Below are 65643 nucleotides of genomic sequence, written 5' to 3'. Positions count from 1 at the left end.
TATATATATATACAATGGAATAATGGAATATTACATGGCAATGAGAAAGAATGAAATCTGGCCATTTGTAGGAAAGTGGATGGACCTCAAGGGTGTCATGCTAAGCAAAATAAGTCAGGCGGAGAAGGACAGATACCATTATGTTTGGTCTCATATTCTAACAGGAGAACAAGAGAAACCTAATGGAGGTCCCGGGGGAGGGGGAGAGGGAAAGTGAGTTGGGGTGAGAGAGGGAAGCAAAACCTGAGAGACTATTGAATACTGAAATGGAACTGAGGGTTAAAGGGGGAGATGGGAAAAGAGGTGGTGGTGATGGAGGAGGGCACTTGTGGGGAAGAGCACTGGGTGTTATGGAAACCAATTTGACAATAAACTATTTAAAAAAATAAATTGTGAATTGTATAGTATGTAAATATGAGTCATAATCTTAATAAATGTCATAGTTTTTAAAAAGGTAATCATAGACCTCAAGAGGTTTACATCTATTGGGAAAATACATATATTATAGGACCAATCAAAATTTGACACGAGCCATGAACCATTTATAAACTAACACTATTTTGTTGATTTGGTTGTTGAAGAATTTCATTTGGGAGAACACAATTAGAATTAACATATAAGGTGGATGTTGGACTTCAGAGTGACATCTGTGGGTATCAAATGTATATGGAGGAAATATTGAAAAATTGGAAAGATATAGTATCTTCTCAAATGGAGTAGAATGAATGGCAGAGAACTGGCTTTGTAAAATAATTTTTCAGGCCTCTTGGCTGTGCAATCGAATGAGCGTCCGACTTCAGCTCAGGTCATCATCTCAGTTTGTGGGTTCAAGCTCCACATGGGTCTCTGTTCTGGCAACTTGGAGCCTGGAGCCTGCCTCAGCTTCTGTGTGTCCCTCTCTCTCTGCCCCTCCCCTGCTCATGATCTGTCTCTCTCTGTCTCTCAAAAATAAATAAATGTTAAACCCCCCCCCAAAAAAGGAAAGAAAAACAATTCCTCATGAGAGAGTCGAGCAAATCAAGTCATGTCAGTTTGTTCAATACTCTAGTTTGAGAAAAGTTTTCAAAGATATAAGTAAAGTAGTCAAAAATAATTATATCAGGTCATTGTGGTTCCTTGTTAATAGAAATTTCTTGTTTTTCAAAGCTGGTTGTTAAGGAACTTTGATCTGTAGAGGTACAAGCTTTCTCAAGATTGACTTGGATATTATAAGGCTTATATTTATTTATTTTTGACAAATACTACTGTGAAAAATGACAAAGTTGTTCATTCCCCTTTCATGGTCAATTAGGAAAGATTTTCGGGGGTCGTCTGAATGACAGATAAAAAATCTGACAGATAATATACCATTAACATATTTATTTGCATTCTCCATTTGTTTTGGAAATATTAATTATCTAGATTAAATTAAAAATAAGTGATATTATAAAGAGTTCAGAGACATCGATGACTTCTTGGACATATACTTAATATCAGTTAAATGCTTTTGGGAAACTAAAAATTCTGCACATTCAAATCAAGAAGCTTCAATTTCTTTTTCAAAACTGAGGAAATGTCTCCCGACTCTATTATCCTACATTATCAGCAGGAAATTTCAACCCTAGCAACATGTGTAATATGAATTTCTCTGATCCAGGGTCATACTCTCTAATATGTTAGTCTTATAATTTCAATATTTAGCTTCAAAATGTAAACATAACATTTTAAAAGTGATGTTGCCATTATTTGTTATAATTACATGATTTTTATTATTTATTTCAACATTAGTATGGCTGCATAGGTGTTTTAAATATAGACACAGAACTAAAAGTTATCTTACAGACGTAATCTATCACACTCACCCTTGTCAGTTCATAGATTAAACTCAGTCAAAGGAAGGCTATGAAGGATGTATGGGCTTTACTACAATTCAGTGCCAAGGCTAGGATACAATTCAAACATCTTAATTCCAAGTTCAGCGACTTTCCCTATATGTACCATCCAGTAGATTAGCTAACAATAGTTTGGATAATCATATGAGAAACCTAATAAGAATATGTGACCTGGTAATAAATGATTTCTATTTCTGGCTTGTCAAGGATTTGGACTGTATAGAACATAACAGGCCCCAAAGCCATTTATTATAGTTTGGTCCATGACATGCAGTCAGAGGAGCCTGCCCGAACTCAGATCTTCGCGGATGGCAAGGGGTCAGTGAAATCAGTTCAGCCACGCGCTGAGTCCTCATGTTTGGCTGCAGTGCTGCTGGCATGTGCCTGCCTCAGGGTGATCGCAAAGTCTTCCGAGTGTGTTCATATAGTATGGGAGAAAGGAACTGCATTAGACTTTAACAATAAAGATGCTGTTACCTTCTGCCTTTTCCAGATTTCCTGTGTGACAAACGTCAGAGTTAAACTGTTGCAACATTCAGCACATTTTTCTCCAGATAAATATTGAAAACATATTTAATGCAATATTGAAGGGATTAGAGCATTCAGAAAAGGGAAAGTCTGACTAATGCAGCAGCTGCACCGCATTCCAGTGCACTCAAGCCAGTGCCAGCATTTATTAGCCAGTCAAGTCTCTGACAATAAACAAGCTGCGGTCCGGCTCATGCTCTCTAGTGCATAGTTTGTTGGAAGTTTGTTTTCATGATCCTATTAACAGATCTTCTTTCTGCAGGTTGCCTATTGTTACTGCTTAATTAACATCAGAGAGCTTTTAACTGAGCTTCCAATGTACTTTTAGTCGCATTGCAACAGACAATATTTTTATGATAATGATCCACTTTGTAAAGGTAAATCAATTTATATCAAAAGTCAGAATTTCAACAGAAAATGGGGAATCTGTTAACTGCAGGAAGTGGGCTGGTTGTTTCTTAATACTGTACTTCAGAAACCTTGTATCTAAAAATAAAATGAAACCACAGGTGTGTATCATTTTATTCAGCCTTCTTCCATATATAATGTCACTGTCTACATGTCTTTTTAACTTATATTATTCCATGTGGTCAGAATCGGGGGCCTGCTCTTCGGTAGGTTTACATGGAAAGGCCACAGCCGTCATAGAAACAGTTTTGCCTGGTTGGATGATTTTTGCTCCGAGTGGTCTGTTTTCAGGTCAGATGAGTTTTTCAACATTTTGAGTATGACTTTTGGATAGAATGGATCATGAATGTGGCCAAAAGAACATTTTTGGTAGCTAAAGTATCCAAATGATATGCCAAAGAACAGTTAAAACAAAAAGAACACAGACAGGTATGAAGGATGGGAAGAACAGCAGGAACATAACATATATCCTTGCTCTAGTCTCGTTTTGATCACAAAACAAATATTTATGGAGCATACAGCAAAGCTAAGAAGAGGGTTTGTGTTTATAGAATAAAGTGACTTAATAGATTGTATGTGTGTATATATAATTTAGCTTATAGCTTTGTTTTTCTTATTTTTTTATTTTTTATGCTTTTTATTTATTTTTGAGAGACAGAGAGAGACAGAGCGAGCAGGGGAGGGTCAGAGAGAGAGAGGGAGACAGAATCTGAAGCAGGCTCCAGGCTCTGAGCTAGCTGTCAGCACAGAACCTGATGCGGGACACCAACCCATGAACCATGAGATCTTGACCTGAGCCGAAGTTGGACGCTTAACTGACTGAGCCACTCAGGCATCCCAACTTTGTTTTCTTCATTCTGAATGCTGGGATGTCCAAGATTAAGGTACCAATATGGCTGTGTTCTGGGGCAGGTCGTGTCCCTGTTCACACGTGGCACTTTCTCACTGTGTCCTCACATGTTGGAAGTGTTGAGAGATCTCTGTGAGCCCTCTTTTATAAGGACTCTAAACCCACTCACGTGGGCTCCACCCTCATGACCTGAGAACCTCCCAAAGGCCCCACCTCCTACTATCATCACCTTTGGGCAATAAGATCTCAACATATGAATTTGGGAGACATAGATTTCCAGACCATAGCAATAGTATATATGTATATTCCATATTTTGATCAAAGCAACCAGCTCCACAAGTGAAAATATCAAAATGAAGTGAAAAACTGATGAACATTCTGGATATATGTTCCATTGTATCATTCCAGGATAATATATATGTATTTTAACTTTTATGTGTATTATAAAAAGTATATTTGACTACTACAATGATAAAATAAGCATATTTTTTCTTCTATTTTTCCCAGAAAGAGCCTTGACAAATAGATAAAAATATAATACTTCTTATTTGTTTAAAAGCCTTATTGGTTTGTGTGTAACTCTACAGATATTTATTCAGTTGGTTTATAAAACTCCTAATACTTTACATTGTTTAGCAATGAGGTATTTGTAGGAAAGCTGCTTTTTTGGCCATTTAATAGTTATATTCTAAGATTCAGCCCAAAAGCTTCCACAGGTATAAAGAAGTTTGATCCACTTCTGTAAAAAACTTGCCACTCTTTAGTGTCTTATTATTTGTTATTAGAGCACCTATAAAATACTATTTTATTAAAGTTTCTTTATCTAAAATATAAGCTCCTCAAGGAGAAAACAGTTATGGGAAATTATATAACATCATTCTACTGACTAAGAAATAAACTTTAAAGCAAACAAAATTTTCTTGGGGTGTCAGTTGAGCAACCAACTCTCGATTTTGGCTCAGGTCATGGTCTCACATTTTGGTTGGTAGATTCAAGCCCTCCATGGGGCTCTGCACTGACAGTGTGGAACCTGCTTAGAATTCTCTCTCTCCTCTGTCTCTGTCTCTTCCCCACTTGGGTGCACTCTCTCTATATATATTAAATAAATAATCTAAAGAAAACAAAATTATAACACATTCCACTGAATGAGTAGGAGATGATCATAAACCATAAGTCTGAGATTGGAGCTGCTGTTGGTTTCATATGCTTCCATATCAGCAGAGGAAGTATGTGTATCATATTTAGTTAAGTATGTGTAAAAAAAAGTATATTTATATAAAACAATTACTTCCAACTCTCAGATAGGGGTAAACAAAATATTATGTCTCTTCATTCTTCCAATCTTACAAAGATGATATTTTTTTTTCCTGAGGCCTTGTATTATTAAAATAATATTAACTCTAGAATCTCAATCTACATAAAGACTGATAGTCGTCTTTCTAGAAGACTACTATAAGTTTGAAAGATTAATTTGAAAGGTTGATATAATGGTTGACTGATAGCAAATACGCCATAATAGCTAGTTTGACCTTAAATTTTAGAGTTCCTTTAACTTGTGTTTTAAATTTATCTATAGCCCTATAAAGTAACCTCTGATATTGGTTGAATCAAAAAAAATCTATTAATTGAATACATTAATTTTCATGGAGATTGAAAAGTCTTTTACCCTAATTTTTCATTACATACATCTCAAAAGTTTAACTGCCTAGAAGTTTCCTAATTTTTTCAAATATTTATTGTAGAGAACCTTAATAAAGTAATTTAAATTTTATTAAAAATTTTTTAACATTTGTTTATTTATTTTTAACATTTATTTAGTTTTGAGCGACAGAGAGAGATTATGAGCAGGGGAGGGGCAGAGAGAGGGACACAGAGAAGCTGAAGTAGGCTCCAGGCTCCCAGCTGCCAGCACAAAGCCCAACACAGGGCTCGAACCCACGAACTGTGAGATCATGACCTGAGCCAAAGTCCGATGCTCAGCCAACTGACCTACCCAGGCTCACCACATCTGTTTATTTTTGAGAGACAAAAAGACAGCATGAGCAGGAGAGGGGCAGAGAGAGAGGGAGACACAGAATCCGAAGGAGACTCCAGGCTCTGAGCTGTAAGCCCAGAGCCAGAAGTGGGGCTTAGAATCAGTAATCATGAAATCATGACCTGAGCCAAAGTCGGCCACTCAACCAACTGAGCTACCCAGGCGCCCCAATAATTTACATTTTAGAAGTTATAATTTAGATTATTCAGATTTAATTTGGTAATCTGATGATAATATCTGTATGTTTTAAACTCTTATATGATAGGGAAAGATAAAATAAAATAGGCAGAGAGGGAAAGATTAGGACCTGCGGTCCCTGAGTGGGAAACAATGCTGGGAGCATCTGACTACAGCAAACTCCCTTAGGTTTAAAGTTCCTCTTAAGGATGTAGCAGACACCACCTACTCCCACTCAGGTTTCCCTCAGGAATGTGACAAAAGACCTGACTAAATTTAAGTAATAGATCATAAAACATATGACCTACAAGCAACGGTATGTCATAAAATCACCATTCACATAATGGAAAGGAGTTAATCAAAAAGGAATGACTAGGCATTTAGAGTTACTTAGCCAGCAAGGGTAGAACCTAAGAGGGAATCAGGGGGATGGGTAGGAGAGGCCAACCAGAACTTTATAAAACAAAGTCCTTGCCTAGAGTTGGGGGTGTTCACCTTCAAATGACCCCTCTCTGCAAAGAGAGCTTTCATACTGTTCTTCCTTTCTCATCTTAGTCTCTAATATTTTTTTAGTCTGCTGCTCATTTAGTGACCACCACTTGATTCTTAGAGTGGTGAGACAATGAATCCCAGGTATTGAAGTAAAGATTCCTGCAACATTTCTTTGGGGTCTTGCCTGGGATATAAATGTCTTCTAACTATAAGAGCAGACAGCCCCTCTTTTCTTTCTATCCTAAATAAAACTCTCCAAGAGTGAATAGCAGGGGTGCCATTCTCACATCTTGGGTGACAGGCTACTTAGGTCTCCTCCTATCTGATCCCCTAATGTAGTTGGGAACATCAGTGTGGTGGAGTCCCGATTTCCTTTTGAGAAGAACCTCTGGATGCACGGGACTCAGGGAGGCCGAACAGCAGCTGACGGGTTCTGACCAAGGCTGCTCTTTGATGGACACCTAAAGGCTATCAGCAGAACCTGACCACCGACCACCCATTTGGGTATCTGGAGGAATTTTCTTCTTTCTGATGCTACTTTGTGTTTTAGCACCAATTGCAGGATGCTGGATTTACTATATATTTGAAGGATATGTGGGAAAGAATATAAAAAGGACCCTTTCTTGTACTTAATGGTCTTGGTAAAGAAAGATGGAAAAAACTGTGATTTTAACCAAAAGGGTAGGACAGCATGCCCTTTTGAGTTTTTACTCAAGCCCTGGTTGAAATTGTCCCTCCTTTGATTCAAAGGATGGGAAAATGATCGTGATGTCCTTGCTGACAGCCTCCAAATGCTCCACATTTGTGTTGTTTCTGCAAAGCAGAGGAATGAGTGCCTGTATCTTAGGAGGGATGGGTGATATATGAAGGACTTTTACAGGAATACAGGGGAGCCATTTTGCTACATTTAGCCCAGTGTATGCTGACTTGTGACAACATAGATATTCTAAAATGAACACTCACATGATTGGAACATGTTTATGTGGGCATTGCTGGAACAGGCAAGGGAAGAGATCTCAACTTTGGCTCTTTTAGCTTCCTTCAATGGCCGATTTTATCCTAATAAAAAATTGTTTTGCCAGCCTTTTGAGATATGTTTGTAAAAAGGAACAGTTTTATTATGATCAATACATAAATTACCATTGGGCCAAAATAAAATTATTCCTCAACAACAAAAGGAGTCTTGCTTGCTCAAAGTCAATACCCCCAAAGTCCTGCATTTGGGAAATGGAGAGGTAGGAGAAATTAGGGAAGACAAGGTCAGCTTTCGGAAGTAGGGTCAAGCCTGGGTAAGAGCTACTACTCCCAGCACGGCATGATACTGACAGTGCTTTTAGCTGCCAGTTATATAGCTAAACAAAATGCAGGGCCGGGAAATGAGGTTTCCCCTGGCCAGCTATAGGAAATTGAGATAAGGGATGCCTTTTCCTCTTTTTTCCATAGATGGGCAATTCCCCAACCATGGCCAATACTCCTTTGAAATACATTCTAAAATATTGGAATGATTTTGATCCACAAACCCTAAAGAAAAAGCAACTCATTTTCTTTTCCACTGAGCCTTTGCCCCAATAAAATTGGAGGAGGAAACCTGGCCATCAGAGGGAAGTATCCATTATAAAGCTCTGCTACACTTTGACTTGTTTTGCAAATGGAAGGGGAAGCAGGGAGAAGTCCTCTAGGTTCAGCGTTTTGGATCCTTAAGAAAAAAATCAAGATATGTGTAAGCAATGTAAAGTCAGTCCTGACTTACTGGCAATTCTTTCCAAAGTCCAGTAATCAGGAGGTGAAGCAATTAAGGGCCACTTGCCTGTACCCGAAGCAGAACTAGAGAAGGAAGAAGCGAAGTCTTCCACTTCAATCTCCTCCTCCTCAGGTCCTCAGTCTGTATATCTAGACTTAGAAACATGCCCTTCTGCTCTCTGCTGCCCATTTAATCCAGGCCCTCCCTATAATCCCATAATGTAACAGTCATGTTCCCCTACATGAGGCTAGAATCCCAGGAGGAGGGAAACAAGGAAGCACCACTATGATAAGATTACGAGTACTTTTTCAATACAGGAGTTAAGACAGATAAAAGGAGATCTAAGTGAATTTTCTGATGATCCTGATAGTATATAAAGGGTTTCCAGAATATTGTGTATGTTTTCAAATTGACCTGGAAAGATATAATGTTTTGTTTGAATCAGACTCTTAAAGAGACAGAGAAGGCTGGGGTTTTGGAAGTGGCTGAAAGATATGGGGACAAGCAACTCATTAATTATCTTGGGACTGGAGGTCCTTTAAATTCCTTACTGGATTCCAGGCAGTCCTGCCCCAAAATCCTGATTGGGACTATGATAATCCTATTGGGGAATGGTGTCACTGCCATTTCCAAGCTTGTATTCTAGGAGGATTAAAAGAAACTAAGGTTAAGCCCTTAAATTATCCTAAATTATTTTACAGACACAGGTTGAAGACCCAATGGCTTTCCTGGAAAGGTTAAGGGAGGCTCTCATTAAATAGATGGCTATCTCCCCTAACACCCCTGACTCTGAGAAGATTCTAAAGGATAAATTTGTCAATTGGCCCCAGATACTAAGAGGAAGCTGCAAAAATTGGCTGTTGGCCAAGAAGGGACCCTGGAGGAGCTTTTACAAGCTGTCAATCAGGTATGTTACCACTGAGATCAAGACAAGAATAAGGAAGAGGAAATGAGGCTTAAGAAATAATCTGAGGCCTTAGTTCTGGCTCTAGGTACTATGTCAGACCAGACTTCCTAAGGTTCTGGCACCAAGTGCCATTTATGTGGTCATTCAGAGCACTGGAAATGAAAATGTCCTCAGAGGGGACAATTAAAATCGAAACACCTATCAGAAACCCAGAGCCTCTGTTAACTCTGGATATAGAAGGAAAATCAGTTTTTTTCTTCTTGGCACTGGAATCATCTTTTCTGTCTTCCATTCCATACCCAGACAACTATGAAAATGCAGTGTAATGATTAGACGTATCTTTAGAATATTTATGACTAAATTTTTCTCTCAGCCACTGGAGTGCACATGGAGGGACTTGATTTCTTTTTTGATAATGCCAGAAAGCCCCACTCCCTTGCTAGGAAGAGACATTAGGATATTCAGGGACTAATTAGGGACTATAGTGCTACTAACTCTAGGACAGATAAACAATTGCCTAAATTTATAATAATCTGAATATCAAAGGTAAAATAAAATACTCCTCATGGGGTTCCTATGGAAACTGGATGGTTAAAGGAAAAACTAAGGATTGAGGACCATAAACTAGTTTAGGTGCTTAATTATTCTAATCAACAGTATCACAAGATCCAAATATGGAAGAGGAAAGAAAAACTATAGTTAAATTTATTTCAAAATATGGCCATACATGCCAGGGACTTTTTTTTTTTTTTTTTGGATGGCTACAATACGTTTTTCCTTCCTATGGTATAACCTTCTCCCTAGGAGGCATTGCATTTGGAATATTAATTCTTGCTGGTCTAATATTCTTTTTGTATACCATTTATAGATGTTATTGCATATATATGCCAGAAAAATAAGCCATCCAAAAAAATTTTTAGGCAAGATTATCCAAATATGCTGGAATTATAAGGGACCTCTAGATGGACCTCTGAACCTGCCCCAACTGCTCTTCTCCTGTCATCACCCCGGTTGGCAGGAAGTAGCTAAAATCGGTAGTCATCCCAACTCGTAACAGGAGTCATGTATTCATAGTGGGGAATATGATAGGAAAAAATAGGATAGATCGGCAGAAAATGAAAGGTTAGGACCTGAAATCCCTGGGTGGAGAAAAACACATAGTTTGGACCAATGCTGGGAGCATCTGACTCCAGCAAACTCTGTCAGGCATAAGGTTCTTCCTAAGAATGTAACAGACACCACCTATTTCCCCTCAGGTTTCCCTCAGGAGTTTGACAAAAGATCTGACTAAATTTAAGTAGTAGACCATAAAACATTATGACCACAAGGAATATCATGCCTAACACCACCCCTCACATAATGGAAACAAATCAATCAAAAAGGAATGACTATAGAGTTACCTAGCCAATAGGGTAGAATCTGAGAAGGAACAAGGGGGAATGGAAAGGAGTACCTACTAGAACCTTATAAAGCAAAGTCCCTTGCTTATAGTTGGGAGTATTCATCTTTGAAGGCCCCCTCTCTGCAAAGAGAGCATTCATACTATTCTTTTCTAATTTTATACTCTTAATAAACTTTTACCTGCTGCTCTTTTTGTGTCTGACTCTTCATTCTTCAAAATGGTGAGACAATGAATCCCAGGTATTGAGATAACAAATCCTACAACACAATATAAACACAATATAAAATATGCTAGACTAAATGTTTAAAGGTTACATTTCTATGTTATGTAAATACAGATGCTTGTATATACATATATATATGGAATTTCATTTTTATAACGTTCCTATATGTGGGGACAGAAATCATATTGATTACATCTTTGCTGTTGAGATATTTCATAATACTCTCTAGACGCAATATTAAGGTAGAAAAATAAGAGAAGCCAAAGTTTCCATTTTAATTGGAAAATACATAAGCCTCTGTATGCATGTAAATATGTAGTATTAATTGCTGACAAAATGCTATATGAGTCACATATGGAGTCGTTATCGTTTCTGTTAATTTTTATCTTTACATTTATTTTACCTTTGAAGTCTTAGAGAAACTTATTTAATTTCTTGTGTTTTGTTTTCTACTTTTACCTCAAAATATTTATTAAATCTTAATCCACAGGGAGACAAAGTTCACCTTTTTTGATTCCTTTATAATTCAATCTAAACTTTTTTTGTTTTTACAACTATTTTTGGAAAATGTATCCTCTTGTAGATTAAATTTATGAATAAAATACTTTAGATAGTCAACTTGTTATATTTAGAAAATTATTCATTTTTTAGATGGAGTTGAAATGAAAATCTCTGTGTAATTTAAGTGATCAAATGGTATTATAATTACAATTTGTGGAAGTAAAACATTCTCTAAACTCATAGCACGTTTACCTGGGACTCATTATATTTTCTTGTGTTTATGTTCAGGAAGAGTCCCAGAAAGTTCTTAAAACAAAACAAAACAGAACAGAATACTATATCACCATCAGGGAAAAGGATGTCAGCCATTATAAAAGAGTTCATTATTTCCCCTCCATGAAGACAGTCCTCCTTCCTCCCTCGTATAACCAGTCATTAACCGATGCTTTCATAAAATTGCTTTTAATTTATATCAATGTAAATTTAACAGCTATTTTATTAATTATAAGAGTACCCTTAATTATAAGGGTAAAAATTAAAGTAGTTTTAAAAAGAACAATAAGTGAACCACAGGTTTCATATGAAACCATATGTTTCAACATGAGTAACTCCTAAAAATTTAATGTTGATGCTATATATTAACATTTTAAAACATGTAAAATATTTGCATATATTTGTCTTATAGTATACACACTTAAAAAAGAAAAATCACGTGAAAAGAAAGCCAATCACATTCTTTCTAGAGTTGTGGTGAATATGTGGCCAAAAAACGTAAGGTTCTTTGAAATTTTGTTTTAGGAATATTCACGTGTCCCCATGACTCTCCCCCAGTCCCTAAAGATAAGAGAATGACTCTTCCATATGCCAGAGAAGATTGGAGGTTTATTTCATAGAATAGAACAGCGTATTTCTGACTTGAGTACAATAGACGGGTGGAAATTTGAAGTATTATTCAGAAAGTAAGATTAAATGGAAGTTTAAATTTTAAATATTTAGATACCATTCCATCTTCAATATTTCCTCATACCTAGTTCCCAAAATGGAGGCTTCAGTATCATATCCCATAATCAGGAGATTGTTGACCTGGTGGGGGTGGGGTGGGGGCTTCTGTATGAAGCTATCAATCCAGACTAAGAGAATTCTTAAGTACTCATCAATAAGGGAGACCCACATTCAGAAGACCCATTTACATAAACAAAGTTTCAAGTCATATTTAAATGGTCTATTTTTAAAGGTAAGCAGATTATCATAATCAAGACATATGGGGGGAGACCTCCAATATAAAATAAATAGATCAAAACAAATAAAGAAACAAAAAAGGAATTTGTAGAAAATATGCCAGACAGGAAACACACCTTACACCTTTAATATTCTCAGAGAGATAAAGGAAAGCAATGAAGCCATACAAGACCAGATGTAATAAATAAAAAGTAAAAAAAGAAAGATTCAAAATATAAAATATACAGCAGAAACAAAAACTCAATATATTGACTGGAAAATTAAATTAAGGAAGCCTTACATAAAATAGACCTAAAGACACATTTATGGGTAACATGAGAGGACGGATCAGAAAATCAGAGAGTCAGGTCTGGAATCTCAACATCAGAATAAAAAGAGTCCTTGCAAGAGATAACAGGCAAACAACAACAACAACAAAACAATAACAAGAAAAAAAAACAGAAGATGAAAAAATAAATTAATTTAAGGCGTTATTCTCAGAATGAAAGGATTTGTTGTTTGAGTAAAAGGACACACCAAGTACTTAGAACAGTGGATGAAAATGAATCAACCTCTGCATATAATCCCACAATTTATGAACATCATTATTAATGACAAAAGCATAATTTTCAGAAAGAAAACCAAATGTTTTTATCAAGAAACTGCAAATCACATGTGAAGCTAGAAGACAATGGAGGTATGCCTTAAAATATTGAGGGATTTTTTTTCTGATTTTTTTTCTATTCCTAGAAGAACTATCAATTAAATGTGATTGCAGATGTTCTGATATTCAAAGTGTTAAAAAAAAAAAAACTATTGACCTCCATGTGTTCATTCTCAAAGAACTGCTAGTGGATAGACAAAATTATTTACTTAATAATTAACTCTTTAAAACTACAGGGTTAAATACATAAAAGGAAAAGAGATTTATAAGGTATTGAAAAAGATAGGTCTAGAGCAAGCAATCCAGGTCACAGCAAGTCAGAAATCACTGGTAAAAATATCCCCCCAAATATGATATTTGGAGGACATCTGATGCATTTGAATATATTTAGAGAAATATTTTACTAGTAGAAGTAAACTTGGAATTGATGGTTAGTACATAAAACTGGTGATTAAAACATAGAAAATCAAGCAAATAGAGATAATTAGCAACTCCAGGTAAAAACAATAAGTTGTTTAAGAAAAAATGACAGTGATACGCTGGGTGACTTAGAAGTGAATCCTGTCTACAGAGTCATAATAATATAAACACACCCTCTTGACCTTAGTGTAACTATAACTATGTTTAGAAATGGACAGAAAGAAAACATGTTTTTCAGTTGTGGTGAGAAAGAGAGCTATATCCCCAAGACACAGAGATAAATAGCAAATGTAACAACTAATATTAAGAATAATTGCCTCTGGGAAGCAATGAACGGTAAGGGGTTTTGTTGCTGTCATTGTTTTATTTTGTTTTGTTGTTTTTGCTGAGGAATTAGAAGACTACTCTTTTCATAAAGGTTTGACTCTTGAAACAATATATGTTTGAAATAAGTTAACATAATTTTGACCAAAAAATCATTTAAAAATTGTATGAAATAGAAAAATAAAATACAATGCTGTTCAAGAGAGGAAACACGATTCTTGAATAGGTAAGAGGTATGGAGAACCGTACTGACAGTGAAAGTAGCTGGGAAGCCCTGAATTGTATTTAATTCTATATGGCCTATATAAGTGCATGTCTTCAGTCTTGTTTGTTTCTTAATCCCACTGAGACTTCTTTGCAAATTACTTGCAATTCTCTCTCAATGCTCACCAGATGGAATGTTTATCATATATTCCATTCGTTTCTTTGATCTGATAGACACAGTTTACATTTAAATCTAATCCAATTTTATGAAGAAAATGTCTAATGTTACAAAATCACAAAATGTTAAAAGAACATTTACAGCACAATAAAATGCATGATTACAAACACTGTTACAAATCATACCACACATAAAACCATTTTAACTTTTAACCAGATTATCATCTGGAAGGCAATGTACACATTTGGAGATCCAGAGCCATTTCTTCAATGTTTTAAATTAAAATGGACTTGTGCCAGAAAAAAATTAAAAACACAAAATAACCAAGAGCATGAGCACAAAGAATAAACAGAATAAGCCTAAAAGGCATCGAGACAAATTAAAGAGAGCTGTAATTTGAAATCAAATATCAATGAATTATTCTAAAATCATAGTACTAAATGATCAACACAATTCATTTTGAAGTCTTCCTGCAGAAAAGATCAGATAAGAATTGTATTACAGTGGCCCAGAGGATGACATCACAAATAAGAATATCCATTTTGCAGACTCTTGGCCAAACAATAACATATTTGGCAGTATAAACAAGTAAGAGAAAAGGAGTATGATTTTTAAACTTATCCAAAATGCTCTTATTAAACCCAAGCTCATGACTTCAGATTATGTATAGCTCAGTGTTAAAAGGAATAAGGATCTAGCTGAACTCAGACTAAATTGGTGTTAAATTGATAGAAATAAACGTTGTGAGTGCTAATAGTCAACATGACTGATGTAAAGAAAATTATTTCCAAAATGCACTATTAATTTTGCTTCTCAAAAAATTATTAACAAAATAAAATAGTTTATTAAAAGTGCTGTGTTTATTAATACAAAAATAATCATGAAACCCAAACTTCTAAACAACTCACTTTATAAAGTAGAGTAACGATTCATGCTTATATTTTCAAAGTTGTGTGTGTGTGTTTCAAGGTGTAGGATGGTGATGTTTTGTTCTTGGAAGGTTTCATAATTGTTTCTCATTCAAATACATATAACATTCATCCATGTTATAAAATGAGTTCATTTTAAGTTCAGATATTTAAAAAATACAGTGGTATACTACATACAAGTAGCTATAACCAAACAAATAAATTTATTTTGGTTTAGGAGAGATTGTCAAATACTTAGAAGCTTCTAGATGTCCAGACGCTCCAATCCATAATCAGCCATAAAAGTCTGTTTCAGTCAACATGTCTACCCAAGAAACCTAGAGCAGAGAGACAAGCCTGGACCTGAATAAACAAATTTGTCATTTATGAGATTATGAATGTTTTTATACCCTAATACAAGCTTTTACAAAAATATTCCTCATTTTGGTCTGTGGTTAAAATTCTCCTGATTTTCTCCTCTCAAAGATCTGAAAAGATATGAAGTGTCTGAAGTGATATTCAAATAACATAAGTTCTAAATTTTGCAGTTTCAGAGTAGTAAAACATGTTCACTGTTGAATAAAAACTTAGGGAATATGAAGGCAAGTGGCTTGTTAAATTCCCCTGACCTGATGCCTTTTTACTATGCTTTGAAACTGCTTTATGCCTTGTTTCCATCTGCATAACTATATGTATGTGTTGTTTAATTCATATTAATTAAGACGTAATATTGAGTTCTATCACAAAACAGTCACCCCTTCCTTGTTGTCAGCCTCACAACTATTTCAACAAACCTTTAAATTCAAAGATTGACCAATTTGGTCAAATAGTTGATTCAATCTAAAAGCTAAACAAATCTATTTGATTAAAGTAGGTAGTTCTGTGTGAATAATCAGACTGTTGGCTCCTATGAGTAAAGCATACTTTATAAAAGCCTATTTTAAAATATAAGAGCAGGGGCGGCTGGGGGGCTCAGTCAGTTGAGTGTCCGACTTCAGCTCGGTCATGATCTCACAGTTTGTGGGTTCTATCCCCATGTTGGGCTCTGTGCTGACAGCTCAGAGCCTGGAACCTGGTTCAGATTGTGTCTCCCTCTCTCTCTGTCCACCCCCAGCTCCTTTTTTGTCTCTCTCAGTCTAATAAATAAATAAATGTTAAAAATAATTTTTAAAATACAAGAAGAAAGCATGAGAAGGGAAAAAACTCATAATTCTAGTAATGTTTTTCCACATATTTTAGAAGATACACACTTCAGAGCCAGGTAATGATCTATAGTCATTACCTATTTAGGAAGTATGTTGGTTCTGCAGTTCCCTTACCTGTGAAATGGGATTGATAATACCTATAGAAGTTTTTTCCAAAGTGTTGCTTTCCACAAATTCATCAGCATTGGAACCAGAAAAAAATCTCGTATTCTTGGGCCTTACTTCAGATCTTGGGATGAGCATAGGATCTGCCTTATTAACCAGCATCCCAGGTGCTTTTTAGTGCCTTACATTTGAAGAGTCATGACTGAACTTTGGGGTTAGTGTGTAGATTAACATTAATAAGCAAAACATTTATGACTCTGGCAAACTGAGCTAATTCTGAACCTGATTTTAATGGGGATACCATGAATTCTAGATACAATATTACCAAGATTTTTGTTGTGAGGGAAGAGAAGGATTCTAGTTAGGACTTCCCTAGGGTCCCAGGGAGTTCCAGCCCAGTGTGGTGGGACTAGAAAGTGTCTAGGCTTTTATATGCTGGTATATTATAGCATAAGCTCCTAGTGCTGTCATAAAGCCCAGTGCTGAATGTGTGTGGGGTGACCTGACATGAACATAATCTTGTGGGCTGTATGGTTAGGGTGAGTGGACTTGCAGCAGGGAACACAGAGGAGAGCACTGACATGCTTCCTTCCCCCTTGACGTCATTCTTCCTCCTTGGATACTTTATTGCTGATACATGAGCACTGCCTTTATAATATCTTAAAATATCTAGTAGATGCAGTAGGAAACTTAAACTGATTAATCCACAAAAAAGGAAAACAAAAGCCAGCAACAAAACTAAAAGGCAATTGGATCACTCTAACAACAAAAGAATGTATAAATACTGCTTCTCCTTTTACTATCTTTGCAATGCAGGAGAAAGCAATTGATAATGAAGCTCATTCCATTCATACATACAAAATCATTGGCTATATTACAAGTATATGTAATATCAAGGCATATTTTTTTTAATTTTTATTTATTTTTGAGAGAGAGCACAAGTAGGGGAGGGGCAGAGAAAGAAGGAGACACAGAATCTGAAGCAGGCTCCAGTCTATGAGCCATCATCACAGAGCCCAATGTGGGGCTTGAGCCCATGAACAGTGAGATCATGACCAGAGTCGATGTCAGACACTTAACCGCTTAACCGACTGAGCCATACAGGCATCCCAAGAAGTATTTGAAGAGATAACCAAAATAATACAATAAACAAAGCATTTCACTTTAATGTTTCAGTTTTGTTTTTTTAGCAAGGGATTGGAATTAAACTCAAAAATAGTGTTTTATTTTTTCCTATATTAAAAAATTCTTGGTAGAAATGCATTTTTCTTAAGTATCTAATTAAGGATGAGAAGAATGTAGTCCCAAATGTAAAATCATTGTCTGAAGAACTCTGTGGACTTTGTACATAATTTATCTTTTTATTGTTCTTTAGATGCAAAATATGAAGGTGTTGTGAAAATCAATTAAAATTCATTGTTCGGGAGAAATGTTCATAAGGTTTAAGAAGGGTTAAAGGAAACACTTATTGGGAGGGAGTGATATGAAAAGGTTTATCCTTTATTATTCTCTAGGTAATACACAGCTTGGGATATATAAATGAGAATCGGGTTACTTGTTGGAGGTTAGAAAGCACACACAACTCTCTGGCTCACGGTGGATTACAGTAGGTAAAACAAGTTCATGGAAAACCTGAGTTACATTTAAAAAAAAAAGAAAGCCTCATGTATGTTTTGGAGCAGATATAGTAAGAGGCTTAGTGGTTTGAACTTGCTTGGGTATTCAGCTTCAATTTAAGGATATCTTGAATTTAGTTTCTGATTTTTACATACCTTAGGGGGGATGGATTATATGTGTTATTTGTCCATGTATGTACCATTTACATGAAACTTTTATTCACTCTACAGAAGAGGCAGAGATATATGGTCCCCTTAAGCAAATCAGTTACATTTAATGGTTTAAAACATCAACTAGCAGACACTGGGTTGGCTCACTTGGTAGAGCATATGGCTCTTGATATCGGGGTTAAAAGTTCAAGGCCCACATCAGGTATAGAGATTACTTAAAAATAAAATCTTTAAAAGAAAAACAAAAAACAACTGGCGGGTAATCTTTACCCCCAGAATAAAGTTCTATGAAGGAAAAGTGAATACACCATGGTTCTTAAGGGACTACTAGAATTAAGTTTGGAAGGAAAATGGAAAAATGAATTAAGTAAGTGCCCCTTTGTCAAATAAATAGAATTAGATTTAAAAATAATATTAAATGCTAAGCAATATTAAAAATTTAATCTAGAAAAATTTTAAGGAATTTCTATAATTATAAAATATGCTTCATTAGAGAGGAGAAAAAATGAAAACAGAAAAGGTAAAATAACAGGTAGACTATCATTTACTTTTTCTGCATTATAAAACTAGAAAAAATCTCAATAACAAAGTTCCCATACCAAAAGCTGAACAATTCTAGGAATATGGCTATTTTAAATCTTTAACTCTCCATGGAATGTTTGTTTCTAAGACTTTACAGCTACTTGGTTTCTGTATGACAGGAGCTGAAGGCTGATGTTGATATTAGTTCAATCTGTGAAATATTTTTGATAGGCCTATTTAAGATTTAGAGCTGCTGAGGATTTAGTTTTCATGTTACGTCTGGCAACTCTTTCTTCATGTCACAAACATTTCTCATCTTGGGCACATTAGACAGGGAATGTTGACACACACACACACACAAAACAAAAGAAAACAAAGAAACAAAAAAACCTTAGGAATCCGTGTTTCCTTGTACTTTCTCCAAGAATGTTCGTAGTGGTCCTTGGTACCTGCAGACCTGAGAAATATACGAGACTGTGCTCCAGAAACACAACACATGTTAATTTCTCACACAATCTCGTGAAGTACACTGTAGGATTATTGGTGAAATGTTTTGCTTTAAGTCATCCTCTTATTCACACACACAAACATAGAAAATCTTTAACTGGTTTTGCTTAAAGATGAACATAAATTCTTCTTAAACTTCATAACACCACAGAGTTGACAAACAAAGAGGCTCTGTCACTAGACAGGATCAAATTGCTACAGATGTCAACATGCCAAAAAAAGATTCTCAGGCAGTAAAGCAACTTTAGAAAACTTCCTCTCCCATGCTCCATTTTAGAGTTCAATAAACTGAGGCAAAGAGAAATGAAATATTTATAATTACATAGCAGCTGGTAGCAAAGCTAGTTCCTAATGTCATTTTGCTTTCCTTCTCTTCACTTTTGACAAAAGGAAGAAAATAATTATTACAATTAAGCTGTATATAGGTAAGTGAAATTCCAATTCTGAATTCTCAATTCCCTGAACTTTGAAAATATTTTTGGCAGATTTGAATCCCAGGGCAGTCTCATAAATGGAATCAATTTGAGTGATTTGATTTTATTTAAGACGGGAAGACATGTAACACATATAGTAAGAAACTCAAATTCAATATTTGCCAATCATTTTCTAAGGCAACTACTGTGGGAAATATTGGAAGTTGGTAAATGAAAAAGACACAGTTTAGTCTAAAGAATAGTGAAGTTTCTTATGGTAGTATATTTCAGTTATTAAAGGAGGAACACCCCAAAGAAAAATGGTCAGTTAATATTTGATAATTATTTATATTAACTAAATAAAAGTATTCAATTTAGTGATTTGTGTATTTTGTACAATAAAATAAGCCTTTTTAATTTAAAATTTATGTATTTATTTTGAGAGAGAGAGAGAGAGAGAGAGAGAGAAGCAGAGAGAGGGAGAGAAAGAATCCAAAGCAGGCTCCACACTCTCAGCACAGAGCCCACTGTGGGTTCCAACTCATAAACTGTGAGATCATAACCAGAGCCAAAGTTAGATGCTCAACCAACTGAGCCACTCAGGTGCCCCAGAAATCAGTTTTTATTATTGTAAAATTAGGGTGACTTCATTACTAAGAGCAACAGATTAAAAGTACTAGTGTCTCAACCCCTATGACCCAGAAATAGCATTGCTAGGGATTTACCCAGGGGATACAGAAGTGCTGATGCATAGGGGCACATGTACCCCAATGTTCATAGCAGCACTTTCAACAATAGCCAAATCATGGAAAGAGCCTAAATGTCCATCAACCGATGAATGGATCAAGATGTGGTTTATATATACAATGGAATACTACATGGCAATGAGGAAGAATGAAATCTAGCCATTTTTAACAAGGTGGATGAAACTCGAGGGTGTTATGTTAAGTGAAATAAGTCAGGCAGAGAAGGGCAGATACCATATGTTTTCACTCATATGAGGAATAGGAGAAACTTAACAGAGGATCATGGGGGAAGGGGAGAGGAAGGGGGAAAATAGTTAAGGAGAGGGAGGGAGTCAAACCATAAGAGACTCTTAAATACTGAGAACAAACTGAGGGTTGGTGGGAGTGGGGGAGAGGGGAAAAGGGTGACGGGCATGGAGGAGGGCACTTGCTGGGATGAGCACTTGGTGTTAGATGGAAACTAACTTGACAATAAACTATAAAAGAAATAAAAAGAACACCCACTAAAGTGTTTTACTTTAACTCATTAATCAATCAGGTAAGTAGTAATATGTTAAAACCAACACAAAGAACATTTGAGAAACAAAGTATAAGCAATTGAAACAATTATCAGGGCATGACTGTTGGGTTCAATACAAAACTGGTTAATGTCCAACAGGGCATTAGGGCATCAGGTTATCTTTGCCATAGGAGAGAAACAATTTGTAAAGCCATCAGAAAAATAATATGCAAGTTGACTCTAAAAAGTTATAAAATAGCCCACTCAATAGGAAGTTAATAAAAAATGCAAGCCCAGAACTATCCTGAAAGAACTGTATTATCTTTTACTTATTTTGAAGTATTGGAAACATTACTCACACCAGCATGCTTTATATGTTAAGACACTATGTTTCTGTTCAAGAACTCCAAATAATTTATCTTTTCTACCTTACATATCACTTAATTGCAGAATTTATTTAACTCGAGTTAGTCTTACTGAATTGTTTTAAATAAACCCCTTTGCTGCCCGACTTCTGCAATAGAGAAATTTTTAAAAATTGAGTGGAGGACTTTGCTTCATTAAGAGAATAAAATCTCCTAAACTTTCTGCTATCTAGAATAAGTTCTTAAAGTTTGTTTAGGAGGTGCCTGTGTGGCTTGGTTGGTTAAGTGACCGACTTCAGCTCAGGTCATGATCTCATGGTTTGTGGGTTTAACCCTTGTGTTGGGTTCTGTTCTGACAGCTCAGAGCCTAGAGCCTGCTTAGGATTTTGTTTCCCTTTCTCTCTGACCCTTTGCCACTCATGCTCTGTTGCTCTCTGTCTCTCAAAAATAAATAAACATTTTTTTTAAAAAAAGGTTTGTTAAGATATCTGAGGTCCAGGAAATCTAAGGTACCTCCATACTTCAATGGGTATATGGAAATTTTAAATTTAGCAGTTGATGTTTAAATACAATGGAAAGGAGGAGACAGGGAAACTTTTGATAAAGACAGGATTTCAGTTGATGAAATTTAATCTGTTTTTTAAGTCTCTCAAAAGCAATGCTTTTGGAAATCGTTTTAGGACCTTTCTCAGAAGATTTAATAATTTATTTGTTTTTGTAAGACAGGATTATGATTGTTATTAGCACATCAATTTCCATTCTGTCTTATCCATTGCTGCTTCAATGACAGTAAGAGAAAAGAAATTCTCCCAACAGGGTTGGAAGATGGAAATGGAAATGGAAAACAAAACAAAACAAAATGAAAGACTTCCAAGTTTGGAGTATAGACAAGAAGGAAATTCTAAATTTGTAAGCTAAAAGAAGTTCATATTGTATGATAAAAATGAAAACTCATCATTAAGATAATACTACAATTATATATTAGGATAGCAGCTAGAAAGTCTGCTTTCTAATGAATGATTTGAAAAGAAGATATAATTATTTAAATCACAAGTTACCTAGAAAGAACCTTAGCTATGTACAAGTTTATCATTGTGTTGTTATTCTTTTATCCACGTCAATGTTGAAATGCGGCACTAATGAAAAAGATTAACTGACATTAATTTTTTTTCATGTTTGTTTATTTTTCAGAGAAAAGTGGGGAGGAAAGGGCAGAGAGAGTAAGAGAGAGACAGAGAGAGACAGAGGATCTGAAGTGGGCTCTGAGCTGACAGCAGAGAGCCTGATGTGGCATTCGAACATACTAACTACATGATCATGACCTGACTGAACTTGAAATCATACACTTAACCCAGGTGCCTGAAAGATAACTGTTTCATGGCAAATTGTATTGCAATATTTCCTTTGTGCACACTTTGACTACTTATATTTTTTAAAAGTCACCCAATTTGCAGTTCTAATATGGCTGAATTTTAGCAAAGAACAATAATGCCTATTTTTGAACCTATGCTTAAGATAACATTAACCTCATTAGCTGTGGAATGACTTTCATGAATAATATTTATTTACCTGAAAGTTTTACTTCAACATTTCCCATTATTTAATAGTAGTATAAGCCATTTAGTTTTTCCGGAAACATAAGCCTCATATATTACATTGTTTCTGTTGGGAATTAGGCTCTGAGTAATGCTGTTTGAATAAAGTATCTATTACCAGGTATGTCCTGTGAGAATTTTTTAAGCAACTATTATATTGAAATACTGAGTTTCTGAACAAAATCTTAAATTTAAAAATTGCAAACATAATGAAAATATACAAGCTAAAGTGATTTAAGAATATTTTGAGATTTGATTTTCCTTAATTGCATTTTCACAAATAATGCAGATATTTTTAGTTTATTATGACCAGTATTCCTCATTTACCCACAAATGAGGGTATCACGTAGTAGGTTTTCAGCTTTATCATGAATCTATTTTTTTGGAAAAATTAATTACAGTGTAAATGAATAAAATAGCTTCACTGATTACTATAATCAGGATTAGTCTTCTCTTTTTATCTAAGTTAGTATATTTGTTCAAACCTGCCAGTACTGTGTTTTGCTCACCGCTGTCTGTTTAGGTCATAGAAAGAGAGCTTGGTCCACAGTAGATCCTTTCTTGTTGAGTGAATGAATTGCTGAATGCTTTAATTTGGGAATATTCAATCCGAGTCACATTAGAATCACTTTAAAACATATAGAATGGATTTTTTGTAATATTGTAATGTTTTTTCAAAGAACATTTTAAAAACTCGCTAATGATGCTGGTTGGAAAATTACTCATATTTAGTACACGTTGTGGCAAATATAATTAGGTCAACTATCACCTTAAGAAAATGCCTACTATGTACATCTCATTAATTTCCACACAATTGTTGATCTATAGTTTAAAAAAGTCAATATAGCATTACAAATCGCTCATTCCTGATACTCAGTCCCTTAAACTTGGTACTTTTACATAATTTTGCTCATAAATTTATCTTACCATCTGTCTGGGCAAATCTAGCAGCTTCTCTTATTTTGGCAACTCTGAATGAACGCATTTCTACAGGAAGCCTTGACATATTTATTTTATGCTCTTTCATGAGGGTTACAAAATATGTCGTGCATGATCTAGAAAAAAAAATGTGCCAGCAACTAAAACCTTAACTGTAAAAAGCTATATATTTTTTCCTTTAAAATCCCTTGAAAATCTCTTATTTGATTTTCTTAGGACTCTTTCTGATAATAGAGAAAGCAAGATAATTCAGCTGTGAAAACAAGCAAAATTTCTTCTAATACAGAACAGCTGAGTGCTTCACTGTCTACAAAGACTCCACTCCTGTAGCCACAGGTATTTTTTTAAATCAAGTTTATTATGGGCACAGTGCAGTTGAGTAAAGGTTCTCCTTTCTTATTGTAGAAAACTTAGAAGAATGAAAAGGCAGAGAGGCTAAATTGTTTTAGTTTGTGTTACATTAGCCTTGAAAAGAAATAGAAGAGGATAATTTAGCCAAAAACAACAAACATCCAGTTACCACGAATTTCAAACTTTCAGGTTTAGAGTGAAAGAGACCCATTAATTCAGGGATGTCAAGGCTGCTGGTGAAATTGAATACAAAAAAATGCTGTCCTATGAATTGCTATAGCTAAACTTTCTTTAGTAGATAGTGTTGGGGGGAATATCTACGTTTGCTATTAAAGCCCTTAGTAAAACAGTGGAAAAGGGTGGAGGGAATAGAAGCATGTTGTCTAAAGTACACATACACTCATTCAGAATCCCAACTCTGGCTGCTAAGAGAAAAATACAAGTAACAGTTTCCTGAGAATTGTTAAGCCAACATACTATTAAATATACCACCTAACATTGTTCTTTTCCTCTCCTTTTTCACTCTTGCAGCTACCACATGTGATGGAAAGAATCCAAGTTAAACACTCTCACCAGAGCATGCTCCAAGACAGATGACTGGGCCTCAGGCTTGGCCAATACAATGCACTTCTATTCTCTATTTATTTTTGTAGTTCAAAGACCTGGCAGTAAGCAAGTTGATGCCTGCCATAAGGACCAGTGCACTCCTGATTACTGCCCAGTGACTTTTATAACTGTGTGCCAGCTACTCAGATAGACCACGTATAAAGAGTACGGGGATTTTTTGGAAGGAAAAGAAACCCCAGCTTCCACTTAAGCTTTGAAATTTCAGATGATGTACTGCCAACTTACAGACTTTGCTTTAATCAGAACAGCCACATGAAAAGGCTGTTTCTATTTACCGTAGGTCATTTAGGAAACCAGTGATAAGTAGGCAGTGTAAAATTTCAACTTCTCTTAAAGTTGGCATGTTCTCCTCAACTAGAGTTGAGTCTTGATTTCATTTTCTGAGAAGAAATATTTACAACCCTGTCATACACGAGTTTTAGCCTTCCTTCTGTCTACCAACAAATGGGCTTTTTAAAGAATGCTTAGGGTTAATGTGGAAGTTTTCTAACAGTGGACCCATATAGACTTAAATAATGACTAAACTGCTTTACTGGTCTGGTTCAAATTTCGTTAGAGACTGACTTTAGCTAGAAAAAAAATAACATTCTATTTTAGTTTTAAATTGTATATTTATGTAATAAAAAAGTAATCTTGCAGAACTTAAAGTAACAACTGTAATATTCAGGAATTCACTCAGAGAGAAAAAGATTTAGGGTACCAATATATTATTTGGTATACCATGAATCCTTTGGTTGTTTCTAATATTTTGTTATCCATATCATGAAGAGATTTTGTACAATCTTGATATTATGATATCCTGCGTATTTTGTGTTATCAAAATATAAACCAAAGAAGTTCCTTTTCTTGATTATCTAGAGTCAATGCTACACCACTTAAGACTGTAAGCTTCTCATACTTTATAATTGTAAAAATCTTACAACAGTAAAATTTCATTTACATTATCATCTTTCCATCTTTTTTGCTACAGTTGTCATATTTAATTTTTAATCACATATAATAATAATAATTTTTATGTTAAAGAGGCTTTTAAGGAAATTAGGAGAGAAAAATACTTTTAAACTTATCTCTCCTACCCTCTTTTCTTTTTGACCATTTTTAGTATCTTCATTCTTATAGAACCAAATTTTCATCTGATATCATGTCCCATCAATCCAAAGAACCTTCTTTAGCATTTCTTATTGTACACATCTGCTTGAAATGAAATTTCCTGAGTTTTATTTATCTCAAATGTTTTTACTTCATCATTGTTTCGGGATGATACTTTAACTGGAAATAGAATTCTGAGTAGACTGCATTTTTAGCACTTTAAAAAAGTCTTTCTTGCTCTAGCCCACATATTTTGTGATGTGAAATCAGCCATTATCTGTATCATTGTTTCCCTGGATAGAATGAGCCTTTTTATTGAACTAACTTCTTGGTTTTCTTTTTACTTTGATTTCCAGCCTGCTAATGGGTTTTTTGGATCTGTCAGTGGATAGTAGATATTAATTATCAAACTTGGGAAAAATCCAGCCTTTATAGTTTCAAATATTTTCCAACCATATTCTGTCTTCTTCTGAGACCACTTCTATATGTTAGATTGCCAGATATTGCCCCTCAATTCTCTAAGATTGTGACAACTTTTCTTTCTTTTATATTAAAGTACACTTGACACATTAGTTTTACATTAGTTTCATGTGTAGATATAGTGATTGAACAACTCTATATATTATGCTCACAACAAGCGTAGTTACATTTGTCACCATGTATGCTATTACCTCTGACTATATTTCCTATGCTGTACCTTTCATCCCCATGATTCATTCATACCTTAACTGGAAATCTGTACCTCCAAATTCCTTTCACCCATTTTGTCCAATCACAATCTCATCCCCTCTGGCAACCACCAGTTTGTTCTCTGTTTTGAAGAGTCTGTTTTTTGTGTGTTTGTTCATTTGGTTTGTTTTTTAGAATCTATATATAAGTGAAATCATTTTCTCTATCTGACTTATTTCATTTAGCATAATATCCTTTAGGTCCATTCATGTTGCCACAAATGACAAGATCCCATTCCTTTTTAATGACTGAGTAATATTCCAATAGATGATATAGATACAGATGATATAGATATAATCCACCACACCTCATTTATCCATTCTTCAGTAGAAAATAGATGGATACTTAGGTGGTCTCCATGTCTTGGCTATTGTAAATAATGCTGCAATAAACATAAGAAAGCATCTATCTTTTCAAATTAGTGTTTTCATTTTCTTTGGGTAGATACCAATTAGTGGAATTGCCATATTGCATGGTATTCCTATTTTTTAATTTCTTGAGGAAATTCTGTACTGTTTTCTACAGTGGCTGTTCCAATTTGTATCCCCACCAACAGTTCAGATGTGTTTTTTTCCACATCCTTGTCAACAACCATTATTTACTGTCTTTTTGATTCTAGCCACTCTGACAATTATAAGGTGATATCTTGCTGTAGTTTTAATTTACATCTCCCTGATGATCAATGATATTGAGCATCATTTTATATGTCCATTGGCCAACTGTATGTATTCTTTGGAGAAATGTCTATTCAGGTCCTCTTTCCATTTTTAATTAGATTATTATTTTTTGGTATTGAGTTATATAAGTTCTTTATATATTTTGGATATTACCCTGTTTTCAGAGATACCACTTGCAAATATCCTCTTTCATTAGGTAGGTTATCTTTTGGTTTTGTTGATGGTTTCCTTCACTGTGCAAAACGTTTTTATTTTGGTGTAGTCTCAGTAGTTTATTTTTGCTTTTATTTCCTTTGCCTGAGAAGATATATCTAGAAAAATGTTTCTATGGCTGATGTCAAAAAAATTACTGTCCATGTTTTCTTCTAGGAGTTTTATGGTTTCTGGCCTCAAATTTTTCTTCAGTCTTCTCTTTTCTTAATATTACCTTATTTCTATTTTTATTTAGTTTCATTTATTCCTTTCTTTATCCTGTCACCTTCAACCCACCAAATAATTTTTAATTTTGGATATAGTACTTTTCTGTTCTAGAATTTTCCAGTGGTGCTACTCCCTCTTTCTCCATACTTTCTATTCTCCAACAAGATCCCCTGTATATAAAGACCACATTTTCCTTCAGCTCCATGAATAAATTTATAATAGCTTTCAAAACTCTTGATCTGCAAAATATAAAATCTGGGTCATTTTAGGATTTGTTTCTATTCATTGCCTTTTTTTTCCTTGACTGTAGGTAATATTACACTTTTAAAAATTCCTAATAATTTTGATTTAATATTAAACATTGAATATATCATATTATCAGTGTACCTTATTCCATTATATTTCTCTGAAGGATATGACTTTGAATTCTAGTGTGTGGTGCAATTACTGACTAATCATTTTAAAAATTTTAAAGCTTCAGTTTACACTCTGTTAGGGTTTATCTGTGAAAATCCTCTGTTTTCCAAACCTAAAGTTGGTAGGACTCAAACTCCAAACTCTGACTCACCTAAGTATATTGTTGAGGCTTGGTGTTAAACATATAAATATATGTCCTTATACATATTTATATTACTCTAGGGCATATTACTGTAGGGCATGGTATTTACTTCAAAGCTAGGACCTTTCTGGACTCTCAGCTGGATGCTTATAGTATTAAGGGGTTTCTATCCTGTATCTGGGCCAGAACTCCAAAGAATTCCCAGTGTGGCTCTACCTTTAGTATCTTGAGTTTGTTTGTAAACCCACAGCCAATGCTCTCTAGTAAGCCTTGCACAGCCTCTCCTAATATATGTACAACTCAGCCCTCAGTTCAGAACTTGCACTGGATCCTCAACTAGTGTTCTGTCTCCCCATCCAAATGGTTCTATGTTGTTTCACCTCCCTGTAATGCAATCAAAAAATTATATCCAAGCAGAGATAGTAGAGCTAAAATCTTCACATAAAACCACTTTATTATATGAGGTACAGAAGAAATCATATTCCTTTGAACACTGAACAAAGTGCCTTCTCCTACATTGTTCACGTTATGTGGATGAATTTCTTCCCTACCTGGTAATTTCACCTCCTGAAAAAACTCCAATGAATACTGGAAGTTACTGAGCCCAAGGGATCAAATCCTTCTACTTTCACCAGTAAAAAATAAGAAAGGAATGCTTTCTTCAGCTGTCAAAAATCTCTTACTGCTCTTTCAGTTGGGTCTCTGTGGTGTTGTTGGCCATACTAAAATAAGATGATATGTTTGTTTGCTGAGGTTCATGTAAACAGAATTGCTTCAAGAGAAGGTAGGTTGGAGGGGAGATTAAGGAACTCACATCTTCTCTTTGTAGACAGCTCATCCTACCACAGCCTCTAGCTGTGCTGTTGATCCCACCAGTACTATAGGGAAAAAAGGTAGTCAGTGGTGCTGATCATCCTAGCCTGCCTCCCTGAGAGGCATCATCATCATCAAACCAAATTTGTCCTTTATCTAAACATCTTAGACAACATCTAAGGCCTGATCTTCCTTTTCACCTCTATCTTCACTAATTTTCTCCTTTATTGATATAACATGCCCTGTTCCAAGAGTTCCCTCAAATAAGTCACTAAATAAAATAGTCTCATTTTAGTTCACCCCTCAATTTTAGCTGCCTAAGTTTCTCCCCAGAAACAACTATATTTCAGATATTTGGGTAATCATCTACTGCTATCCAACATCCTAACCCTGTGATGCTCACTTTCTTTTATGAAATGGGCACGTTCAAGCTACACCTGAATTCAACTTGATGCTAGTCACCAGCACTTACTCTCAGCACCAGTGTAAATAAGCATCGGAAGCCCATGAGCACACATTTGAGATGTTACCCTAATTGCCCTCACTTTACTGTCTCCCTCCTGAGCACTTTTTATTTCTCTCCCACATTCGTCCTCTAGAACTGAAACACTCAATTTGCCAAGAATATTGCATAATGATGGTTCACAGTTGAGGTTATATTAAGAAAATCAGCACTATAGTAGTTAACTGACCTTGACTCTGCATTTCTGCTTATACCTGAACATCAGATTATTCAGAAAAGCAACCACTGTAGAAAAGAAGAAAATATCAGTTGGTGCTCTTATAAAGCATACAAATAAACAAATAAAACCCCTGAGATTCTTATAAGTATCTCTAGTCTAGACACACTTTCATGATTAAGGTAAAGATAACAGCCAGATAGGCAGCAAGAATTCCTTCCTTTATCTTGATTATGCCTTACATAACTAACTCTAAAAGGCAAAAATGGCATTGTAGTGTCTCTGAATAGTGCCCTCAGAACTGTGAAATGCACAAGCTACACAAATATACACATAGCTCTACTAAGATGACATATTTTTTCTTCAAAATTACATTATATGTTTCCTCAAAATAATTTCTGTAATGGAAACTACTTATAACATTAGAGGGTATCAATAAATAAGCACAAGAATGTAACTCCAAACCGTAATTCCACCATAATTCACAGTTGTAAGTTGGAGTGCTGTAGTAAAAGCTTTCCTGCAAGTCTATGATGGACTGATTGTTGACCTTGAAACAAAATTTCTCTTAGAAGTTGTATTGCAGTAGTGACCAAAGTTCTTATTCACCAAGGCCTATTAAATCTATAATTTAAGCTAAGTAGAAGAATAATACTTTAGTGAGCTAATTTTTATTTTGTTACAGTGCTTTGTTTGTGGTTAGTATACAAGAAATATATGTTGAATGACTAACTGCATTCATAAAATATGCATGTACAACATTGCTTCTATGGAAACATGCTTAAAATACTGATTCAGTTCATAGCTACCATTAGACATTAATATCTTTTTTACATCCTTTCTTCTCCACCCCTAATTCCAGCAGATGGATCAATATTCTACCTACAGGTACTAACATGCACCAAGCAATCTGATGAATGATGGTGTCTTGGACAAGAGAGGCAGGTTGGGTGGAGCACTGAAAGAGAAGCAGGGCAGTGGTTCTACACAGTGACAGCCAACGTGGAGTTTACTCTGGGATTGTTTGTGAGACGGCAATTCCTCTAGCAGCAGCATTTCCAATTCACAGTCTCTGAGATGCCAAAACATGGATCCTATTCCAGGGCAATAGGGAAAATGGTCATTTTATTGACCACAGTTATGCATACTCTTTAAGTGGCTTAAAATTGCCATCTTAAGAGGGGATGACATTCTCAAACTGGATCCAGATGAATATTTAAATGAAACAAGTCTTTGGGGACAGATAGAACTGCAGGTGGAAATCAGACCTGGCAGGCAGAACACAATATTTAAAATAATGGCAACAGAACATGGCATCAGAGAAATATTAACAAGGGATTTCCACAACATTGACTGGAAGCCCAAGACTAGGTGCTATTATAACTACATAGACAAGCAGAGAGGGAGACATGAGACAAGCAGTGCTCTCATATGAGGAGCTGCTAAGTAACAGAAGTTAGCTACAGGGACAGACAAAAATCTGGTCCTTGAGCTATAAAAATGACCAAAATCAGACAGAAATAGAGTGTCTGCCACATACTGGGGAAAATACTAGGATTAGGTTTAAGGAATACGGCAGAAGTCCCTTAGGTAGAACAGGGACATAAAATTAGAGTCAGATAGGTTGTTCTAGAGAATGTGATAGAGTTTTCTCACTTACTTAATATTACATGTAGTCAAGGGAAGTCCCTGAAACTAGGAAGACAAATTATTTTAAATTTTGAAAAAAACCATAAATCGGGCCTGTGTCAAGCAGTCTGGACAGCAGACTTTTTCATTTTCTTCCTATTTTATCCCACTACTTTTAATATCAATATATTCTTTTGCTTCAAACCTCTCTTAATTTAATTCAGTCTATAAGCTGAATTTTGTGTTCTCCATTGCAGTGTAAAGCAAATGTTTTGCTTCCCCTATTTGTATATCTTTCATAGTTCTCTTCCATCTACTCCCATTACCTGTTGTCAGTTCTGTTTTTATCTTTAATTTTGGGGTTTCAAACTGCATTTCTTTTTATTTTTGTCCAATACCTGATACAGCACTTTGTACCATCAGGAAGAGTATTTTCTGAATATAGTTTCATATTTGTATTCTCTAAATAGTCTTTAGTTTAATACCAAATGACACCCTGAATAAACCATGCAAATTATCAAGGTTCATTTGAAACTGGCAGTAAGTAGCAATTATGAAAAAATCCAAAGTGACTACATACAGAATTTTTTAATAAAGTTTGGTGACCACACACATGGCATGAATTTATCAAACTAGAATTACTCATGAGGGTGCCTAAATGATTTTTCAATTTAGTACTTTCACAACTAATCTTTCCATGATTAATAAACTGAAAGTAGAAGAAATCGAAGCTCATAAATAGAAATGAACTATCCTGGGTAATTTGAAAACTTAAGCAAAAGCATGTCAGTATTTACATTTGCTTTGAACAGGAGCTGTAAAGAAAACTAAGTGATCGATAATCTCAGTATACCCCTGAGATTCCAGGTGCTTCAACATTCCTCTCTTAGAATTTTCATGCATTAAATAAAAGATCAAAATAATTTTTAAATAAATGTGCCATATTGTCAATATTTGTCTTTTTGTTTGTTTCAAGTTTTTAATTTAAATTCTAGTTACTTAATATATAGTGTAATATAGGTTTCATGAGTAGAATTTAGTGATTCATCACTTACATATGACACCCAGTGCTCATCACAAGTGTCCTTCTTAGTACCCACCACCTATCTAGCCCATTGCCACCAATGTCCCTTCCAGCAACCCTCAGTTTGTTCTCTATCATTAAGAATGTCTTATCATTATGCTCTTCTTTTTTCTTCTTCCCCTATGTTCATCTGTTTTCTTTCTTAAATTCCACATGAGTGAAATCATATGCTATTTATCTTTCACTGACTGACATTTATCTTAGCACAATATAAAATAGCTCCATCCATGTCATTGCAAATGGCAAGATTTCATTTTTTATGAGAATTATTCCATTATATAAACACATATGCATACCATATCTGCTTTATCCATTCATGAGTCAATGGACATTTGGGCTCTTTCATAATTTGGTTATTGTTGAAAATGCTGCTATAAATGGCAGGGTGCATATGCCCTTTCAAATCAGAATGTTTGTATCCTTTGTGTAAATACCTGGTAGGCAGTATGGAGTTTCCTAAAAAAGTTAAAAATACAACTACCCTGTGACCCAGCAATTTCACTATTAGGTGTTTACCCAAAGTTTTGTTCATAGGTAATCAAATAAACAAAGGTCATTTAAAAAGTCAAATATATAGACTTAAGATTAAAAGTCTTCTTGATCACTTATGTTTAACAATTTCCTAACAAATTAATACAATCTACTATATTTTAGTCAGTTTTCAACAAAATAGAATCTTTGTACTTTCTTCTTATTTTCTTTCCACATGAACATATTTTACTTGAAGCTTTGTACTTTGAAAAAGGCAACAACAAATTAATTCAGTGTAATTTCAGAATAATCTAGGAGGCAAAGAAACATAGGTGCAAGCTTCATTCTACTTTTTTAATTAGCTATATCAAGTATCTTAGGATGGAAGTACAATGTCACCTATACTGTTCTATAAATGAATTCTAAATCAGAATCTGATCAAGCTTCTATATATAACTACCAATTTATAGAGAACATAAGAAACAGAATACAAGCTAAACAATGCTAAAGGGATGTGATTAGTAAATTTCATACTCCAGAAAATTACACAGCTCAAATTGCCTTCTTTCTTCTGCAAATAAACTTCAAGTGGAAAAAAAATAGAAGGTAAAAAAAGGAAAGACTTGAAAGTATAAGAGAAATTTTATTTAATCCAATTTTAACATATGGATCTTGTTTGTATCTTGATTCTAACAAATATTCTGTAAAAGAAATTTTGAAACCATCAGAGAATTTGAACACGAGTTGGATATTTCATAATATTAAGAAGTATTCTTAATAATTTATGACAATAGACAATGATTCTGTTTCAATGCTTATTAATTACAAATCTTACTGAAATATTGAAGATGAAATAATATAATTCTTGACTTTTTTAAAAATAAACTTGAAATAGCAAGAATTGGCAAAGGTTATTGAGAAAGTACGATTGACTATGAGTTGATAAGAATAAACAATACATTATTATTGTTACTGTTATTATTATTATTATTAATGTCACTACATATATATAGATGTAAATTTTCTCTTAATGAACATTAACAAATAATCTTACTCATTACATTTACTACAAATGCATTGCTCAATATAGAAATATAGTTGACCCTTAACACAAGTTTGAAGTGCATGGGCCCCCTTAAATGCAATTATTTTTCACAAAATAGATTGAAAACACTTTTCAAGATTTGTGATGTGTGGTAATTTGAAAAAAAATTGAAAAAAATTCACAAACTGCATAGCCTAAATATATAAAAATATTAAGGGAAATGTATGTCATGAATGTATATAACGTATAGAAATACTAATCTTTTTTTATCACTTACTACCATAAAATGTACATAAATCTACTGTTAAAAGTTAAGAGTTATCAAAACTTATGCACACAAACACTTATAGACCATACATGGCCGCTTAGCAGTCAAATACAAAGAAGAATATGAAATATTAGCAGCATAAAATTAACTGTAATATACACTGTACTGTACTACTTTGTATAATAATTTTGAAGCCATCTCCTGTTGCTATTTCTCTGAGTTCAAGAGTTATGAGAATCTTGGGGTGCCTGGGTGGCTCAATTGGTTGAGCATCTGTTTTTGACTCAGGTCATGACTCACCCCACATCAGGCATAGTGCCAACACCATGGAGCCTGCTTCAGATTCTGTCTGCTATCTCTCTGCTCCTTCTCCACTTACTCTCCTCTCAAAAATAAACATTAAAAAATTTTTTTTAAGATTTTCAAGAATCTGTTTAAAACGCCAGGGAACATTAATCATCTGCATTAGCAATTTATCTCTTCAGTAAATTGTGTATTAAGAAAATCATTGAAGAGGGCATTTGGGATGAGAACTAGGTGTTCTATGTAAGCATGAATCATGGGACTCTACCTCCAAAACCAAGAACACATTGTATATACTGTATGTTAGCCAACTTGATAATAAATTATATTAAAAAAATAAAATGAAATGAAATTTCTTGGGGAGGGGGAGAAAATCATTGAGGAGAATGGATATCTGCCAGAACAGGTTTTTAATGCAGATAAAAGTGCCCAATTCTTGAAAAAATGCCACAATAGACATGGATTAGTAAGGAGGAGGTCAAGAACAAGGATTTAACAATGCAGGAAGGGATAGGCTAACTCAAGTGTTTTGTGCAAACCCAGTCAAATTTGTGATCAGGACTGCCCTTATACATAAAGGTTCTAAGTCTCAAGCCTTGAAGAGAAAAGATGAACACCAGGTGGCCAGTCTTTTTGTTGCACAACAAGAAGGCCTGAACAATGAGAACCTTATGTCTGGATTGGTTCGACTGATGCTTTCTTCCTGAAGTCAGAAGGTACATCAACAGTGAAAACCTGCCTTTTAAAATTCTTTTGAATTTGGATAATGCCTCTGGCCACTGAGAACTCTATGAATTCAAAACCAAATGCACTGAAGTGGTCATCCTGTTCCAAACACAACGTCTCTAATATAGCCTTTAGAGCAGGGGGTCATAAGGAGCTCTAAGGGTCATTACACTGGGTAGCCCTATGGAAAGGATTGTCAACACAATGGAAGAGAACCCTGATAGAGAGAACACCATGAAAGTCTGGAAGGATTACACCATTGAAGATGCCATCATTGTTATGGAAATAGCTGTGAAAGCCATCAAGGCTAAAACAAATTCCTGTTGGAGAAAACTGTGTCCAGATGTTGTGCATGACTTCACAGGATTAATGACAGAACCGATCAAAAAAAAAAATCATGAAAGAGAAGTGGATACGAATAAATAAATAAATAAATAAATAAATAAATAAATGGTAAAGGGTGAAGGGTGTCAATATATGGATCTTGGAGAAAATCAAGAGCTAACATACACCAAAGCAGAGGGCTGAACAGAAGATGACTTGATGGAGATGAAGGCTTCTGAACCAGTGCCCAGTGATGATGAGGAAGAAGCATTGCCAGAAAACAAATTGACATTAGACAATCTGGCAGGAGGGGTATGAGTTTTCAGGACTGCTTTTGAATTCTTTTATGACATGGACCCTTCTATGATATGGTCATTGATACTAAAACAAATGGTGGAAGACAGATTGGTACAGTATAGGTATGTTCTTGGAGAAATAAAAATCAGAAAACTCAAAAAGGAAGTATGATGTATTTTCATAGTTAACACTGAGTGTGCCTGTCTCTCTGCTTCCCCTTCCACCACCTCCACATCTCCACTTCTGCCACCCCAGCAAGACCAGCCCCTCGTCTTCCTGCTCTTCAGCTTTACTCAACATGAAGATGATGAAGATAAATATCTTTAGGATGATCCACTTCTACTTAGTGAACAGTAAGTGATCATCATGTAATACAGTTAATAAACATATCTGTTGTGCATGTGTGTTTTCATGTGAAAATCTAATAGCAGTATGGCAGGAACTGTGTCATCATCATCATCATGACTTCAAGCCCCACATTGGGCATAGAGCTTACTTTAAAAAAAGCAAAAGAAAAATAAAAAATCTATATATAAGGTAAGATAGACTGCTGGCCCTTTATTTTTATTTTTTTTCTCATTTTTTTTCTGGGTCTTTTTTAATATAACACAATTTATTTTTTAACATATGCAATTATTTTCCATCATTTACAATACAGTAGTTACAATGACACTCCAAACAGAAAAGCAAAGTAAAAAATCAAAACCCCCACTTCTATTTCATGCAATTAGACATACAGAAATTAGAAAGTTAAGTACCAACTAGTTAATCACCTAATTTCACAGATATCTGAAGTAGCAATCATTATATAGCAGCTTGTCTATGATACATTCAAGATACATGATACAATTTATTACTTGCCCATAAGCTAAAACACAGCCTACTTAATACCTTTCCTTAAATTCCACCTCTATACTACAGTATACTTGAGGTCCACGCAAAAAAGTAGCTACCTTTTATATAGGAAATGGATGATTAAGTCTTTGGTGCTGTAAAAGCAACTTCATTTAAACATAACCACCCCCACCACCAAAAGAAGAAGAGGAAAAAAAAAAAAAAGGTAAAGAAAATAATAAGGGAAAAACCTAAGACACACTCCCTAGGGGAAAAAAAAAAGAAAAAAAAAACAGCATGTAATTTCTGTCCTTCCTTGACAGAATGGCCCTTTAAAGAAAGAGAAAGAGACTCAAAATAGAGGTCAAAATGAGTCATCATGACAAAAGAAAAATGAAAACCCAGAAAACAATCTTTTTAAAAAAAATTGCCAAGTTCTTCTAATAATAACAATGAAAAACTGATGTAGGTACTAACAGATGATTCATCTTGTAAACAGATGATATAAACTTATAGTATCAATAACACAGTAAAGTACTATAAATTTATTTCTCATCCTTATCATTTTCTTAATATTTTCTTTTCTCTAGCTTACATTAAGAATACAATATATAAACTGTGGAACAGCTAAAACATATGTGAATCACTGTTTAAGTTGATATCAGTAAGACTTCCAGTCAACAAGAGGCTATTAGTAGTTAAATGTTGGGGAGTCAAAATTATGCAGGGATTTTTGACTGCGTGGGGAATCAGTGCCCTGACCCCTGAATTGCTCAAGGGTCAAGTATATAATTAATTATATAATTGATAATATATTTACTTATATATATTACTTATATATAATTATATAGTGATATAATCAATCTGTTTCCATATTTATGTTTCAAAATAAAATTTCCAAATTTATCTGCATATATAAATATATCAATCTGTATATATATAAATTTATACATATATAAATATGTATGTTTATACACATATCAATATATATCACTACCTTGCTAAATTTACCTATTAAAACCAATCATTTTTATATACATTCTTTTTAGATTTTTCTAAATACAACATGTCATCATCTCCCTTTTCTCAACTGTTCTCTAATGTAGTAAGTAATAGGAGTGCTAAAGATGATTGTCAAGTGCTCACTTACAACGGTAATGACCAGGTGTAGTTAAATATAATAGGGTTTTTGTGACTAAAGTCAAGGGGATTATTTCAGTAGGCATATATGTCCCCCAAATTTGCCCTATTTAGAACAATTTAATGCAATGTTTATATATGAATGTATTGAGGAATTTTACCTTTAATAAATTGTCCCTTAAAAATATTTTATAGGAAAAAAAATAAACTATTCTTACCCCTGGGAGAGACCTTGTCAGTCTCACTTGTATAATTCTTGGTTTGAGCTGTACATAATTAACTATGAAATTTTACATACATAAAGTAAAATTTTTAAATGATATAAAATAAAGCTTTCAAAATTGAGACAACCAACCATATAGAATGTGCCTTAATAAGACACATACACATCAGAGACCAATAAAGTATGAATTTTTATGAAAAATATTAAACCAAAGAAATAGATTCATATCCTTCAAGACTCGTGAGAGTTCCTCTGAGATTTAGTCTGGTAGTCAATAAACATTTACTACTGTCAAAAACTTGTCTCCTTGTACATCTTGAGACAGAATAAAAGGAAATCATCTTGCACAGCGAGACCATCAACTAGTAATGAAGGGCATAGGCTCTGGAGTTATATTACCTATGTCTGTTCTTTTTTTTAATGTTTATTTATTTTGAGAGAGAGAAAGAGAGAGAGTGGGAGAGAGAGAGAGAGAGAGAGAGAGAGAGAGACAGAGAGAGACAGAGAGAGACAGAGAGAGAGAGAGAATGTGAGCAGGGCAGGGGCAGAAAGACAGGGGGCCAGAAAATCCAAATCAGGCTCTGTGCTGCTCCAACTCACTAACCATGAGATCATGACCTGAGCTGAATGAAGTCTGATGCTTAATGGACTGAGCCACCCAGGCGTTCCTGAGTCTGTTCTTACTAGTGAGTGAGGACGAGCTGTTTAACACCCAATACCTCAGTTACTGAAGTATAAAATTGAGATCATAATAGTTCATCAACTCAATGGTCTGAATAAATGAATTATTACCATAAAAGCTCTTAGAGCAGTGCCCATAAAGAAGAAATGCACAGCCTCATTGGCATTATTATTTTTACTGTTTATATCTGTTATTATCAACTATAAGTTATTAGAGACATGGACATAAAGTTAACACAATAGGAAGTTTTAGCTTTAGCTCTTCATCCATTAACATTAAGAATAATATTAAACATAGAGAGATAATTTCCATTTCCTATTGATTTAACAAATAATCAATAAATGCTAACTACATGCCAGGCATTATACTTGAAGTGTGCAAATTTCAGTAAAAGGTGTTATCCATCCACAAGGTACTTCTGGACGTATAAATTATTAAAAATATCTAAGTGTTACAAGAGATAAGAACTATGTTCACAGAGGTTACCGTAGGAACCAGAGGAAAGAATGGGGTATTCCATTTTAGAAGAATGCCAGAGAAGTTCTTAGAAGTAGGATAATATTCTAACTCTCTGGAAAGATTTAGGACAATTTGTTCACCAGATATCCAGGACCTGGAAGAACATGAACTTTGCAGGCAGTGGGGAAAAGCTGGCAGAGAGACACAAAGATCAGAGACAGCCTCCTAGGGATGATATATTCCTTTATTTATTCAACAAGTGATTTTTGAATGCCAGGCCCTGCAGATGCTGTCCTGAACAAAACACACAACATCTCTGATTTCACGAAACTTACCAAAATCAGTAAGTTGACCAATAAATGTAATATTTCCGGTAGAGATTACTTATATAAAGAAAAGCAGAGGAAGGGGCTAGAGGGAGGTTGGGGAAGTGGTACTGTTTGATAAGGCTAGTCCATGGAGATAATGCTATTGAGTAAAGATCTGAAGGAAGTGAGAGAACAAGAAGGCTACAATAGCTTTCCAATAGGAGAAATAGCAACGACAAAGACTGAGGCAGAGGGTTAGTTAAAATGCTTGAGAAACAGCAAGGAGGCTAGCGTGCGGCTGACATGGAATGAGTGAGAAGTAGAGTCAAGACCCGAAAGAGAGATGAGAGGAAAAAAGGAAAGTGGAAAGAACACGAATGGCCTTTTAGGGGATGGGATGAACTCTGGATTTTATACTGACAAGAGGATTTTGAATAAAGTTGTCCCTTTATCAGATTTGAGTATTAAAGTACTCTGGTGAATGTATGATTAGAGTGTATAAGGCAGGAGTGGAAGCAGGGAAAGCAAACATTGTTTTCCTAATAATCTACAGGCCAGATACCAGTGTTAAAACCAGGAGAATGGCACTTCTACAATTAGAATCAGTCTGATTCAGAATACATTATGAAGATATTGTTAACAAGATTGGCTAATGGACAAGGAAAATGAGAGGAAGGCAGAACTCAAAACTGATTCCAAGTTTTAGAGACTGAACCAGTGTTTCCACCTTCCAGAGTGATAAGGTTAGTATGGAGAAACAGAGTTTCCTCTGAGTGCTAATTTCAAAATGTCTATTACACCTTCCACAGAGACCAGCATGCGCCAGTACCTGCAGGCTATTTGTCATGTCTGGAGCATCAGACTCAGTGGAGACATGCTGATAACAAAAAAGGTTAGGAAGGGGCACCTGGGTGGCTCACTCAATTAGGCATCTGACTCCAGCTCAGGTCATGATCTCAGTGTTCCCAAGTTTGAGCCTGCATCAGGCTCTGTGCTGACAGCTCAGAGCCTGGAGCCTGCTTTGGATTCTGTGTCTCCATCTCTCTGCCTTTCCTCTGCTAGTACTCTGTCTCTCAAAAATAAATAAAACATCTTCAAGATTACAAATAATGCTAGGGAGTGAGTGGAACATATCACATCAGAGGCTTTATATACCTATCAAGGACAGGTATGCTTTATCTCCCCAACTACACGTGGCTGGCGTTACATAAACAAGCATTTGTTCCTCCAATTGAAACTCTGTTGCTCCAAACCACTGTCTACTTTTGGTACCTACACCTCTTGTAACTAGCTGTATGAGAAATGACCAATATCTCCTTGCTTACCTTTTGCAATGGAATTTGCTATGAGGGCTTTTGTTTTTAACTTAATAAAAAAATTAATTTGAAAATCTATCAAAAATAAAAAGGGAAAGAGCTTGAGACAAAATAATTGAGGATCTTGAAAATCAGCATAGTTCAGATTTTCTGGATACTTAAATAGGCATGTGAGTTAAAGCATGATTAAAATTGTACTTAAATAAGTTTAATACAGCATCAATATCAAAGATAGATTGGATGTGAAGAAGGCTGACACTAGAACTAAGATTAGTATGATCGGCAAAATGTGTCAGTTAGGCAAAGGTCATGACAAACCACATCCGATCTCTTCTCTCATCTTTTGATCATTGTTTTAATAGCATACTACCCATTTATGATATTTAACATCTCCCCAGTTGCCAAAAGGAAAATCTAAAATCATATTCACGTTTTTCTTTCCCCAATCTCCTATATTGAAGTAGTTACTGAGTACTACATATCTTTGGTTTTTAGTGCTTTTAGTTAGCTTTCTCTTCTTTCTACTACTTCTGCTCAAGTTCAGGAAATCATTACGTTTTGCTACTACAGACATTCCTTCAACGTAGATGAAATCATTGCGATGTCCTACAATAGTCATAGTGCCTGCCCACCATGGGTACAGAGACTTTCTTGATGATGTATCTTGACCTAACAACTCTGTGCTGTGCATTGCTTTGTTCCACGTAGGGTATAAGTGTCACATGTGATTATAGTATGAATACATGAAAAATAAAATTTTAAATGTCTTATAGTAATTTTTGTTTCTCATTTTTCTTCTAGGAAAATGTACACTTAGTATTCCCCCTCCATCCTGTTTATACCATCTGTTATTAGGAAATATACATAAAAGTTGAAAAGCAAACAGTATAAAAATAATCATATACTACTGTGTACCTCTAAATTAGATAATATGTGAGAGGGGTAGAAAAATATGAGAAGTATCATTTGAGATTTAATGTTTTATATTCAAAGGTGCATGGTTTGTGAGACACAGTAATTGAAATTCCACACTCTGAAACAATCAGTGAATTTCTATATGTAAACATAACTCATCTCATCTATAAATAAAGTCAGTGGCTACAATCTTAAGTGGCATGTGAATGAACTATAGTGTAGGATCAATGAATAATTTTCCCTAGTTTCAAACTAAAATTACAGTCTTTCTGTATTACTTAGTTAGCTGTCAAGGCAGACAGTAGATTAGGAGTTGTAATTCTCCTTTCAGTGGTATTTCAATATTATAAATTAAATTTGTTATTTCTTCTGAAAAAAAGCACTACAAACCTTACTAGATTTTTTCTTTGTCCAAGTTTTTGAAATAAAGTAAATTAAATAATGTCTGACAGTAATTGAAAATACCCATCTCCAATTTTGAGAAATTATAGGACATCCCTGTTTCAGTGTCCATAAGAGAAGCCATGTGTGTATCAAAGAACAAAGTGAAATTTAAAACAACTTTTCAACACAAGCTGTAGAAAGACCATCTAATCTACATTTTCTTTTCATTTTTCTGTTTCAAAGAATAACAGTTGAAAAACATGTCTTATTCTTTAATTTATGCTATTATTGAGGTTAATTCAATGAGATATCAAAAATTATAATAACCTTACACATTTTCCTCATAATGGTTTATTCATAACGATAAGAAATTTTGGATACTATTGTTATTAATTATAATCATGGGAGATGTTGATGATTTGGGGTAATGTACCTGTGAAAGATAACTTTCATTTGAAATGAAACCAGTTTTAAAAATCTAAGGTTTGTCTATTTGTAATTATATGTAAATAGGAATCTTATCTGATGATTCAAAACATGAAAAAGATAGTTTTACAGGGAATAATTTAATAAATTTAAATAAAGAATTCTGCCTCTCTATTCATCTTAATTAGAAAAAAATTAACATTTTATAGCTGTCGAATAAATATGTATAATTTCTATTAACATTTTTATATAGTTACATTTTTTCTTTTGTGGATCTGGCATTAGTTATGAATTAAAAAATCTAGATGAATAAAAATGGAAAGTGAGTGATTGTAGCAACAAATCCACATCATGAAATATTCAATGATATTTGAATACACATTTGAAGTATGATTACTTTTGGAGAAAGTATGTCAAATAATAGGAGTATATTGATAAAAATTGTAAAGGTGATAGATAACAGTCTTCAAAAAGCTGAGGCTTTTAGTGGTTTTCTAAGTTTATAGTTTATCATCTTTGTTGAAGAATATGCCAGTAGTTATAGTTTGTTTTTGACAACTTTTCCTCTGTGGATAGATTTCTATCAAACATGATCACTAATAATTTCCATAATATTAATAAAACCATATTTAAATACTATATTTCTCTAAATGAAATTTTGATGAAAAGGTTTGTAAGTTCTCTAGTGGACATACATTTGAAAATTAAGCTCAAAACAAATTTCTTAATTCTTACCAGGCTACTTGTGAATCAATGCTTGTTTATTGGGAAATAGATTAAGATACATGCTGTGCTTTTGAAAATACTAAATTGCTTATATTTTAAAAATGTAAAGCATAACAGAAAAATAATGGAAGGGAAAAAATAAGAAAAAATAATGAGCTTTAATTTTCTCTCACCATGGAAAAAGTTTGAGAGAAATGTGTATATGTAATATATACAATGCATGTTTGACTAAAGGAATAAGCTTCTATGAGATCTTTGTATTTCGTCAAATTTTAAGTGAGCTTGGAATTTCTAATTTCATCCGTAAGGAGTTAAATTAAGAAATGCTTAATAGGCATTTAAAGCAACTGGATTCCCATTAGCCAGCTTTGAACAGTCACTTTAAAATGTGACATAATGATAGGATCTTTAGACTCTACTATCATCTTCTCTATGTATATATCTAGTGCTAAAGCCAAGTTAGGGAAAAAAAATCCTACTCCCTTTCTTTGAGGCTCAGCTTTCCAGCAGATAATTTTTCATGAATAATGGCAAATTTCACAGCTCTGATTTTCTTTTTATTTTTCTTGCAGAAAATTCATAAAATAAAACCACATTGCTTTAAAGCAGAACACATGGTTAGATTTTAGCAGAGAAGTGAAAAATCTCTAGTTTGTCTACCACTGTAATTATTGGCAGCCGTTAAATTCTATATACAACATAAGGCATAAATTAGCTGATCACCAACATGTGTGCAGCCACAAGGTAACAAATATTAAACTTGGGAGGAAAGGAGAAAATGAAATAGGTTAATAGATGATGACAAAGAGATAAGACATTTAGTTATATGTTGATTAGGTTTTGCCACATGTCATTTGTTTTAGTCTTCAGTGCCAGTTGTTATTCAACTTTTTTTATGAAAAGAGGCATTTTCTGATATCAGTTTTCATTTTTAGTGGTTTTATTGCAAGGTAAATTTCTGCATTTGGGCAAGAAAAAAAATGGCAACAAATGCAAATAGGGCCACATTTTTCTAAAAGCATAAAACTAATGTTAAGTCGCCCTGTCAACATAGATTCAGTGCCAAAAGGGGAAAAAAGAATCAAGTGCCAGAAGTGATTTGTTCCACTGTCCAATTTTACTGAGGACTCTCATTCTACAATTAGAAGCTGATGACAGCTCACCATATTTAACTTGAATGTGTAGGTTCTTTTTAGCAAATTTGTAAGGGGAAAAAAAAAGATGAAGATTTTCACATGTCACAAACAACAATCTGAGTTCTAAACTTGCAGAGTTATTAAAGAATAGCCTAGATGAAAATATCAAATAATATGCTGTCCTTCATACACAACTATAATGTTAACAGCTCACTACCAGTACAGCACACACCACTGATTTTCTTAGAATCTGTAATGATGGATTTACATCCATTAATTCCTAGCTACCCTTATTGGGAAACTGCTGACTGGAGCTCAGGGAACCTAACTACATCACGTACATTCATTGGCATAGGAAAGCAATCAACAAGACCAAAGAGAAAGATGTAAATAAAAGAAGGGAAAATAAACATTACTGAAAAACGTCCCAGAAGTTGCATTTTAACTCCTAAAAACTGACATTTGTTTCATGTTTGCGGTGTGCAAATGACTTTTATAAACATTTGCTTATTCAGAACTTAATGCTATTTTGAGTAAGCAGGATTTATAATCACATCCATGTTATAGATATTAAAAGGAGATCCATAGGTAAAAAATAAATTCAAAAGACAGAATTACCTGGTGTTAAGGCCTGGCCTCTTGTCTGAATTTAAGTCCCAGGTCCACCTCGTCAGAAGCTTTATGACCTACTGTAAAGTCAATTATGGTCTCAGTGTAAATACCTTTATCTGTAACATAGAGACAACAATAGCATCTACCTTATTAGGATGCTCAGTTACATAGTATAATCACCTAACGTGCTCAGTATTGTCCCTGCTCTCAACAAATGTAATTTTCTATTATTTTTTATTATTACTATTATTATGCAAATATCCATGATCATCTCAGTACACCTTGCTTGAAATTAAAATAAGAACATTTATTTTACATGATAATTTTATACAAAATAATAGCATAAAACTTCAGGTACATGAAATTCAATTGGAAATACTCTTATACTTGTAAGTCAAAGTAGATTCTAACTCTGGCCTTACCATTGTTTAAAATGTGATGTTAGGTCCAACAATTATTTTCTTTAAGTCTGCATTGTAATATTGGGTTAATAGAATCTGGTCTGCCATACTTACTAAGCTATTAGAATCAAATGCAAAAGGACATTGGAAACTGAAAAGTACTGCACATGTGTAAAATATTATTAGTACTTAGGAAATAATTGTTGGTGAAGTCAAATCTTACCATTGACCTCTATAGCTTCTCACCATCTGGTATTACCTTACCAATCTTCAACTGAATTGTGCCTTACCACCAATTTCAAAAGAAGGCAAAAGAAAATGCTATTTAGTCTTGGTAATTTGTGTTTGTAAATATTTTCTCCCAAAACAATTTTAACAAAATTAGAGAAGCTACTAAGTAAGCATTGAGCAAAATAGTGCAGTACCGGTTCGTTCACTTCATGTTCAATGTGATCATAGAAGTTAAAATGATGAAACAAAATGGGACCTTTTAGCCAGCACATGTGTTTCATTGTATGTTGAGTTGTAAAATCCTGATCTCTGATTTTTACAGTAATTTCTCTTTTGATTCTTTTCAACAAAAGTAGTTTTTAACACGTGTTAAGGTGTAAAATACTACAGCTTTGGAAGGGTTGTGGTTAATTCCAGTCTACCTTGTGACTTGTTAACAATATGTCAGCTCCATTTTGATCTGGATCTTTTCAATTGATATGAACTAAAGAGAAATGGCTTAAGATCACTGGAAATGTTTCTGCCCATCTTAGAGCAGCCAAAATTAAAATGCTTTCAGTAATTTTGGAAGTCAAGAGGATGCCATAAGGATGACCCTATGTTCTCTTGTCTTCTGTACATAATCAATATACCCTGGACATTATTGTCCCTATAATTTTGCCTTTTTCAAAATTTCATATACTTGGGAGTACATTTAAGATTGACGTTTTTTTTTAAACCAAGAAATAGGCATTTATGTTTTCTTTCTCCATGTCGTTTTGTGGCTTGATAGCTCATTTCCTTTTAACACTGAATAATATTCCATTGATTGGATGTAGTAGTCAGTTTACTCATTCCCCTATGGAAGGATATCTTGCTTGTTTCTATTTGGAAACTATGGACAAAATTGCTATAAACATTAATGTCCAGGTTTTTGTGTTTTCAGCTCATTTGGGTAAATACCTAAGGTTGTGAATGAGGGATGGGACCATATGGTGAGACTAGTTTTGCCAGAAATGTCAAAATGTCTCCCAAAGTGGCTGTAGCATTTGTCATTGCCATCAGGAATAAATGAGTTTGACAGAATTTTAGTCATTTCAAAAACACATTGTTGTTTTAATTTGTAATTTCATAATGGCATACTATGTTGAACATTTCATGTGATTATTTGATATCTGTATATTTTCTTTCATGAGGTATCTGTTCTAATCTTTCTCCCATTTCCAAATTGGGTTGCTTGTTTTTTTATTGTTTAGGGTTTTTTTTAAATTTTTAATGTATATTTATTTTTGAAGGACAGAAACATAGCAGGAGCAAGGGAGGGGCGAGAGAGGGAGACACAGAATCTGAAGCAGGCTCCAGGCTCTGAGTTCTCAGTACAGAGCGCCACACAGGGCTTGACCTCACGAACTGCAGGATCATGACTTGAGCAGAAGTTGGACTCTCAACCAACTGAGCCACAGCAGGTGCCCCTGATTGTTTCATTTTAACAGTTATTTGTGTACTTTGGATAAAAGCCCTTTATCATTTATAATTTTTGCAAATACTTTATCCCAGGTTTGGATTTGTCTATTTTTTCTCTTAATAGAGTCTCACAGAGCAAAAGTTCTAAAGTTTAATCATAAACAAAATATCAAGTATTTATTTCATGGATTGTGTTTTAGGCGTTCTATCTATAACTCCTTGCCAATTCCAAAATCACATTTGATTTTGTTCCTATATTTTATAGATCTGTGTTGTCTTTCTTTCTTTGCCTATTCTTTCACCAATTTCACAATATATTCATAACTATAACTTTATCTTGAGGTCAGTAAGCTCAGCCCTTAAGCTTTATTTTTTCTGCACGATTATATCAGTTATTCAGAATCTCTTGACTTCCCATAGAAATGTGAGAATTAATTTGTCCACTATCATTAATTAACTTGGTTGGATTTTGATTCAGGTTGGATTGAATCTGTATATCAAGTGGGAAAACTAACATCTAAAAATATTGCCTTCTCATCCATGAATATAGAATATCTATTTATTTAGATTATTTTATTTCCTTAATTATAGTTTTATATTTATATAATACATCTTTGTTAGATTTATATCTGAGTGTTTCATTATTTTTTGCTGCTAATGTCAAACTGTGTTTTTTATTTCAAATTTCAATTATTCATTGCTGGTACATAAAAGAACAATGTACCTTAAAAAATTTTTTTAACATTTATTTATTTTTGAGAGAGAGAGAAAGAGCATGAGCAGGAGAGGGGCAGAGAGAGAGGGAGACATAGAATCCGAAGCAGGCTCCAAGCTCTGAGCTGTCAACACAGAGCCCAACATGGGGCTTGAACTCACAAATCGTGAGAACATGACGTGAGCCAAAGTTAGATACTTAATGCACTGAGCCACCCAGAGGCCCCAGAGAACAATGGACTTTTGTACATTAACTTTGTATCTTGCAAATTTGCTCTAATAACATAATTTATAGGAGTGTGTTCGTCAATTATTTGGGGTTTTTTAAAATTAACAATCATGTCATGTGATAAGGAGAATTTTATTTCTTTCTTTCCAATATGCATGATCTTAGTTACTTACCGTGTCTTATTGCATTAGCTCAGCACTCCAGTATAATGTTGAATAACAGTGAAGAGACAGGTTTTCTTTCCTTCTTTTCCTACCTTAGAAGAAAAGTTTCTGTTTTCTCACTATTATGATGCTACCTTTAGGTGTTTTGGAAGTGTTATTTATCAAGTTGAGGAATTTCCCCACTATTATTAGTTTACTGACAGTTCAATCATGAATGGATGCTGGATTTTGTCAAATACTTTTTCTGTACCTATGAAATGATCATATAACATATTTTTTAGACTGCTGATGTGATGGATTACAATAATTGATTTTCAAATGTTGAACTAGCCTTGCATACCTGAGATAAATCTCATTCAATGAAGAATATATTTCTATGTATACATTGGTGGAATCAATTTGCTATTATTTATGTTTCCATGTTCAAGAGAGATATTCATCTGTAGTTTTTCCTTCTTGTAATGTCTTTGTAATACCTAGATAATTACAGTAATGCGGGCTTCATAGAATGAGTGAGGAAGTGTTCCCTCTGTTTCTATTTTCTGGAACTGATTATATAGAATTTGTATAATTCTTCCTTAAATGTTTGGCAGAATTCGCCAGTGAAATCATCAGGCCCTTGTGCTTTCTGCTTTGGATGGTTATGATATTAAATTTCTTTAAAAGAGACTGGTATCTTCAGATTATCTATTTCTCTTTGTTTGAGTTTTGGTAAATTGTATTTCAAGGAAATGGTCCATTTCATCTAAGTTATTAAATTTGTGAACATAGGTTTGCTCATAATATTCCATTATTGCCTTTTTAATGTTCACTCATGGGATCAATAGTGATGGTCTTTCTAAGTTTATTCCACTCCCTCTCTTCTTGGTTAGCCTGACTAGCAATTTATCAATTATATTGATCTTCTCAAAAACCACCTCTTGGTTTCAATTAACTTTCTTTGTTTTCTTCTTTTCAGTTTCATTAATTTCTGCTCTAATTTTTATTTTCCATTCCTTCTGATTGTGTTAGCTTTATAATGCTCTTTATTCTCAAGTTTCCTGAAGTGAAAGCTTAGATTATTAATTTTAGATCTTACTGCTTCTCTAATACATGTATTCATTGATATAAATCTCCTTTTATGTGTTGTATTTATTATATCCCACACATTTTTACAGGTTGTATTTTATTTTCATCTAGTACAAACTATTTTGAATTTATTTTGCGATTTCCTCTTTGACCTATGTATTATTTAGAAACGTGGTGTTTCCTCTCCAAATACTTGAGGGTTTTCCAGCAATCTTTCTGTTATTGATTTCCACTTTAATTTCACTGTGGTCTGTGCTAACATACTTTGTATGATTTCTGTTCTTTTAAAATTGTTGGTGCAGAATGTAGTCTTCCTTGGTTAATATTCCATATGAGAAAAAGATGTATACCTTACTGTAGTTCAGCGTTATATTCTATAAATGTAAGTTAGAGCCAGCTGATTGATGATGCTATTCAGTTAAAATATGTCCTTACGGATTCTTGTCTATTATTGATAGAACTGTGTTGAAGTCTCAGAAATAGTGCATTTCTTTATTTCTCATTGCAATTCTATTACCTTTGCCTCACATAATTTATTTTGATACTCTGTTATTAGGTACATACACATTACTTCTCAGAGAACTAACCCGTTTATCATTATGTAATGGCCCTCTTTATTCCTTTACAAATATTCTTGTTCTGAAGTCAGCTTTGTCTGATGTTAATATACATACATTAGCTTTCTTGTCATTTGTATTAGTATGCTACATGTTTTTCCATCCATTTATTTTTGGTGATTCTATGTCTTTATATTTAAGGTGTGTTTTTTGTGGACACAATACAGTTGTGTCTTTTTTTAATCCACATTGTCGATCTCTGTTTTTTATTGGTATATATAGAGATATATACATCAATAACCACTTTAAATATATGGAAGTTTTACTGACGTATTTGGATTAATATCTTTCTATCTATCATCTATCATCTATTTATATTATGCCTTTATACTTTTTTAATTTTTTGTAGGTTTTATTTAAATTTTAGCTAGTTAAATAAAAGGAGGAGTAGCTTTAGTGAATCATCACTTACATATAACATCAAGTGCTCAACATATTAAGTGCCCTCCTTTAAAAAAATATTTTAGTGGGAGAGAGAGAGAGAGCGAGCGAGAAGGGGAGAGGGGTAGAAGGAGAGAAAAAGAATCTCAAACAGGCTCCATGCTCAGCAAGAAGCCCAATGTGGGGCTCAATCCCATAACCCTGGGATTATGACCTGAACTGAAATCAAGAGTCAGACACTCAACAGGCAGAGCCATGCAGGCACTTTTATGTGTGCCCTCCTTAATATTCATCACCCATTTAACCCAACCCCCACCCACCTCCCCTTCATCAACTCTCAGTTTGTTCTCCATAGCTAAGAGTCTCTTGTGATTTGCCTCCCTCTTGTTTTTATCTTTTAAAAAATATTTTGCTATTTTTCTACAGTCTTTCCTTTAACTAAACATTTTATGATTGATTTCTGTCCTCTTTTCACATACTTGTTATAACTCTTTTAAATTTTTTTAAGTGATTCACCTAAGCTTTGCAGTATACATTTCTAATTAATTCGAAATAACGCTATAAGTTAGAGTAGTGTAGTGTAGTGATAATATAGTGTAAGTATCTTATAGCAAAGAATTCCCATTTTCTTTCTCCATGCTTTATATTAGTGCTGGCATTCATCTTATTTATGAATTTTACCAAATACACTGCTGCTATTATTTTGGAAAGATCTATGAAATCATTTAGGAGTAAGAAAAATAAAAGGCTTTATTTCACCCTCATTTGTTCCTTCTCAAATACTCTCCTTTTCTTATGTAGATTCAAAGTTCTGACCTATATTTTAATCATTCTTTCTGAAAAACTTATTATAACACTTCTTACAAGGTAAGTCTACTGGCATCATGTTTCTTTGGATTTTGTTTCCCTGGAAAAGTGTTTATTTCTCCTTGAATATCTCCTGGATATAGTATTCTGTTAATTTTTTTTCTTTTAACATTTAAATATTTAATTCCATTTTATCCATGCTTGAATAGCCTGCAAACAGAAATCTAATGTGGTTCTTATACTTCATAGTCTTTAGATAAGGTGTCCCCTTCATATTTCCAAATCTACACCCAAGTTTCTTTCAAAATTTTGTCTCTTTTTCTGAAGTTAGGATATATACCTAGGCGTAGATTTTTGGAGTTTATTCTACTTAATGTTCTCTGATCTTCTTACCCTCTGGTTTTGTGTCTTTGATTAATGTTGGAAAATATTCAGTCATTATAATTCCAAGTATTTCTTATGCTCCTTTTTAAAATTCTCCTTCTGATATTCCCATTATAGTTATGGAACATCTTTTGTAATTTTCTTTGTTTTTGAATGTTTTTCCCTTGGCTTTCTTTCTTTCTTTTTTTTTTTTTTTTCTCTCTTTGCATTTTGATTTGGGAGGTCTTGACTGATCTCAAGCTTACTTACTCTTTTCTCGTACCTGGTCTACTACTGAGTTCATCAAAGGCATTCTGCATTTTTGTTAGTGTTTTTAACTTCCACCATTTTGTTTTGATTTTCAAAATTTCATTCTTTATTCAGGCATTCCCCATGTGTTCTTACTTGTCCATTTTTTTACTTTAGAGCCTTTACTATATTATTCATAGTTATTTTAAATACCCAGTCTGGTAATTCCAAAGTCTCTGCCCTTTCTGAGTATGTTCATAGTGCTTACTTATTTTCAGATTATGTTTTGCTCTTCACTTTTAGCATAGGTTGCAATTGTTTGTTGGAAGCTGGACCTAACATATCAAATAATAGAATCTGACACTCATAAACTTTAGCATGAGATTTTTATGTATATCAGTATATTCGTTTGTTATGGCAGCCATTCAAAATATAGCAGACTAAGAGGCTTAAACAGCATCTTAAGCCTTTCTTAGATTTCTGGAGGTCATTAGTCCTAGATCAAGGTTTTCAAAAGGTCTGCTTTCTCCTGAGGTCTCTCTCTATGACTAGTAGAAGGCTGTCCTCTCCCCAGTCTTTGCATTGCCTCTTTTCCATATGTGCTTACCCCTGGTGTCTCTTCTTCTGATAGACACCTGTCGTATTGAATTAGGGGTCCATCTTTATCATCTCACTACTTTAGTTCCTTTTTTAAATTTTTTTTTTTGAGAAAGAGGGAGACAGAGCAAGGGAGGGGCAGAGAGAGAGAGGGAAATAGAGAATCCCAAGTAGGCTTTGCACTGTCACTGCAGACCTCAACATGGGGCTCAATCTCACAAACTGTAAGATTGTGACCTGAGCTGACATCAAGAGTCAGACACTTAACCAACTGAGCCACCCAGGTGCCCCTACCTTAATTTCCATTTTAAAGCCCCTTTCTCTAAATATAGTCACACTGGGTGTTAGAGCCTCAACATATAAATTTGGGGGGAACACAATTCAGTCCATAACATCTGGTTAGAAGTTAGATTCTATTGAATGTTTCCTTTATCTGTAGGTTTCAGAGAATTCAGATTTATCTAGTATCCATTTTTTCCCCTCCCCATTGGTATTTAGGTTTTCCCAAATTCTTTCTCACACTGAATCTGTCTTGAAGCACTTTTAGTTGTACACACTGTTATTTACCTGGATTCCATTGATGTGATTGCAAGATACTGCCATCTTCCTCTATGACCTTGTTTCCCTGGCCACAGTTATTGGATGAGAAATAAAAAATGCAAATTTGGCCTGATCTAAATCTACCATGTTATGCTAAGTATTTGCCACCACAGTGAGTAATTAGAAGACTGGGCATGGACCCAAGTAAGATTCTTTTTAACTCTGTCCTGACTTGGCTTTTTCTCTGGGGGCCAAGCTAGGGATCCATTGAGATAGAGGTTATTGTCTGCCTTGATCCAGCCTTTTGGGAAAAGAAGGTCTGCAGTGAGAAGCACTGAAGCTGGATTGCAGAGAGTAGCAGCAGTAATACAGGTAATTCTACATGCTTTTGTCTCCTCTCAGTCCTGCCTTTCCCCAGTTTGGTTATTTGGAGCAAAATAGTCTTATCATTTGCTTAAACTTCAAGTTTCATTTGTATAGCTTGCAACTAAAAGAACCCTGATTAATATTCTCTTAAATTCATGCCCTAAATCCCTCTAAATCTACCTTAACAAGTAGTTGCTAAGGTTATCTATCCAATTCCCCCACCTTGAAATACTCCATACTTTGTTAAAATTGACAAGATAAAATTAAATTACCATGTCCTACAGACACCCTAATAAGTCACCTCATTGCCTTATGTTCTACATGTGTGATCTTCTAAATACACTAGATGATTTCATACATTTTTTCCATTTTGTTTATTTATCTTTTTGATTGAAATAACCTTTTTCTTCCTCCCTTCCTTCCTTCTTCCCTTCCTTCCTTCCTTCCCTCTTCTTTCCTTTTCTTCTTTTCTTTTTTTCTTTCTTTCTTAACCTTGCCTTAAAAATTACTGCTCATCCTCCAAAACTCAGTTCACTGTCAATTTTTCTCAAAAGATTCTCATGATGAATTTAATCTTCTTTCCTAATTCAAACTGGGCAACATACTTCTTTCTCTCTCTTATTCTCTCTCTCTCTCTCTCTCTCTCTCTCTCTCTCTCTCTCTCTCTCTCTATATATATATATATATATATATATATATATATATATATATATATATATATATATTTCTCCTTCTCTCTCTCATTCTCTCTCTCTCCTTCTTTCTCTATATATAGAGAGAAGACAGAGCTGACATCATGGAGCCCAGTGCAGGGCTGGAACCCTTAAACTTGTGAGATCATGACCTGAGCTGAAACCAACAGTTGGATGCTTAACCAACTGAGCCACCCAGGTACCCCTAAGTTTAAATTTCATATTTTAGTTGTAAGTTCTAAAAGTTCAAACACAAGAGGAAAAACTATAAATGTATTGGTTAAGGAAGATTAATTTGACACTGAACACAGAAATCTTTCCTAAAAGTGACATAAAACTAAAGTAGTGTGATTTTTGGCTCTTTCATTTGCTGTAATAATATTATCACTTTGATTCAGGAGGCATATTTACCCTAAGACTTGATGGAGGAAAGCAAGAATTTTGACAGGAACTATCATTGCTGTGTTGTAATTTTGGTTATAAGCTGAAAGGTATGTATTGAGAATATTTAAAATGCAAGATTGTCTAACTAGTTTTCCAGCAAATACAGTAATGGGCAACACAGCTTGCATTGCATTTGTTATTTTCATCTGAATTTGTTTAATTACGGACTGATGCTTCTGGATCGTAGGAACTACATCTTCCTAAAATCTGGTATAGTCCCTAGCATCCAGTACTTACTCAAAAAGTACTTATTAAATGAAGAGGGAAGGAAGGAAGGAAGGAAGGAAGGAAGGAAGGAAGGAAGGAAGGAAGGAAGGAAGGAGGGAGGGAGGGAGGGAGGGAAGGAGGGAAGGAAGGAAGGAAGGAAGGAAAGAAGAAAGAAAGAAAGAAAAAGAAAGAAAGAAAGAAAGAAAGAAAGAAAGAAAGAAAGAAAGAAAGAAAGAAAGAAAGAAAGAAGGAAAGAGAAAGAAAGAAAGAAAGAAAGAAAGAAAGAAAGAAAGAAAGAAAGAAAGAAAGAAAGAAAGAGAAAGAAAGAAAGAAAGAAAGAAAGAAAGAAAGAAAGAAAGAAAGGAAGGAAGGAAGGAAGGAAGGAAGGAAGGAAGAAAGAAAGAAAGAAAGAAAGAAAGAAAGAAAGAAAGAAAGAAAGAAAGAAAGAAAAGGAAAGGAAAAGAAAGAAAAGAAAAAAGAGAAGAAAAAAGAAAAGAGAAGAGAAGAAAAGAATAAAAAAGAATAAGGAAGGAAAGAATTGGTGATAGGTATATTAAATGTAGTCAAAATTTACTTCATGGTAACAAACTAACATTTTAAAAATCTTAGCCATAATAAATGTAATACTATACGAACACATTTATTAAACATTTTTCATTCTTTTATTTTCAGGATATGTTAAAAATACTTGTTTGGTACATTGTCAAAGATTATCACAGGTCTTTCAATCAAATGTCCATGCTAACACTTAAATTTAAGAGATAAATTTAATATTAAGTCCTCCATAAGCTCACCCTAAGCAGATATTGTGTTGAAGGGATAGAAATAACCCATAAATCACAATTGATATAATTTTGAAACTAAATCCCACAGTTGAGAGTTGGTAATTATATACCTAAAATATCTATTAAGTCTGTTCAGATTGACCCAGAGAAGAAAAACTTCTTGGGACCAAACATTTTAAAATTCACGGGTAAGAAAATACTTTAGATTCACATATACTTAGGTTCAAATACTAGCTCTGATTATTAATGTTATTAATTAACCTCTTGAGGCTTCTCCCATCTGAAAATAATACTTTCTCTGTTGCGGAATTCTTATGAGCATCACACATCACATATATTGAACATGTGGCCCAAAGCCATGCAAAAACCAGACACAATTGAAGAAAATAATAACTCTAGACTTTTTTCCCACTCTAGTGATCAAGTTATTTTGCTTAGAAAAACTACCATGAAATGTCAAAATAATTATAAATATTTTAAGACCAACATTTTCAGAATTCAGTTAATTTTTAGAGTCATGAATGGCCTATGTTGACCACCTTGGCAGCCATGGCACCCTAAACTTTCTCCTCTAGTTTATGCCGGAAAGGTGGCAAATGTTCTTTTGGCATTATAGCTGTCCTGTGTGTGGCCTGGAGCAATGTGATTTCAGGCTAAAAATGATCAACAAAGAACACTGACACCCTTGAGAGCATTCTTGTGCCTTCATATAATTATTTTGCTCTGCTCTGTGTATGTAATTTCTCCAGAGGATGTTGCCATTATCTTCTGGAAGCTGGGGCTCATAGGCTTTTACACAGCTGTACTGCAAACGGAACTCTGCTACAGCTATTTGTAAAAGTGACTTAGAAGGTACGCATATTGTTTGGAGAAATGTATTGTTGTCTAACAAAACTAAGTATCAAAATCATTGATGGATCTGTTGTGAACAGAAAGTCTTCATCTTTCCTCCAGTTTCAGATGAAGAACAAGATAAGTGAAATGCATGTTGGCAAAGCAAAATAAACTCTCTGTATCTTAATTTAATAAATAATGTTATTATGAGCTAATTTTTCTTTAAATTGCTCTTGGAAAATGTCAAAATTTGTTTTTTTAAAGAGTATACATTATGAACCTTCTTAAAATATATTAGATAAGTGTTCAGGGTTTCATTTCTCTTTATACAATGTGCCATACATTTGGGAGTGTTAGCAATTATTACCACAGTTCTCCTTTTAGACATTAAGTGGCTACTATTGGAAATTTTTGCTAACAAAAATTAAAATACTTCAAAACTCTTAGTTAATGGATTATTAAGGATTTTGCTTCTTATTCTCCTTATTTTAGATACTTTTCATTTTGACATTTGGCCTTTATTTGCAGTCAGGTATTCTTTTGTTTTGTTTTCATATATTTCTAAGTAGGCTCCACGCTGAATGTGGAGCCCAACACTGAGCTCAACATGGAGCCAAGCCAAGATTTAACTCACCATGCTGAGATACAGACCTGATCTGGGATCAAGAGTCTGATGTTCAACAGACTGAGCCACCCAGGTATCCCTGCAGTCAAGTGTTTTAACTTCTCTCAGAAAAATAAAATGGTTTGATAAATCAATGCTTCTAAGTAGGTATACTTTTATTATTTTTTGATTCCCTCTGTTAGCACTCCAGATTGTTATGCCCACCTTTAAAACCAGGCATAAGAATATTTTGCCATTTGGGGTGCCTGAATGGCTCAGTCGGTTAAGCAACGGACTTTAGCCCAGTTCAGGATCCACCTAACAGCGGGTTCAAGCCCCATGTTGGCCTCTGTGCTGATAGCTCAGAGCTTGCTTCAGATTCTGTGTTTCCCTCACCCTCTGCCCCTCCCCTGCTTGCACTCTGTCTCTTGGTCTCCCAAAAATAAATAAATATTAAAAAATTTTAAAGAGTATTTTGCCATTTGTTAGAAAAATCAGCAATTTTGTGGGTGAAATAACAACCAACTTAAGAAAAATATTGCAACAGAATATCTCAGAATATTCTGTTAATAATATAGGCTATCACAATATGAAATTTAAATAATTTGAAGGTATACCAAAAATATAGACTGTGATTCTGTGAATATTAGGTACCTGACTATTCAACTAATTGCTAAATAAGTCTCATTAAATTCTTTTTAATATCTTTGGTGTAGTGGAGTAATTAAACATAATACATTCAATGACTATATTGCTTGATAGTCTCTATACAAATAATTTTCTATTTTATTAAATTAAGTATGCCTATATTTTATATTCATTATATGATTAACATTGAACCACATATTTGATGCAGACTACAACTTCTAGTGTAGGTATACACCTCTTTCCTGTCTCATGATATAGTTCAATGTTTTATTGATTGTGGGACTATATACCCAAATTCAACCATTTTTAAACTGTCTATCTCAAAAGGTTTAAATAAATATAAAATTTAGTCTTAGTAATTCTATAGTATTGAAGTCTTCCCAGGACAATACTGACCTGGAACTGGCAAATCTATCAAGGAATTTTTTAAGTATGTGAAATCAGTCTGCTAAAATTCTGTTTCTTATTTTTATCTTTCATCAGTTTTGAAGACTAATAATTTATTTCTACCATAAGTAACTGTCTTTTGATGTGGAATCCTAGTTGGTAACTTCATTTGACATTATTTTAGTCATTTGCATTCCAGAGAAATGATTCAAAGATATGTCTACTTTTCTATTTTGAAGAAGCAGAATTATCAACAGTAATATATCCATTCTTTACAAAAATCTCAGGAGTATTTCAAAAATTTCAGTGACATTTTCAGATAAGTATGCCCAAATATCTGGATTGGGCAGGTGGGTTATTATTCTGTTTAGTTTATTATAAGAAGAATTTCACCAGAATTTCACCTAATATATTAGGACATTAATTTGCTATGAAGCCTTTGATAATTTGCATTTGAAAAGAAGAGGAAAAGATAAAGAAAATTATGAAATTAAGAAAATTTAACTATGGTTGAATCTTCAATACTAAGTGACACTTTTCAAATTCAATATTTAAAGTTTAATTTGTATTTTGGTATGATTTATGTATTTGATGCTAACAATTAGGTTACTATAGCTATTATAAATTGCTAATAAAGATGAAAACAGTGGTAGTTCACTCAGTTGTTTTGGACACATGAACCATGATTCATGGGAGCATAATTTTAACTATTTTTCATCATTTATATATTGGCTAAAAGCTGCATTGGAATCCACTCATTGCTTCAGGAACCTCATTATTACAGTTTTTCTTGCTCAAATATATACTCAAGTATAATATCTATAGTACACAGCCTTTATCAATTGTTTTCTATATATGTTACACTTCTTTCTAAATATAAACTTATGAACTATGATCATGTAATGAGACCATTATGTATATTATGGTATATATATGTATGTTAATCCATATATATTACATATATAATATATATATTTTATAATATATATGTATTTTGTAACCCTATATATTATATAATATATGTTTTATTTTATTTTTTATTAATGATTTACTTTTACTTTATTTTAAGTTTTTATTTAAATTCTAGTTAGTTAAGAGACCATGTAATATTGGCTTCAGTGGTAGAATTAATGATTTATCACTTACATATAACACCCAGTGCTCATCACAACCAGTGCCCTCCTTAATACCCATCACCCTTTAGCCCATCCCCTGCCCACCTCCCCTAGAACACTTTTATATTTACAGAAAATAGCAGAGTATAGAAAATTCTCTTACACCTTGTACCTATTACTCATGATTATTAACATCTTATATTAGTATGAGGTATTTGTTACAATTAATAAATTGATATTGATACATTATTATTAAGTAAAGTTCATACTTTATTCTGATAACCTTGGTTTTTAATCTTTGATCCTTTTTCTTTTTGGGATCTCATTCTGTATATCCTCTCACATTTAGTTGTCTCCTTAGGCTTCTCTTGCTTTTATGATTTCTCACATGCTCCTTGTTTTTGATGACCTAGACAATTTTGAGGTGTATTTGTCCAATATTTTAAGCAATGTCCTTTCCTTGGGATTTTTCTAATGTTTTTCTCATAATTGGGCTGGGGTATGGATTTTAGGAAGAAGAACTAACAGGTCAAGTGCAGTTTTCATCACTTTCTATTGAGGGTTCATAGTTTGCATAGTTTCAGCATAACTTGTCACTTCTGAATTAACTTGATTACCTGGCTGAGGTCAGGCTTTCATCAGTGAAGGTTTCATTTTTCTCTCCCTCTCACATACTTATTATTTGGAAGGAAGTTCAACCATGTGCAATTCACTAGTTAAGAAGTGGGAAGTTATACACCACCTCTTTGAGGCTGTAATATCTACATAAGTTATTAGGAATTCTTCTGCAAAAGATATTTATCTCTGCTTCTATATATGTTTATCAATCACTTACTTATAGCATTGTAGGATAATGGTTATATATTTTATACTGAAAGCTATAACAAAACCCTTCTTGATTTATCTTGTTCAGATTTGGCCATTGTAAGATCTTTCATGTGGCTTCTGTGTCCCTTTGAAATATACTCCTATTTCTGATATTATAAATAATTATGTTTAAAAATTAACAGACATGTGAAAATTGGCTCCACATTAATCATCATCAGGGAAATATAAGTCAAAACTCAATGAGATATGACCTCACACCAGTCAGGATGGGTAAAATTAATAACAAGAAACAACAGGTATTGGTGAGGTTGTGGAGAAAGGAGAACCCTCTTACACTAAGAGTAGAAATGCAAACTGGTGCAGCCACTCTAGAAAACAGTATGGAGATTCCTCAAAAAGTTAAAAATGGAACTAACTTATGACCTGGCAATTGCACTACTAGGTATTACCCCAAAGATGCTAAAATACTGACTTGATGGGATACAAACACCCAATGAAGCATTATAACAATAGCCAACATATGAAAAGAGCCCAAATGTCATTTTCACTGATGAATAATGGAACATTACTCAGACTTCAAAAAATGAAATCTTGCCATATACAACAATGTGGATGGAGAGAGAGAGCATTATAAAGCAAAATTAAGTCAGAAAAAAAAGACAAATACCAGTTGATTTCACACATATGTGAAATTTAAGAAAGAAAACAAATGAACGTGTGAGGGTGGAAGACAAACAATCCAAGAAATAGAATCTTAACTGTAGAGTCCAAATTCTGAATGGAAGGTGGACAGGGGGTGGGTTAAAAGTATGATGGGTATCAGGAGGGCACTTGTGATGAGCACCAGGTGTTATACATAGGAGATAATTTCTACATCTGAAACTAATATTAAACTGTATGTTAACTAACTGGAATTTAAATAAAACCTTGGAAAATATGAAAAAGAAAGAAGCCTTTTCTCATTTTCTCACACTGCATGCTTCCTCACTATTATATATTATCTGCCCAACCCAAGAAGTTCAATAATTCCTTTTACTGGAGGACAGCATTAGAGTACAAAGTCAGGCCGCTAAATGTCCTTTTTGCTACTGGCGTGTTTCCTCAGGTTTTTGGATTTTAGATTTTTTTTCTTTTTGTACATATGCATTGATTATATAAATTTCCCTGTTGTCACTACTTAAACTGCATTTTCATTTTCAAGTGAAACATACCAACTGTTGGTATGCATTGTGATGTTTACAAGAATGTTTTAAAGATTATTTTTAAACATTTATATCTGTGTTTTACTGAAAACTTAAAGCAGAATCCCTGTCATTACATATCCATTTTATTTTTGCCTAACATACTCAGGTATTCCCCAGAACACAACAGGTCATGACATATTGAATTAATCATCTCCACTGTAACATTTTGTTAGTTACAATGAAATATTAAAACTTTTAATATAATAAAAACTATTGTTGAATATCTTATAAATGTTAATTATTAATCCTAAATGACAATTTATTTAGCAAAAATATTTTCATTATCTATATTTTAGAATAAAGTATTAGAATGTCTAAAGTGATGTAATTGTGATCATTAGCAAATTAACATCACCAAGCTTCAATTTATTATCCAATGAAAGATCAATAACTATACTATCTGAAGGGGGCTATCAAGATGTAATTGAATCAGGAACCAAGTAGATGCTGTCCAAGTCAGAGCTGTTTTAGAATTTTGCACTTAATAGAAAACTGGAAAACATGAAACATTTCAGAACAATGAGACAACATGATCAGAGTTGTGGGGCCTTTTTGTTTTTTTGGAATATTTGTTTGTCAAAAATACATAGTTCATAATTAAAGCCAAAGGTAGGGAAACTAGTAAGTTGACCATCCTAATTGTCCAATTATGAATAAAAGAAAATCTCAATATGGTTAGTGGTAGGGAAAATACAAAGGATTAGATATTGATGTTGTGAAATCAATGAGACTTAGTTGTTTTAAACTCACCCAAAAGGAACTTTTGGAATTCACTCAAAAAGTGTGCATGTACTATTTTGAGGAGATGTTAGTGATACCAATTAAATAAGAAAATCAGACAAAGGATGAAAGAATATATAATTGGAAAACGGGTCTCTTTTGACAAATGGTGTTGGGAAAACTGGACATGTAAATGCATAAAAATGAAACCAGACTGCTTTCTTATATCATACACAAAAAATAAACTCAAAATGGATTAAAAACCTAAATTTGAGACCTGGAAACATAAAAACACTAGAAGATAACACAGGCAGTAATTTCTTGCAACATTTTTCTATAACTGTCTCCTGAGGTAAGGGAAATAAAGGCAAAAATTAACTATTGGGTCTACATCAAAATAAAAACTTCTGCACAATGAAGAAAACAATCAACAAATCTAAAAGACATCCTCCTGAATGGGAGAAGATGTTTGCAAAATCTGATAAAAATTAGTATTCAAAATATGTAGAGAGCTAATAAAATTCAACACCCAAAAAATAAATAATATAATTGAAAACAAGCAGAAGACATGAACCGACATTTCTCCAAAGACATACATATAGCCAACAGATACATGAAAAGATGCTGAACATCAATCATGATCAGGGAAATATAAATCAAAACTACTACAAGATATCACCTTATCTCGTGGCTAAAATAAAAAACACAAACAAGTGTTGGTAGGATGTGGAGAAAAGGAACCTTTTTGCACTGCTGATGGGGATATAAACTGGTGCAGCCACTATGGAAAACAGTATGGAGTTTCCTCAAAAAGCGAAAAATAGAACTACTCTTTGATCCAGTAATCATATTACTGGGTACATACTATGGTAATCACACTATAGTAGTATGTACATACTACTGGTATGTACTCAAACAATGCAAAAACACTAATTCAAAAGGAAACATGCACCCTTTGTTTATAGCAGCATTACAGAAGCAGCCCAAGTATCCTTCAACAGATGAATGGGTAAGAAGATTTGAGATCTCTCTCTCTCTCTCTCTCTCTCTCTCTCTCTCTCTCTCTCTCTCTTTCACACACACACACTCACACACACACACACACACACACACACGGATATTATTCAGCCATAAAAAAGTGAAATCATGCCATTTTCAACAACATGGATGGAGCTAGAGGGTATAATGCTAAGCAAAATAAGTCAGAGAAAGACAAACACCATATAATTTCACTCATATGTGGAATTTAAGAAACAAAACAAATGAGCAAATGAGGAGAGAGAGAGAGAGAGAGAGAGAGAGAGAGAGAGAGAAACAGAATATAAACTACAGAGAACAAATTGATGGTTACTAGAGGAGAGGTAGGTGGGAGGGGTGAAATAGGTGAAGAGGGTTAGGAGTACACTTACTATGATGAGCACTGAGTAATGCATAGATTTGTTCAATCACTATATTGTACACCTGAAACTAATATAATACTAAAAGTTAACTATACTGGAAATAAACAATATAAAATGCAATAAAAAATCAGTAACAGGATTAGATTTAGAAAGAAAACTTATGAAAATATTGACATTGTGATCTTAATAAGAAATATTGTCAGGAATAAAATAATAATCATGTCAAATACATGGGTTGAGGGATAAATAAAATCAGAAGTGCTTCATTGGAATGTATCTAAGAATATGAACATTAGAAATCTGAAGAGCAGACTTCAAAATGAGTCCCATTCTAATGCTAAAAGCTGATTTTTTTCCTGATCAATATACATGCATTTATATAGGATACAAGTTCCACACACACATCAAAATGTTTTAGATTAAAAAGAGAATGCCACTCTCAATTACTATAATATTGGGGTCAATCTTAAATTAGTATAGTCTTTGAGTCTAAATTTCTTTATTTATGACTAGCATGTTTTAAATTCATACAGAATATATTAATATTCTAACATTTCTTAACCTTATATCCACAACTAATCCAAATATTGCAGTGAGGATATATATATAAGAACTTTAAAAATGTACTGTAACTAAGAAGTTTAAGAAAATAGAAGAAGAAGTATAAAAAAGAGAAAAGATGAAGTCATTCAACAGAGGATGAGAATACATGAAAAATAATCAAATAAACACTCTAGGACTAAAATAACGGATGGCAAGAGTTTGACAGTAGATTGGATTTAGCAGAGGACAGAATCAATAATCTGGAAGAAAGTCATTGAGGCATATCTACATTGAAGGAAACAATGAGAAAATAAAGAGCCCTGGAGACAAGTGGGCTCAAAGGATTTGAAGTGCCATTTGAAGATGCCTTATACATTATTCATTAGTAGCAGCCTGAGCCCCCAACTGTGTCAACTACATAATATCTTATATTTCAAGTATATTCGGTCTATGTATTTGATTATATATGTCGCTAAAGCTGCCTTTGGTGGAATAAACTATGCAGAGATATGATGCCACCGATTTTAGATAAATTTGAAAATATCATAGCTTACCTTTTATAATATCCTATTGTATACATATTATCAATGGCAATCATTGAAACCATGTACTTGATGAGATTTACATCAACCTCTTGTAAAGCCAACTTGACCATGCTCTTAAGTTGTACTTTAATTTCTTTGACTTGATCCAACAGATTATATTATAAAACAATTGTGTATTATCATAAAAATAAACTTTTTTGTTTAATTTTGTGTATTTACACTTATTATTTTATTTAATTCATGATTATTTGTCTTACAATTAAGAGTGTTATACACAGTAACATGGAGAATTTGGAGAAGTCTGCATAGAAAATTCCAGGTTAAATAATAGGCACTCTAGTAAACTTCTTATTTCTCTATAAATGGTAGCAAAGGATTATTTGACAAGATGTTTCCTTTAGTAGAGCATAGCAGATCATTCCAAGTAAAAGATTTGATCAAAAGTTTCTGCTAGTAAGATTAATTATTTTATTAGACACTGCCACCTACAACCAGATGCAACAATTTAGTCTTTGCCAAAAGGATGTTTACAGTAACTGTGGAGTAAGTTACTATACTACTCTGAAACAATGGGGCTGTTTAAAAGCATAAATCAGTAAAAGAAATCAAACAAAGTGTTTTGGAGATATGTAGACATAGCTATGAACATAGCCAAAGAATGAGGTCAATATGTGGTTACATTGCTTTCATGGTAAAATATTTAATGTCACTCTACACAATCTACTTCAAAGAAATATATACTCATGTTTTATGATAGTTATTAAAACAAACAGTAAATTAGGTTCTAGTTGTTTCTTCTTTCCTAATCTAATTTATAAAATAAAGTCTGAATTTCTTCATTTATGTAGCTTAAGAGAAACCTATCTTTGGAAAACTATAGCTAGAAATGTCTGAAAAAAAAAGCCTGTAGGTCAGTGTGGATATGAAAAAAAAATAAAACGAAAAAAAAATAAGTACCATTGTGAAGACTGTTTTCTTTCTAATGTTCTTTAGTTGATGAACATATTGATAATGTGTCTGGAAACAAAAAGTAAATACAACTGAATCCATAATGTCATTTTTTAAAAAAAGAAAAACAATTGTTTAGAAAGTGCAAAGTGAAATAACATTTAAGACCAAGTTAAATGGCCTAAGCAAGAGAATACTGTCTTCAAAAATAAATAATTTATAATGACATAAAAATATTTTAATTTCCTTAGGTTATTTTCCATTAAACAGATCAAAAATTAAAAAAAAAAGTTCACTGTGTTTCTCCTTGTTAGACTCCAGAGTCATAGACGTAAGAAAATAGTGTCTTTAGCTCTTTCCTAATAATCATTTTTAAGTTAATTTATTTATTTTGGTTTTTTTGTAACTTTATTTTTTTAGAATATAACACTATTTTTTTAACATATGCAATTATTTTCCATCATTTACAATACAGTAGTTACAATGACACTCCAAACAGAAAAGCAAAGTAAAAAATCAAAACCCCCACTTCTATTTCATGT

General features: G+C 33.8%; 1 long non-coding RNA gene across 1 annotated transcript; it reads left to right on the top strand.

Moving 5' to 3' along the window:
- The first annotated feature begins 40147 nt into the window (after nucleotides 1-40147).
- On the top strand, nucleotides 40148-53971 carry LOC115274015. The gene is made up of 3 exons (XR_003901057.1): nucleotides 40148-40215; nucleotides 53048-53163; nucleotides 53933-53971. It is a non-coding gene; the product is annotated as an uncharacterized LOC115274015 (long non-coding RNA).
- Nucleotides 53972-65643: the final 11672 nt, after the last annotated feature.

The sequence above is a fragment of the Suricata suricatta genome, chromosome 1 (genome assembly GCF_006229205.1).
Source record: "Suricata suricatta isolate VVHF042 chromosome 1, meerkat_22Aug2017_6uvM2_HiC, whole genome shotgun sequence".
In the NCBI taxonomy this organism is placed as follows: Eukaryota; Metazoa; Chordata; class Mammalia; order Carnivora; family Herpestidae; genus Suricata; species Suricata suricatta.
Note: the sequence above shows the minus strand (reverse complement) of the source record. Positions and strands in the feature narration are given on the sequence as shown.